Raw genomic sequence first — 72,089 nt, forward strand, 5'->3', positions numbered from 1 at the left:
GGCAAACTGCCCAAAAAAGCCAAAAACACAGGAAAACACTTGCTCTCATACAGAGAGCTACAGATGCAAACTAGACACCGTCCTAAACCATGTTTCTACCCAGCCACCTGGATGGAAGGATGGAAGGCCTCGTTGAGCATTTTGATATCATCCTGAATGAGATTCATCAAGGGCGTGTTTGATTGCCTGCAAGAGGCCCGACCTGGCTCGCGCGGGACACAAACGGACCGATTGGTTGCCTACTTTTAATGTTCGGCCCGCATGGCACGAACCTTAAAGCACTCCTGGGCCTGGCTCTCTAGAAACGCTTGACTCGGCAGTTTCTCCAGGGCTAGGCCCGAGCGGTGCACGTGGGCGGCAGCGGCTACACGCGCGCGGCCACGCTCGAGAAGCCGCGTTGCTTTCCAAAGCGCCGACAGTTATTACCCTCAACGCTCCCTCTCCCCACTCTTCCCTACTCTCCCAACTCTCACCAGCGGCGGCGGATTGGAGGAGAGCAAGAAGACCACCAGACTCCATCACCGGTGAGCGGATCATCACTTGGCCTGCGGCAATGGCAGTGAGCACTTCTCTCTGTTCATCATGCACTACTTTTTCCCGTTCGATCTGGCGATAGATTCGATCCACAGCGGAGAGGGAAATGGGGAATAGAGGTAGATAAGCATGTAGAGGTACTTCATACTAGTTCATAGTACTTCATACTAGTTCATGCAAGATCGGAATAGAGGTAGATGTGGATGCAGTAGAAGGGGGATTGGGGGTACACGACGGACACCGGCTAACCGCGGCAGCCGTCACAGGCGTGCGGAGTAGCGGGTCGAGTGGCTGGCCTTCATCTTCTTGTTCATCGCCGCGTGGGGCGGCAGGTCGTCGTCGTCGTCCTCGGCGGAGTCGAGGTCAGTCTGCTAGGTACGACGGCCTGGCTCCGGCGCCCTCGCTGGCATCTGCACCGGTTCTTCCTCCTCCTTAGGCTCCCCACCAATGACCGTCGGCTGCATGATTGCCGTCTCCCAGTACACTGTGGCACGACGGTCATTAGGAGCCCAGTAGTTCTTGTACTTGGATCACTTCTTCCTCTGTTTAGAGTCGTCGGAGACGGCCTGATTCATGGCCCAGCGAATGATGTCGACTGCCATCGCGCCCTTCGCTGGGTCAGGAATCAGCGTCTTCAGCTCTTGTGCAGTGGCCCTCATGAGCACTGCATCAGATTCCTTCTGCATGTCAGGCATGGAGCCGAAGTTCGGGCACACCTCCATGGTGTCCTCGAACTTGGTGCGGTCACCAGCCGATCACCCGAGGAAGAAGGCCCTCCAGCCAATACCCCAAGGGAAGGGGTTGGCGTTGGAGCTGGAGCTAGAGCTCATGGCGATGGAGAGGAGGAAGGTTGACAGTGAGAGAAGAGAGGGGGTGGGTAAGTAGTGGTGGGCAGGGTGAGTAAATATAGGGGCGATGGAGAGGAGGAGAAGAGTGACAGTCATGTCGTTTTAACTACATGCTCTTCAATAAGCCATGAACTCTGTGTTGTGCCTGACTCCATGAATTGTGTGCAGATCGAGGAGAGCAATGAGATGGGCACAGAGGTGCTCCCGGCCGTTGAAGACAAGGGCAAGCAACCCCTTCATCCAATGCCCGAGGAGGTTGTGCTGACGCCCTCCGCCGATGAAGAACCAAAGACGCCTGAGGTTGGCGACGACGAGCGGATGGAGGAGCCCCCCAGCAAAAAGCGCCGCAACTACGACCACTACCATCAGGAGGATGGCCCAACTCACTTCTGCAAGGTCATCCTTGCACGGAAGCTTGAGTGCATCCCCATGCCCCTGGACTTCACCAAGCACTTCGTCGCGGTGCCGACGAAGTTCAAGCTCAGGAACAACATCGGCTGCTCCTGGAAGGTGACGGTGAAGCTGATGAACGGCAGGGTGACCCTGGATCAGGGTTGGGCCACCTACCCAGCCGTTCATCAGATCAAGATCGCCTACATGGTGACGTTCAAGCTCCTCACTCCCGACACCCTCAAGGTCATCATCTTCGACGATGATGGCATTGAGGTCGTCAACAAGTGCGAGAAGCATGACGAAGCCTTCGCCGCCAAGGACTAGGGCTGGGGCACCTCCTTCCTAAGTACTATCGAGTCTGCTCTGAACTGTTTATGGTTTATGTGTTGAACTGTTATAAAGTGTGGTACTGCTTATCTGAAATATGCTGTTAAGTAGTTGATCCTCTGTTTATACTCTGCTCTGCTTATGATGTGTGCTACATGGTTGTGCCGAAGTGTGCTGGTAACCTCACCAACTAGCCAAAGAGGTTACCACACACCAGGCGTTGCATACAACCAAACACCATGCCTTGGGTTTGTCCACTAACATGCAGGCAACCAAACACCAGACAGTGTGGTTCAGCCTATGCAGGCAAGAGGGCATGCAGACAAACAAACAACTTGCAGATGGTGCATTTGAGGATGCATTTGGATAGTCAGGCTGAGTTGAGAAGGCTATGAATGCAGCTACTGTTCACTACTGCAACCAAACACGCCCCAAGGCTCTTGACGCCATCTCAGCATTCTCAAAGACCCTTCTGTCCCGTTCCTTTCAAAGATGCCAAGCAATGTATGCCGAGAGGGATGTTTCCTTCGCAGCCTTGGATTGCGCACCGCGATGCATATAGAGCCTGTTCCACCAATCTGAAACTCAGTTTGTAGAGTGTACCACGTTGTAAATCCTGTCACTTGTACCCTGGAATAGGTACCAGACCTCTCTCGCATAGCAGCATCGCAGTGTGATATGTTCCGCAGTTTCGGGCTCCTGATCACACAGCCGACATCAGGCATTGTGTGGCCATCCTCTAGCCTGCAGCCTGTCCGCAGTCCAATTTCTATTCTGCAGCAATAGCCAGTCCCGGGCTGCTCAATCCATGCAGCGAACTAGATCTCATAAGCAGAGCAGGCCGAGTATTTTCCATTTGCAGTGACATTTTCGGTAGCATTGATTCTTAGCATACAGCAAACTAACATGAGGGGCTCGCATGTTAGATCCAAGCAACCGTCCGAAAGAGCTGTTAGATGGGTGTAGTTGGAGCAGAAGTCACTTCTATTCACCATTTTAACATAGCTTAAAAATTGCAAACAATGTACTATACGCTAATTGTGTAACCGCAAAAACTATATGCTAATTAAGAGTTACAACCCTAGCCAACACCCCATGCTTTGCCAAAAACTGTGTTTCTTTGAATAAGATTTAGTTTACTAACTACAAGTCGATACAGATCATTGCAAAATTGCAAACGAACAATGTTGCAAAAATAATTAGGAACATTATGCAGCATGTCTATGCACATTTTGGAACGGAGGGTGTATATGTCAAGTAGTACTGCTAAAATTGCTCAGACTGCATAAATGATCTATTACAGTATCTTACAGGTCACTGCCATTTCTACACACACAACTACATGTGGGAAGCACAGTACAACATGACAATGGGTGGTTCAGTTTCATAATCTTATAAACAATGCTTGTTTGCCAATTATCTCATTCTTCAGAATCTTAATTATACTGTTGCCTCAGTCTTCTCAGAAGGAAGAATTCCAGTAATGCATGCGATCTCTATCTTTTTTCTGATATAATCCTCATAGGACTTGGGCATATTAACCTAAAAAAGAGAAGAATTTCACTAGGGAAATCATCTTTCAAAAGCATGAATAATGCAGAGGTGAATTCACAAATTACAGTACCAGCTTTTTAACTCCGTCTGCGATCAACTCCTTAGCTTTATCCTCTTTAACCTGAAGGCAAGCAGACCATACATCAGAAGGAAATATTTCAATGAATTGCACCTGCATGTCACATACAAAAGACGCTACTTACTCCAGGGCGAATGGCTGCCGTGCAGGTATGAAACTGAAGTCAGGAAGATGAATAGAGATAAGCATATATGCACAGAGAAGAATATTAAGTTACAAGTGCAAATTATCTATTAATCAAAACAGCTAACGTACGTCCTCTTCCATCAACGTCATGGTGTACTCATGGTCCAGGGCAGTTTGCATTAAACCTTGTCGTACTGGAAACTTGTTCATCTTGCAAACATCCTCCATAGCCTTTCTGAAACTCTGTTGAACATTATTCAAGGGAAAAGCCATGCATTAATAAGCATATACAATGTATTCGAAAACAATGAACCATCATTGAGTAGTTGCTTAGTTGCGCATAACACACTAACCGTTCCCTTTGTGACACGCCGCCAAATCTCAAAGTACAAACGATCATACTCCTTAAACCAAGTATGATAATAGCAAATGCGCTCTTTATACTCCTAAATCAAGTGAATGCAACTGTCAGATACAATATAGGCCATTGTAAGCTACATTAAATTCATGTGTGTGAGAGATCCTACATCAAAGCCATTGTAAGCTAAAGTAGGAGTGATCTTGGGAAAGCTAGTAGCAGCAATCTTAATTGCTTGAAATGCTCCTCGGGAAGATATTTTACCCCACTGAACAACAACAAAGTTATGAGGGTGTTACAAGATATACAGATAATTAACAGTGTCATTCCAAGAATTTTGTAACGCCATACTTACTTTGACGGATGAGCGGCAAATATCGACATAATCTTCCATCCACTGTTGCCAGAGAAAAAGAAAGTTGTAAGTCCAAAGAAATTTGAAAGCATTGAACAAAATTAGACGATTTCCTTAACATGATCTCTGATGCATATACCTTCAGTTGCTTGGATAATTCCTGGCAGTACTTGAGATACTCTCGTTCAATATCATAGCTATGACGGTAGCTAGGGTAGACACTCCACATGCTGTACTCGGTACCACCCTACATTGAAAAGGACAGAGAAAATCAATTGCTTAGCAATTTTTAGAACGACAGGCAATACATAACCTAAGCAAAGATTTGATTGAACTAAAGGCTTGAAGCTGGAAAGAAAAAAACAATTTTTAACCATATATGATAAAAAGAATAAATAAGTGGCTAGTATTTATCAGAAAATACAATTCGGTTGCTTACAAAACAAAACAAAATCATTAGACAGAGTCAAAGAGTCAATCAGTGAGCCGTTTCATAAAAGATGAAGGTGATGAGGACTAAGGAACAAGGTGAAAGATTTTATCTGTTGGCACTATATTTGGTCCTGCTACATTTTTCTACTTCTTTCTAAACAAGAATGGTAGTTTTGGAGGCTGCATAATGTGTGTGATTGCCAGACAGTTGTGCCAGTACAATTGACCACAAATATAAATTGAGGATCACTCACATAATTTTTTAGGACTAGGCGTTGATAGTCACTCAGGGAAGCACATTCGCAGTAAGCAGAGTAGAAAAACCAATCGAGTGTTCCGTCTTCTTCAAAGCTAATGAAAAATCCCTTCTCCTCAAGAAACTCCATACTACAATCATCCTCAGTTTTATCCATAAGGTTATCATCCTCTTCCGATGTAGCGTCATCTTCCTCAAGGAATAGAAGTTGCTTCTTTGTCAATGTAGCTAAATATTCCCTTTCTTCCTTATCGTCCTCTTCCTCCTCCAGAAGGTTATCACCATGCGGCTCTTCCTTGGGCTGTGGCAACTGTAGACAAATGAGATGACATAGAAAATCAAATTAAATGCAAACAGGAGGTCAAATAATCCAGCAAATGCAGGCATTGGACAAGTAAATTCTGCCAATGTAATGCATGGCATGTGAAGATGGAACTGTGGACTGAACCTTGTATTTGTAATATCTGAAGCGGCACAGTGCATGGTCGACGTATTGCTGACCGAGATCCTCTTCTGTCAGCCCGGCTCTAAGATCAATCCACGGAGGCCCGGGAGCCAGCTGGTCAAAGTAAGCAAGGAACTCCTCATCGCTGATGTCCTCTCCCACGCCCGATCGATTCAGCTCTTGGATCAAAAGTTTCGCTTCATGTATATCTCGTATGTGCAACTCTGCTTTCTTGACATGTACTCCTACACACTCGTCGGGATCAGATTCGGGGATGTCCTCTGCTGCAGGGTGCTCATGCTCGTGCGGCATCTCTCCGCTCGAGCCCGTGCCCGCCGCCACCTTTTCGGGATGCACACCCACAGCGCCCTCCGCTCGTGCCCGAGCACGCCGACCCCTTTACGGGATGCGGCGGCGGCAACCGTCGAAACCCTAACCTAATCGGCCATGGGAGAGTCCGGTCTCTGTGGCCCTGGCACTTATGGAGTACCCCCGATGCTTCCAAACTGAAAAACGTGTGTCTTAGAAACAGCTAAAAGAATCCGAAAAGTAGTATATGGATAGATACAATGTGTATTTGTGGTACTACAAAATTCCAAGTTAGAACTCCGAACACAAATCTGAGAAAATCTAGTGCTGCTACTGATGACGGGTTGGATTCAAAGCCTGATTTAAATTAGCTCAGTATATTATTCAAAGTTCAATTTATTTTTTCCATTTTTCAAGCTATAAACAAAATTGGGTTATTATTTTTGTGGCACGGTAGAAACAAATAGATACATATTGTGTAATTCTTTAAATTTTGCTAACATTTTCTTAACATTGTACAGTCGTAGATTATCACAAACGCACATACACTTACCGCTATAAACACATGCACGCACATCCTACAGTACCTTTGAGATACTGAGCCGCCACGGTATCTTGAGATGAACAATCATCACACGTTTCTCATAGTCGAGGGAAGCGGCTCCTCCGTCTCCTCCTATAGAACGAACGTCGTCGCAAAGACTGAAATAAATTTAGAAAAATACGCGCACCAATGTCTTTATGACTTGAACTCTAGTCGGCTGGTTCCACCACATGAACCTAACCATCTGAGCTAGGTCATTTTCACAACTTTCCTAATCTATTTAGAGATGAGAAAATGACCATGTGCACCAGGTGTACCGTAAAGTCGCAATTTCTTATTGGTCAGCAGTAGGCGTCAATGGTTTGATCTCGCGTGAGGATCAGCTGCCTCGCCACCCTCCCAATTAGGCTACTCGTAACCGTTGGGTGAAAATCACAAGTAGTCCTTCTCTTTGCACATCCACCGTCACATGTGTGCGTTCGCATCCTCGCAATGTCATCCTCGCATCTCCGTCCAACCACCCTGAATGCTCGCAAGTAGACAACTCTGGCTCGTCGTGCCGCGCATCCCTATGGGGACCGACCGCCGTCGCAGAACTTATTCCTTGCGTGTTGCAACGCAATACCCATGTGTTGTCAACCGTTGGCAACACCATCGATGCACGCCAAGTCCTCGGAACATCGGTGGAGGCCCCCTTGAAGCACCCATGTCTGACCTACAAACATCATGAGGCGAGCGACTACCGGAATTGCAGCACCGAGAACCGCCCTTTGTAGTAGATGGTTTTTGTCAGCCAGCCTCATGTTGCATTGCAGCATCAGCACCTTCGCATCAAGCACGTCGTCCATGGTGTTGGATTGCAATGGTGGTGTCGCTTGCTAGATTTGGTGGGGATTTGCACATCACGTGGTGCTGCGAATTGTGGCCAGACCCATTTTGCATTAAAGCATCGGCGTGACATTGCTTGCAGCAGTGGACGGCGATTACATCGGACTTGGGTAGAGATCGCAACATTGGCGGCGGCGTTGGGGTTCGCATCATCTGTGGTGGGTACTGTTGGAAATATTAGCACTTTTCCAATTAAACTAATTCACGAGTAAACAGTAAACATGGCAAATACGGTATGCATCTCATACCGGTTCCTAAGCATACTAGCACGTACAGAATATAGAAGCAAACCATCTATGAGCAGCACATATACGGCTAGCACAAGCACGAGTAAATGAGGGATGAACATATCATACCCTCCGGTTGGCCAGGCCAACGCGGCGGCGGCAGCAGCAGCCTCGGCTTCGTCAGTGGCCTTCTTCTTTGCGGCGTCGTCGTCGGCCATGGTGTTGATGCAGGGGAAGTAGTGGAAGCAGAGGCGGATGGAGTTGGGGACGGATCGAGAGCAGTCGCGTCGAGACGCTCCCCAAAAACCTTATTGCCGATCTCCTGAGAAGGATCTCGAATGGCAGGGTTCCGGAGGCACCTGCTCTTCCGACCAACCGTGCACGCGGTCGTCGGGATGGGGTCGCCGGAGACAGCATAGAGCAAGGAACAGTAGATGACGGCTAGGCTACGCGAGAGGGAGTGAGTGAACTGAACTAGGTCACTCCAGTGGCTAGAGCCTTCTTATATAGTCCGTCGTGGGCTTGGGCGGAGGCCCATGACCGAGTCAACACACTCCCGGGAAGGGAGTCGTCGTTCCCGGAGAATGGTCGCACACCCGCGAATGGAGTCGATGAATCCCGGGAACACAAGTCAGCCACAGTCCAACGTCTCGGACAGTGGCCCACCTATTAGCAACTCTTTAATTAATCCCTGATTAATTAATTCATTCCTGAGCGGCAAAAATAAGCTCCGGCTCGGCTCATTCCGGCAACCCGCAGCCCACGACGCGCGCGCGTCGTGGCGAGGCAAAGCATGGCGAGGCGGGCGATGGAGGAGGAGGAGCGCGCGTGTACCACTCCTCTTCCCAAGCTCCCAATGGCAAGTGGTAGAGCAGCCCTTATAAAGGGGTCTCAGCTCTCCTCAACTAGCAAGGTGGGACTAAACTTCCCACCACCTGCCATACCATACATGGGCCTTAAGATTAAGTAGGAATCATTGTTTATATGGGCCTAAAGCCCATCCATGATTCAACAATCCCCCACCAGGTCTCAAGGTGCATAAGTTTGTCAGCTGTTCCAAACAATGTTTGATATATCAGAAATTTCAATGGAGACTGTTAAGTTGAACTTCCACCTAGAGCAACAGGATTAGACTTCTTCACAACTGAACAATGGACTATGCCTTGAATTGTCAGTTTGGCGTGCAGAAGTTTCGCCTATTGTTAGCTGATACGTGGCTGCCGAAGGCTAAACCCCACGGGTGGAGCTTATCAGTTATACTCCGTACCTTCTCATGAGCTTCCTAGAGATCACCCAATCTCATAGACTGTGAGCTCACATAGGTGTGTTCCTCCAAAGAATGCTCTGTAGGTTAGCATCTTGCTTACACAAGCTTTGGAACACATTAAGACAAAAGTCAGCCTGCCTTACAGAATTAAGAGTAGTACTGCATCTCCAGCGGAGTGGGTTATTAAGGATACTCTCCTCAGTTGACCGCTGGATTGTTTTTCTAGGTCCTAATTCACAGGATCTCCGATCACATTGGTTGGGTTACCCCCATGGAAACTTACGTGGGTCTCATACCCGTCACTCTCAATGCATTTTCTATCACAATCCGTGATAGCCCTTTCGTAAAAGGGTCTGCCGGATTCTTAGCAGTTTGGATATAATCCAACGCTATTACTCCGGAGTTTCTTATTTTTCTGACAGATTTTAATCTTCTTCTTATGTGCTTTGTGGATTTCATGTTGTCCTTTGAACTCTTAGCATTGGCAATCACTGTTTGATTGTCAAAGTTCATAAGGACAACCGGCACTGGTTTGTCAACCACCAGCAGATCCATCAAAAGCTCTCGAAGTCGTTCCGCTTCGATGCATGATGTGTCTAATGCTGTGAGTTCTGCTTCCATAGTCGATCTGGTTAAGATCGCCTGCTTGCAAGACTTTCAGGAAATAGCACCACCACCAAGTGTGAAGACATGTCCACATGTGGCTTTCATCTCATCAGCATCAGATATCCAATTCGAATCACTATACCCCTCAAATACCGTCAGGTACCCAGAATAGTGAATCCCATAGTTCGCAGTACCTTGCAAGTAACGCATCACTCGCTCAACAGCATGCCAATGCACATCTCCTAGATTGGAAACAAACTGGCTCAGTTTGCACACAACAAATGAGATGTCAGGACGAGTAGCACATGCTAGGTACATGTGTGAACCAACCACTTGAGAATATCTCAATTGATCTACAGTCGTGCCTTCGAACTTTCGAATCCTCGCGCTAGGATCATATGGTGTTGCAGAAGGTTTGCAGCCTGAATATCCAAAATGTCTCAAAATCTTCTCAACATAGTGGGATTGCAAAAGTGTAATTCCACCCTCAGAGTTTCTTAGTAGCTTGATGTTCAAGATAACATCAGCCACGCCTAGATCTTTCATCTCAAAGTTATGAGATAAAAACTCTTGATCTCCTCAATGACTTTGAGGTGGGTCCCAAATATCAGTATGTCATCGACATACAGACAAAGTATAAGTCCTTCGCCCCCACCATAGCGATAGTATACACATTTGTCAGCTTTGTTAACAACAAAGCCAGCAGAGGTCAGAGTAGTGTTAAACTTCTCATGCCATTGCTTAGGCGCTTGTTTCAGGCCATACAAGGATTTCACTAGCTTGCACACCTTTCTCTTCTGACCATTTACTACAAAGCCATCTGGCTGCTGCATGTAAATTTCTTCGTCTTGCTCTCCATTAAGGAAAGCCGTCTTAACGTCCATCTGGTTAACGAGAAGACCATGCGAGGCAGCCAAAGTGAGTAACACTCGAATGGTTGTCAGTCTAGCCATAGGTGAGTAAGTGTCGAAGAAATCCTCTTCTTGTTTCTAGGTATAACCCTTGGCCACAAGCCTAGCCTTGTACTTCTCAATAGTACCATCGGGCCTAAGCTTCTTCTTGAACATCCACTTACATCCTAATGGTTGACAACCATAAGGACGATCAGTGATCTCCCAGGTCCCGTTAGCCAAGATGGAATCCATCTTGCTACGGACCGCATCCTTCCAGTAGTCAGCATTCGGAGATGCATAAGCTTCTGAAATGGAACTGGGAGTGTCATCATCCATGAGATACACGAGGAAATCATCACCAAAAGACTTTGCAGTCATTTGTCTCTTGATCCTAACAGGAGCTTCCTCGTCATCCTCCATGGAACTCTCATCACTTTTATGTTCATAATATTCCATCAGAATGGCAGGTTCAAGAGTCTCATTAGATTCCAGTCCAGAAGTGCTTTGCATATCTCTCATGGGGAAAATATCCTCAAAGAATGTAGCATCCCTAGACTCCATGATCGTACCGACCTTCACGTCGTGTACATCAGATTTCACCACTAGAAATCTTAGCCAACGCTATGCTTGGCACAACCAAGAAAAACGCAATCCACAGTCTTTAGTCCCAACTTGCGCTTTTTGGTTATCGGCACGTTGACTTTCGCCAAGCAGCCCTAAGTGCGCAAGTAAGAGAGTGTGGTTCTTTTCTTTTTCCAATTGCTCATAGGGAGTAGTTTCATTATCCTTTGTGGGAACTTTATTCAGGACATGACATGCTGTCAATACAGCCTCCCCCCACCATGCATTGGATAAACCTGATGTATCTAACATGGCGTTAACCAAATCAGTTAGAGTACGGTTTTTCCATTCGGCGACCCCGTTTAACTGGGGTGAGTAGGGAGGCGTCATATCATGAATAATACCATGTTCTGCACATAATAATTCAAACTCATTAGAAAAGTACTCTCCACCACGATCAGACCGGACTCGTTTTATTTTCTTCTCAGGTTGGTTCTCAACTTCAGCCTTATAGACTTTAAAGTAGTGTAGAGCCTCATCCTTAGTATTTAACAAATACACATAGCAGAATCTAGTGGAATCATCAATCATAGTCATGAAGTATTTCTTTCCACCTTTAGTCAACACACCATTCATCTCACAGAGATCTGAATGTATGAGCTCTAACGGTGCAAGGTGTCTCTCCTTCACAAGATTGTGAGGCTTACGAGGTTGCTTAGCTTGCACACACGCATGGCACTTAGAGCCTTTGGCTAAAGTGAAACTCGGGATTAATTCCATCTTAGCTAGCCATGTCATACAACTGAAATTTATGTGACAAAGATGTGAATGCCAAACCTCAGATTCGTTCACTTTGGCTAAAGTGAAAGTGCTAGTATTCGACTAGAGGGGGGGGGTGAATAGGCGATTTTTATGAAAGTCTTCAAAACATGGGTGCTTTGAAGACAACCGATAGAAATGAACCTATTGATATGCACCGGAAGGTAGACTACACTAGACAAGCCATAGTCAAGTAAACAATGTAGTGCAAGCACGAAGACTATCAACAGCTAGGTAGTATGGATCAGGATGGAAGATAGTATGAAGCCAAACAGTAAATAGTCTTCACACAGTGAAGTCAATCAGATCAGGCAAATGGGCAAAGACTTCACGAAGACAAACTGTAAGTAAAGAAAGAGAGGAAAGATAGAACCAGTTGCGTGGAGAGGACAAGGGATTTGTTGGACCAGTTCCAGTTGCTGTGACAACTGTACGTCTGGTTAGGGAGGCTGAGATTCAACTCAGAAGACCGCGTCTTCACCTTATTCCCCTTGAGCTAAGAACACTTAGTCCTCGCCCAATCACTCTGGTAAGTCTTCAAGGGAGACTTCCAAACCTTCACAGACTTTGTTCATCGGCAATCCACAATGACTCTTGGATGCTCAGAACGCCATGCCTAAACGGCTGGAGGATTCACAGTCCTCAAGTGTAATAAGTCTTCAGATCACGCGGACAGAAAGACTTCAGTGATGCCTAACACTCTTTGGCTCTGGGTGTTTTGGGCTTTGTCCTCGCAAGGATTACTCTCTCAAATGCTTCGGAGGTGGGTTGCTCTCAAACGATAAAAACCGTGCACTAAATCTAAGCAGCCACCAATTTATGGTGTAGGGGGTGGGCTATTTATAGCCAGGAGGCAACTCGACCTGATTTGTCCAAAATGACCCTGTGTCACTAAGGAACTAACACGTGTCCAACAGTCAGATTTCAAACACATGTGACAGCTTTACTTGGGCTACAGGTAGAGCTGACTCGTCCAGCTCTGGATAAGATTTGCTCTCATTGTCTTCGCTTGAAGACATAGGATTTGGTTGAGCATCACTTCAGTCACTCTGACTTTGTTCACTTGGACCCCACTTAACAGTATGGTGGTTCCTATGACTCAACAAAGAAGAAAAGGAAACTACGAAACAACTATGTCTTCGCACTCCATAGTCTTCATGCGATGTCTTCTCTTGTCATAGTCTTCAATATGAATATCTTCACAGACCACCATTGTCATCAATGCCTTCACACATTTTTAGGGGTCATCTCTGGTAGGTAAACTGAATCAATATGGGATTACTACCTGTGTTATCCTGCAATTCTCACAAACACATTAGTCCCTCAACCAAGTTTGTCGTCAATACTCCAAAACAAACTAGGGGTGGCACTAGACGCACTTACAATCTCCCCCTTTTTGGTGATTGATGACAAACTGGGTGAAGTTTTCAACGGGGATAAAAGTATGTGAAAGTTTAGTGTTGTGAGTATTATCTTCATACATATGACGAGGCTCCCCCTGAAGATGTGCATATAAATGATTTGCTTTGAATGCAAATGCACATGGCAGGTTTTGCTTTGTGGAGGCCATCTTCAAAGTGTGAAGACAATACATTATGCATATAGAAATATAATGAAAATAGTGACATGCATAATGGAAAATGGACGTCTACATAATGACTTCATGCGGAATTTATCATCGCAACATAGAATAGCAGAAAAAGTAGTAGACGACCATCGAGTTTAAGTGTTACAACTCAAAGAACCAAATGTATCAAAAGACGAGAGTTGTAAAAACTTGGCAAAATAATGCAACCACCCATAAGGACCCGCTTGAAGACTATCAACTCATATGCTTCTCCCCCTTTTGTCAGTAATGACCAAAAAGGTTTGAAGACATAGAGCAACTACTCGTTCCCAAAAGGAGCAGATGGTGGAGCAGGTTTGACGTTGGAGTTTGGTGGTGCAGAAGGGCATGATGCAGTGTCAAGATGCAGTGTAGCCATGGTCGGTGAAATGGCATCGTCTTCTTCATCGACGACATTCGCAACAACAGTTGCAGCTAAATATGGATATTTAGAATCTTCAAGAGAGGGAGTGTGGCGCTAGCTTGCATTTGGTGGAGGCCTGGAATCAAACTTGAAGCTCTCGGTGAAGCTATCTGCACGAAGATCGTCTTCAGAACACAGCAGAGTGAGGCTCTTCCAGGACCGCCGCGCATACTCATGGGCAGCAAATGAGTTCTTGGTGGCCAGGTTGCGAATGCGATTGACATCCACCAAGAGACTATGCATCTGACGCTTTAGCCAGTCGTGGTGCTTGTCCTGCTTCTGATGTAAGGCCACAAGTAGCTCTCGGTCATTGCGTACACGAGAACGCTTTCGAGGCCTTTGAGCAATTGTACCGGCAATGGCTTCGGTATTTGCTCGATGAGGCATATGCACATTGCCAGCTAGAGGATAAGCAGGAATAGTAGCATTTGGTACATGAACTCCTTCTATTGGCAGAGTGAAGCTTTGATGATCAACATTATGAAGATATAGAGGCTCCTTGGCAGGCTCGGGCTAGATGGCTTCAACTGACAGATCAACCTCAGGCAGAAAAACAAGATGGTTGCATGCTGAAGGCTGATAGTCGACATTAGAATGAAGTTTGATCAGGCGCATCACTCATGGAGCATAAAACTTCAGGCCAAACAAATCAATCCCAGATGCAGCAAGTTGTCTAATGAAGAAATCCTTGGAGTTGAATCTGATGCCATTGACAATATAGAAGACCAAAGTCTTCATGGCTCCTTCAAGTGTGGCTTCAGAAGAATGTCCCTTGATTGGCCATAGAGTATGCCTCAGTATATGGTAGACTATGCGGGGCAAGTACTCGAGGTCCTTGACAAATAATTCCTTGGGATATTCTGCATCTTGAGGCAATGTCTTCATCATGCTGAGCATCTGACTCATATTGGGTTCAGGCCTCTGAAAAATGCTCTGTAGTTCTTCTCTGTGACGCTAACAACCAGGCTCATACAGTTCACCTGGAGTGGGCAGGGAGGTAAGCTCGATGATGTCTTGAGCTTTGTCTTCATTGTGCACATATCCTGTCATCCACTTGAGGATCCATGTCTTCAGATCCCTGTTGTAGCCACGAATGTGAAGAGTAGCATAGAACTGCAGCAGAAGCTCTTCATTCCAGTGCTCTTTGGCAGTGACAGATTGCAGAAGACCAGCATCCCGAAAGCAGTCCAGAGCTTCTTCAAGATAGGGGAGCCCAGCAATAGCTTCACAATCAAGACGCATGTGAGGAAATATTCTCTCTTGATTGTAGAGGACACAAGAGTAATAGCTGCGTTGTTGATGGCTCCAGAAGCGATTTGAAGAGATCTTTGGCTTCGAGTATGGGTTCTTATCCTTGTCAAAGAAAGTATTGTGTGCCCTGAAGCTGCTTACACTGAATGATCCTGGTGATGTAGCAGCACCTGGAAGCCTTGGCAGCCTTGGGTTAGGCTTCTGAACTTGTGGTCGCTACTCCACGTGATAATCTTATTAGGGTCGGGAGCAATGGGAGGAACCAAGATTGGCCACCGAACTGTGACCAGCTCCCCATCACAATTGAAGTCCCTTTCCATAGTGTGAGGCCTTGGGGGAGGAACAACGCCGTCGCTGGGGACCGGTGTTACAGAAGCTTCAGGATTCACATTAGCTTCAGGCACAACATTAGCTTCAGGCTCCACATGATATTCAGCCAAGACAGGGTCATTGGCTTCAACAGTGTTTGTGGCAGCCTCATTGTTCTCAACCTCCATTTGGTCAATGACCGAAGGGTCTTGCACAATCACATTCTCCTCGAGAATGACTTGATCTGGGGCAGGGGTGTGGGAACTCTCTCTTCTCTTCTTTCTTCTTCTTCTTCATCGGCTGATGCAGCCGGAATGTCTTCAGCAGCTTTGGCTTCAGACACTAGAACCATCATAGAAGGATTCTCTTCATGGAACACTTGATGTGCCACTGAGCTGGATTGTTGTGAATCTTCTTCTGGGATGGTTGACATGGAGACAGATGGTATGAGACCTCTGCGAAGCCGTTGAAACACGGGCGATGCCTTTGATGATGGTGTGGTCTCCATGTAGTTGTCGTCATTCAGCACTTGATTTGTAACTGGTGCTGGTGGAGTACGGGGTGTTTTATCATGAACTGGGGTTTCTTCTTGAGGGCGCTCAGCCCAGGAATCATCTTGAGCGATTGGCGTCAAAGGACGACCAATGCTAACATGTTCACTGCTCGTTGGAGCAGGCGATGATACCAAATGGTGCTTGAGTTGAGGAAGGACTTCATCATCAACAACATTGTCTTCACGACCAATGTCTTCAGATGCGTTGAGGTCAACAGCTGGAACTTGTTCATCTTCATGAGCCTCTGTGGAAGCAGGCTGGTGGAGCACAACACGTTGTTCTTGATTTGTGACAGCAGGAGGAGCAACTGAGATGGGTTCAACAATGAGTGGGTGAGAGGCCGCAGCATGCTATTTCCTTGAAGACTTAGTTTCCTTAGTCTTCAACTTCTTCTTGGAAGGGGCATCATCAGATGCATCCTTGTGCTTGTGCTTCTTGGCTTCGTCTTAAGTTGCCCTTGTCTTCTTCAACTCTGAGGCTGCTGAGGGGACCTTAGGCTTCAAGCTTGTCATACTGGCAGGGAAGACAATGTGAGGTTCTTCCCGCCTTGGTGCAGTTTGGGTCTCAGCAGGCTTCTTCTGTTTGGCAGCCATCCTGGGATCGATACCAGGGCGCCCAAGAGCTTTGCGCTTCTCAGCTTCATTGTGAGCTTGAACGCATTTCTAAGCGAAATACTTCATGCGCTTGCATGAGCCTTTAGCTTCAGTACGCTTCTTGTGGAACTCCTCCTTGAGGTCGTGCAACATCTTATTGAAGATTTGAACATCTGCCACGCTGAGCTTAGCCATGTTCTTCTTGAAGTGGGCCTTCTCATAGTCAATCTTGTTTTTCAGCTCAACAATCTTCTTGGCCAAGGCCAACTCACTAGCAATGGCACCATGGAAGGTGACGCTGATGTCCACTGGAAGCTGAAGATCATCAATACTGATGCGCTGGTCGTCGAACCACTCATCGATGAAGTTATTCAGAATATCAACATCAAAGAGGGGCAGATTGTTAAAGATTTCTGCCTCTTGCTTGCTCTTGATAAGCATCTCCAGAGTATCATCACCAAGATCTTCATCGCTGGACAGATCAATGGCTTCATCTTCATTGTGCAGAACAGCAAACGGTGTCAGGGGTTGCCCAGTGGCCTTCTTGGGCAATGGCTTCTTGGTCCTCTTGGACACGTGAGATAAGTCCTTAGACTGCACACTGGATTCAGGCGGTGCAATCTTCAGAGTCTTCCTAGTTGAAGCTTTTGGTGAAGAATATGGCTTTGAAGCTTTTGCCTTCTTCTCTGTCTTCTTCTCCTTTGGAGGTGAGGGAGCATCTTCAGAATCAGCTTCACCATCAGATTGCTCCACAACTGCTCTCTGAGCAACAATGTGAGACAGAAGCCCATCAAAATTGGCGAAGGGGCCAATTCTGTTCTCATTAGCTTCATGTGTCCCATCAGATCTTGGAGCAGAGGGGCAAGGGTTGATGTTGAGGCCAAACTCCTTGTGGTTCTTGGCAGATGAATCTTTAGCAAACTAATAGTTGTGCTTGAACAGATTGTCTTCACAATGCCATAATAGAGAAGATGGGTCGGCATTTTCAGGCTGTGGTCCTCTGACCATGCAAGGATAGAATTTTTACTCAATGGCTTCAGCCTTGCTCTTTGGCACCAAGGAGCGGTATAGGTAGTCACCCCATGGGTGCTTGATGGCATTCTTTTCAGCATATTCAAGCGTGAAAAACCTGTACTTGAACCATTGCTCATCCCAATATCTTCGGATCCACTGAATCTGGTTCTTGCGCTGGTTGTAGTTTTCTTCAGGATCTGACTTGTACAGCTCATACAGATCAGGAGGCAGATCGAGTGCAGTGTTGCCACGATGTTGCCTACCACCCTTGCGTGTAGACTTCTCTGAAGCCATAATATTCAGACTGATTGGCTTAAACATAGTGAATGGCTTCTGTCTGCTAGTCAGACAAGAACTGGCTTCAGGTGATTCAATGTGACGCTGTAAGTATTCTGCAAATGAATGCATACTATGAGAACCAAGGGATTCTCCCACGGACATGTACCTGTGACAACATTAGAGATGCAAGGGAAGGGGAAGAGGTCATATGCGTTCTTAGAAGATTTTGAAGATAAATCAGTTTTGAAGACATGGACCTCATAGTGCGAAGACATTCACTTATTTGGAGAGAGTTGGTTCCAGATTTGTACGAATCCATGTAAGTACAAGTGAGAAATCTAACTAGTTATGAAGCATAACTGAATATACTTGGCATGGTATGAGATGCGGGAGAAGATATATCCAGATTTGGAAGTGAAGAAACCACTTTTGGTTGAAGTGGATGGATTTGACGGATCAAAAAGGCAGTAAAAGTAAGATTTAATTACCGCTGACGAATTGCTAGATAAGGTTGGACGAGAGGCTGAGTAGTTCAATCTCCCGCGCCCTAACTTGGCGGCGGAAGACACCTACGACAGCGACAGAGAGGACGAGGTCTGCGGCCAGCGTGAGGACGGCGTCGAAGAAGTTGCGGCAGCTAAGCGCTTCGTCTCCGGCGTCGACGCGAGCTAGCGGAGGCGCTAGGGTTTGTGCAAGGTGGCGAGGTGGAAGAATAGATATTGAACGCACAGATGAGTATTTATAAGAAGGAGGAGGGCGGCGCAACGCAATTACGCAGGTGCCCCTAGCAGTTCACATCTGAGAGACACGTGGCACACATGCAACTCATTGAAAGTTGTTCCATGTTCCCACGCACGCCTGGACTGTTGGGTGGTCGTTCCGGCTTCTCCGTTATTTAGGCAATAAGGATACAACATTAAAACAGATTTAAATGTTTGTCAGATTGTCTTCTGCTGACAAGGACTCAGAGAAGACAATCGACAGTTTTCAATAGAATGTGTATGATTTGGACAGATAGAGTTTGAGGTAGAAGCACATAATAGGTTAGGATCCGATCACATTCACTTAGATCAATAAAGATTCAAGAATGAAGACATAGCTATAAAAGAATGCTGTAGAGGACATAACACAAGCAACTATATATATATATATATGTATATATATATATATAAACACTATTCTGATCACGGGATCAGAATAATATTCTGATCACAACCTGAACTGCCTGAGTAACGCGCCTGACCTTCTCTATGAACTAGGTTGAACTTCCCGCAACATTGCCCAAATAGGACTTGCTATATATCATTGGAAAGCTATGGACACCAATATCATGACCCAACATAATTTTTTGGCAAAATTTAAGCGGTTTAAGAGCAGTTTTAAAAACCGTTTTTTCTTCGCACAAAAAACATGAATCGTATTTTCGATCGCATTTCTAAACAGTTTATCGGAATGAGGCATATAATATGGCGTTGAAAAGCTGCTGCAAAACCGCTCCTTCCACCTGTTGATTTTTTTTCTAATTCTCTATGGTTAAAGAGTAATTTGAAAAAACGTAAAATTTCGTAAATCGAACAGCTGAGTTCATTTTTTTGATGTCATTTCTAAACGGCTAATCCAATGAAGGCATATGATATGGCATTGGAAAGCTTATGAAAATGCGCTACTTTTTCATCTTGAAACTTTTATCTAATTTTGAATGGTTTAAGAGTAATTTAGAAAATGGTCCAAGTCCTACCGAGTTCGTATTTTCGAGCTAATTTTTTAACCGTTCGTCCGAATGCAGCAAATGATATGGCGTTGGAAAGCTTGAACAAATGTGAAACTTTTTGGTATGTATTGTCTCTCCCAATTCTTTACGGTTTTAAATCAGTTTTGAAAATCGAGAAAAACGTATTTTCACCGTAATTTCTACGAACTTTATCGGAATTGGGCAAATAATATACCGTTGAAAAGGTACGGAAAATGCACAACTTTTTCTTGTTGATGGTTTTCTCTGATTTCCTAGCCGTTTTCAAGTAATTCCGAAAACGGCGGGATCATTCGTTCTGCCTCTACCGCGAAACAGATTCTTCGAAAATGCACCGCGTGAAGAATCTGAACTTCTCGGTGTGTGTACCTAAACTTCACTCTGTTTTTCATGTGATTTTTTTGCTCGTAGATCTTCATCCACTGCTCGTAGCTCTCCATCCCACTCACGGGAATTGAGCGGTTGATATCCGATAGAAAGCTGTTGTAAACACGCTACTTTCCCGTGTTGATCACTTTTTCATACTCACGACGATTTTGAAAGTTTTTCATCTAAAATTCATTCAGCATAGTAGTTGAACTTCATGCTATTTTCACGTTGAACTTCTGTGACGTATTTTTGTTTGTACACGCGCCTGAACTTCCCTCTGTACGAACTCGACCTTTATCGGAATTTTGAAAACCATTTTTTCTTCATACAAAAAATGTGGATCGTATTTTCGATCGCATTTCTAAACCGGTTAGCAACTAAATACTCGTTTTAGATAGGAATCTCGCTCATATGCGGATTTTGCACTCGGGTCGTGAAGAACTCGCGTTTTTTGCGATTTTACTGCCTGAGTTATTCGACGTGAACTTCCCCCTGTGCTAGGTTGAACTTCCCGCAACATTGCCCAAATAGGGCCTGCTATATACCGTTGGAAAGCTATGGACACGAGTATCATGCCCCAAATTAAATTTTTCGCAAAATGTAAACGGTTTAAGAGCAGTTTTGAAAACCGTTTTTTCTTCACACAAAAAACGTGAATCGTAATCTCGATCACATTTCTAAACCCTTTATCGGAATGAGGCATATAATATGGCGTTGGAAAGCTGCTGCAAAACCGCTCCTTCCACATGTTGAAAGTTTGTTCTAATTCCTTATGGTTAAAGAGTAATTTGAAAAAACGTAAAATTTCGTAAACCGAACAGCTGAGTTTGTTTTTTCGATGTCATTTCTAAACGGCAAATCCAATGGAGGCATATGATATGGCGTTGAAAAGCTTATAAAAATGCGCTACTCTTTCATCATGAATTTTTTTTCTAAGTTTGAATGGTTTCAGAGTAATTTAGAAAATGGTCCAAGTCCTACCGAGTTTGTATTTTCAAGCTAATTTTTTAACTGTACGTCCGAATGCAACAAATGATACAGCATTGGAAAGAATGAGGAAATGCGAAACTTTTTTATATATATTGTTTCTCTCAATTCCTTACTGTTTTAAGTCGATTTTAAAAATGGCTAAAAATGTATTTTTGCCGTAATTTCTACAAACTTTATCGGAATTGGACAAATAATATACCGCTGAAAAGCTACGGAAAATGCGAAACTTTTTCATGTTGATGGTTTTGTCTTATTCGTAGCCGTTTTGAAGAAATTTCAAAAACGGCAGGATCATTCGTTCTGCCTTTATTGCGAAACAGATTTTTCAAAAATGCATCGCATGAAGAACTTGAACTTCTTGGTGCGCGTACCTGAACTTCACTCTGTTTTTCACGTGCTATTTTTTATCCTAGCTCTCCATCCACTCACCAGAACACTCACCGGAATTGAGCATGTAACATACCGGTGGAAAGCTGATGTAAACATGCAACTTTCCTGTGTTGATCGTTTTTTCATACTCGCGACGATTTTAAAGAAAAAAATCATATGAATTTCATTCACAGTAGTAGTTGAACTTCCTGCTGTTTTCATGTTGAACTTCTATGCTGTATTTTCGTTTGTAATTTTCTCATCCATTCCGCTAGTGTTACACAAATGATATTCTTTTAGTACAAACCTCTCTCAAAATATTTTTTTTAACTTTCTCTGACGGAAGACTTGAACTTATAACACCAAAACTTTTAGTCTTTGCTTTTTTATTCCTTTTCTAATACAAAATGCACACCGTGTAGCACATGAAAATATCTGAGTTTTTTATGAATTTTTAATCTGATTTTCCTAATCCTTTTTTATGAATTTTTTAAGAGCTCTATTTTTAAATGTTGAACTTCTTATTATTTTATTTTTGAACTTCTTGTTTCCATTCTTTAATAACGAGGGAAACCTGAGTTTTCTATAATCATCGAACTTTTCCATCTTTTTAATATGGACTTCCTGGGTTTTTTTCTTAATCTTTTTTATGAAATTTTGAAGCGCTCTATTTTAAAAAGTTGAACTTCTTGTTTTCCATTCTTTAATAACGAGGGAAATCTGACTTTTCTATAATCATCGATCTTCTCCATCTTTTTAATTTGGACTTCCTGGTTTTTTTCTTAATCTTTTTTTGTGAAATTTTGAAGCGCTCTATTTTTAAAAGTTGAACTTTTTGTTATTTAGTTTTTGAACTTCTTGTTTTCCATTCTTTAATAACGAGGGAAATCTGAGTTTTGTATAATCATCGAACTTCTCCATCTTTTTAATTTGGATTTCCTAGTATTTTTCTTAATCTTATTTATGAAATTTTGAAGCGCTCTATTTTAAAAAGTTGAACTTCTTATTTTTTTAATTTTGAACTTCTTGTTTTCCATTGTTTAATAACGAGGGAAATCTAAGTTTTCTATAATCATCGAACTTCTCCATCTTTTTAATTTGGACTTCTGGTTTTATTTCTTTTAGTAACGAAAAAATCCTACTTTTTGATAGACACCGAGCCGCTCCGTTTTTAAATATGAACTTATAGGTTTATTTTAATAGAACTTCTTCATTATTTCGAATAGAACTTATTGGTCTTATTCTTTAGTGACCGGAAAAATTGCATTTTCAAATAAGTATTAAACTGCTCTACTTTTAAAAATTGAACTTCTTGGTTTTATTATTTAGTAACAAGAAAAATTGAGTTTTTAATATGCATTGACCTACTTCATTTTTTTAAAATTGAACTTATTGGTTTTAATCTTTAGTATTGGGGAAAATGTGAGTTTTTTTAATTTGAACTTCTTGGTTTTTATTTGAATTTTCTTTAGTTTTTCCTTTTTATTTAGGTTTGAAGTTCTTCATTTTATTCTTTAGTAAGGAGAAAACATCTGACCTTTTTTTTAACCGTCGTACTTCTCTCTTTTTTTACTTTGAACTTCTTAGAAATAAATATGTTTTTTAAGAAACTTGATAGAACCAATTTTTGTTCAAATGTTCGAACGGATCTCTATAAAAAAATTGAACTTCTTGGCTTTTACTCTTTAGGCATGGGATAAATATGTTTTTGTACAAAGTTCGAATTGCTCTGCTAATTTAATTTGAACTTATTTGTTTTTGCTCCCCCGAGCACAAATTGAGTTTTTTATAAACTTTGACCTTCTCTCTTATTTAATTTGAACTTCTTAGTTTTATTCTTGGGAAAATTTTGGTTCTTTTAATCCGTTTTTATAAAAATTTTGGACTTATTTCATTTTTAATTCGTCTTTTTTGATTTTGTAATAAACATTGAACTTCTTGATTTTCTTAATATAAACCTCTAGATTTTGTAGAAAACAAGAAAATTCCATTTTTTTCTATAAATTTTGAACTACTCTCTTTTTTTGGTTTGAACTCCTTGGTTAATTATTAAGTAAGGAGGAAAATCCTAGTTTGATATAAATACTAAACCGCTTTGTTATCTAAATTTGAACTTCCATATTTTTAAAGAAACAAAGAAAACTCGTTTTATATATATAATATGTACTGCTCTATTTATTTTATTTGACCTTCTTGATTTTCTAATAAACAATGAACTTCCGTTATTTAAATTTGAACTTCTAAATTTTCTTGTATCGATGAAAACCTATTTTTTATAATCCTTTTGGACTGCTTTGTTTTTTAGTTTAACCTTTTTGGTTTTGTAATAAACAATGAACTTCTCTACTTTTAACTTTGAACCTCGGGTTCTTTTTTTGAAATGGGGACAATCCTTTCTCGTATATTTTTTACAAACGAGGAAGGGAGTGCTAGTGAGGGATGGCGTCGATGGTCGGGGAGGGGGATGAGGGGCGGCGCCGATGGTTGCGAAAGTAATCTTTTTTTTAAATGGATAAATCCTTTTTTGTACACATTGAGTTTCTTTATTATTTTTTATTTGATGTTATTCTATTTTTTACGAACATGAAAAACTAATCTTTTTAAAATAAACGTCGGACTGCTCTGTTTTTTTAGTTTAGTCTTCTTGGTTTGTTTTTACAAACAGAGAATATCCAAAAATATGTATATGTACATCAAACTGCTCTATTTTAAGTCTGGTCAACTGAATATATTTTTTAAGTCTGTCATAATTGAACATTAACATGTTTATTTTATTTTACAGTATCAGTACAATGTTAGTAGTAGTCCCGGAAGACACGATGACAACGATTATAATAAACTCACAAGTAAAGAACACTCGCATCTCCCATCCTGGTACGTCTAACTCAGTCAAACCCACAAGCTCTATGTAACGCCTCACACTGGTACTTCTAGCTAACACAAACATGACATGCTTAGCTTGGTTAACAACCACTAGGCTATGCCAAAATCAGCGAGTGCGCAGCTAGCTCCTGCCTCCAGCTACTTCCCTGGAGCACTGCGTGAGGCGATCGAATGCATCAAGCACGTACCGCAAACATATTACACATGGATCGAGTACAACTTTATTAACGGCGATGGCGACCATGGATGGTGGAAGAAAGACGATTGGCACGACCTGTAGGAGTCGTCCTGCTGGTGTAGTACAATGTGGACTTCGACAACGCCATTCATATGGTCGGGAGGTAGCAACGGCCGGTGGAGACGTGGCAGAAGGGAAGGTCGCAGGCTGGAGGAGCGACGCTGGGAGCTTGCTTGCTGGAGCAGCGGGAGAAAGAGGTATGTTGCAGGGCGGCCGTCCACGTTTATGCATTAGGGAAAGGGGCCATAGCTGTGGGTGAGAAAGCAATGTTCATAAACATGCTGCTCATTCACTGAAATCGATGGAACTATTCTAGTCTGATACTTCACAAATTTTAAATATAAGCAGAGTTTTTGCCGCAACTTACCTTGTGGAAAATCACTAGATCCCAGATTGCACAGCTTCTTTCTTTATCATATCTGAACTTCAGATTAGTGCCTCCCCATTTTTTGCTCTGGCACGCTGTACAAGCTTCAGATAGTACATTAGAGAGCAGGCGCACAGTACACAACACTGGACGCGAGTAGCAGCAAGATTTTCCATCAATTAGGAAATTGATGAAAAGAACGAAATAACACTTACTTGATAAACAAGAAACATGGTGAAAAAATTCAGCAGAAAAAATACAACTCTAATCTCAGTTTTTCACATTCTACATGGTTAATTATTTTTTAACAACATACATATGAAATTAATTAACGAATCAAAACCCGGAAAGGGACTCTCTTTTATGCAGATGTAGACCCAATCATTCATGATTCTTCTTTAACATACTATAAGATGAACAACAGAGAAGCATCCATACCAACAATACTGACTTGCAAACAATATTGTAGAAACAAACATCAGAGTTATCGTTGCTTGAGCGAGTAGAGCTGAGGCAGCCATGGAATTAGTAGTCGAGGAGCATCCGTTTTTTCTATGGCCTAATGTTGTCAGTCCAAGCACGCACATAATCGATGGAATTGATTTCAAGCTCCAAGTGCAGCAGCCTATGGCAAAGCTAGCAAATAACAACAACTTCAACCAGCAAAAGGGCACAACATAGAGCAACCGTAGTAGTGCAGCAGGCAGATTTACATGGAGCAGCAGACGTTCACATGTTCAAGCAAGAGACGACGGGGAAGGTCGACCAGAGGTGCCAGAGCAGGTCACGTACTAGAGATGCGGCAGGAGGCAGATGGAAACACCTCGATCAGTTAGCAGATGAACTTCTAAAGTATAGCAATGTTGAACTGCAAAAAAAGTGGCTCTAGAAGCCCCATGACGAATTAGACCACACGGTTGGGGCTCCATCTATCTCCTACATCACCGGACGAGCTCTGGCCATGAGGAAGAACACAACCGGTTCTCACCATGAACTTGACCATAGCCTTTTGCATTAGAAGGAAAAAAAGAGCATGAGTAGAGAAGACACAGGCACCACCGTGCGTCGCTGGTCGCGTCGTGCTACCAGGATCCTGCTCCAGTGCGATGAGAGAGGTCGGGGATAGGGGGAGCGGTGCCCAGCGGCGGTAATGGAGTTGACCGGAGGCTGGGGGCGGGTGGCCGAAGGGAGGGCAGGGTGCACTGCAGCCTGCCGGAGGGGAACGCAGGCGGTGGGGCGGTCGCCGGAAGGAAACGCGGGGGCGTGCGACCCAGGAGGTGGTCGACCCAGTTGTCGCTGAGGGCGGGGCACACTACGGCCTGCCGGAGGGGAACGCGGGTGGCAGGGCGGTCACCGGGAGGAAGCGCGTGGGCGCGCGACCGGGGAGGCGGTCGACCCCGTCGCCACTGGGGACGTTCCAGTGGCTGGTGTTGACGGGGGCGGCAGCGGGGGGTGCCGGAGGGTGCGAGAGAGGTGGGGCGGGGCACCTACGATGGGGGATGGCGTCCGGGGTGGGGCGGAGCACTGGCGGTGGGTGGGAGTTGGGGATCCAGGCGAGGGAGGTGGGGATCGAGGCGCGGGAGGTGTAGGACACGCGATGGTTTTTTTTCGGTGGAGTTCGGGAACACCACCGCGACTCCTCTATATACAGGGAGTTGTGATCCAAATAACTATTCTAATCCTGGGATTAGAATAGTGTTGTCCTATATATATATATATAGACCAACTCAACATTGCGAAGATAAAACTTGAAGAGAAATTAATGTTGAAGACAAACCAAATGCAAAGACTATGCAACCATAATGCCAAGAGAAACACTTCAATAAGAATTTGGTGGTGGCGTTACCCACCGTATAGGAAGTATTAGACCCAGACACGGCGCACAATTATCGTGGCGCTCTGAAGTCAAATTCCACATTAATGTATTCACACTCAGAGGGTAAGTCTTCATTGATTGAAGATATACGTTACTTCATGTGTTGCACATCTAAGTCATCAACATGCATAAGCATTAGGATATGTGTCCAATTATAGGACATTCTAAGATATTTAGCTCACACCGCAACTTGCAAAACCTTTTCTCATCCAAGGGCTTAGTGAAGATATCTGCCAATTGCTCTTCAGTGTTGACGTGAATGATATCAATATCTTTCTTGTTGACATGATCTCTGAGAAAGTGATGACAGATCTGAATGTGCTTTGTCTTCGAGTGCTGAACTAGATTCTTGGAAAGCTTGATGGTGCTTTCATTATCACAGAAGAGTGGTACATTCTTCGTGTTGATGCCATAGTCCTTGAGTGTTTGCTTCATCCAGAGAAGCTGAGCACAGCATGATCCAGCAGCAATGTATTCAAATTCAGCAGTGGAGAGTGATACACAGTTCTGCTCCTTTGAAGACCAACAGACAAGTGATTGACCGAGAAAGTGACATGTTCCTGAAGTGGACTTGCGATCAACCTTGTCACCTGCATAATTAGCATCAGAATATCCAATCATATCAAATGTTGAGCCCTTTGGATACCATAATCCTATTGTTGGGGTGTAAGCCAAATATCAAAGTATTCGCTACACCGCTAGGTGATGCGACTCCTTTGGTGCCGCTTGGAATCGGGAACACATGCAAACACTAAGAATTATATCTGGACTAGATGCACATAAGTAAAGTAGGGAACCAAACATGGAGCAGTATACCTTTTGATCGAACTCTTTACCAATGTCATCAGGGCCCAGATGACCTTTGGTTGGCATTGGCGTCATGTATCCTTTGCAGTCTTGCATTCCAAACTTCTTCAGACAATCTTTGAGGTATTTCTCTTGTGATATGAAGATGCCATTGCTCTCCTGGCGGATTTGAAGACCAAGGAAAAAATTCTGCTCACCCATCATGGACATCTGATATTGCTCTTGCATCATGTGCCAAAACTCATCACTGTATCTTTTGTCAGTGCAGCCGAAGATAATGTCATCCACATAGATTTGACACACAAACAGTTCACCGTCATATGTCTTCGTGAAGAGTGTCAGATCTAGAGAACTAGGTTTGAAGCCTTTGCTCTTCAGGAAGTCTTTGAGTGTGTCATACCAAGCGCGAGGAGCTTGTTTGAGACCATACAGTGCCTTGTTGAGCTTGTATACCATATCAGGATGTTTTGGATCTTCAAAGCCAGGTGGTTGTGTGACATACACTTCTTCTTCAATCTTGCCATTGAGAAAGGCACTCTTCACATCCATTTGGTACAGAAGAATGTTGTGATGGTTAGCATAGGCTAGCAGTATGTGAATGGCTTCAAGCCTTGCCACAGGAGCAAATGTTTCATCGAAGTCAATTCCTTCTATTTGAGTGTAGCCTTGAGCAACTAGACGAACCTTTTTTCTGACAACTTGACCATGCTCATCTTGTTTGTTGCGATAGATCCATTTGGCGCCAATGATATTGTGCTTGCGAGGATCAGGATGTTAGACCAGTTCCCATACATTGTTCAGCTCAAACTGATGAAGTTCTTCTTGCATAGCTTGAATCCATTCATGTTCCATAAAGGCTTCAGCAACTTTCTTGGGTCCAGATATAGAGACAAATGCAAAGTGCCCACTGTAAGTGCATCTAGTGCCACCCCTAGTTGGTTTTGGAGTATTGACGAGAAACTTGGTTGAGGGACTAATGTGTTTGTGAGAATTGCAGGATAACACAGGTAGTAGTCCCACATTGATTCGGTTTACCTACAGGAGATGACCCCTAAAAATGTGTGAAGACATTGAAGACAATGGTGGTCTGTGAAGACATTCACACTGAAGACTATGACACGAGAAGACATCGCATGAAGACTATGGAGTGCGAAGACATAGTTGTTTCGTAGTTTTCTTTTCTTCTTTGTTGAGTCATAGGAACCACCGTACTGTTAAGTGGGGTCCAAGTGAACAAAGTCAGAGTGACTGAAGTGATGCTCAACCAAATACTATGTCTTCGAGCAAAGACAATGAGAGCAAATCTTATCCATGGCTGGATGAGTCAGCTTTACTTGTAGCTCAAGTCAAGCTACCGCGTGTGTTTGAAATCTGAACGTTGGACACGCGTCCGTTCCTTAGTGACCCGGGGTCATTTTGGACAAATCAGGTCGGGTTGCCTCCTGGCTATAAATAGCCCACCCCTACACCATAAATTGGTGGCTGCTCAGAGTTAGTGTACGGCTTTTGTCGTTTGAGAGCAACCCACCTCCGAAGCCTTGGAGAGAGAATCCTTGCGAGGACAAAGCCCAAAACACCCAGAGCCAAAGAGTGTTAGGCATCACTGAAGTCTTTCTGTCCACGTGATCTGAAGACTAATTACACTTGAGGACTGTGAATCCTCCAGCCGGTTAGGCGCCGCGTTCTGGGCATCCAAGAGTAATTGTGGATTGCCGGTGAACGAAGTCTGTGAAGGTTTGGAAGTCTCCCTTGAAGACTTACCAGAGTGATTGGGCAAGGACTAAGTGTTCTTAGATCAAGGGGAATAAGGTGAAGACGCAGTCTTCTGAGTTGAATATCGGCCTCCCTAACTAGACGTACAGTTGTCACAGCAACTGGAACTGGTCCAACAAATCCCTTGTTCTCTCCGAGCAACTGGTTCTATCCTTCCTCTCTCACCTTACTTACAGTTTTTCTTCGTGAAGTCTTTGCCTACTTGCCTTATCTGTTTGACTTCACTGTGTGAAGACTGTTGTCTGTTTAGCTTCATACCATCTTCCATCCTGATCCTATCTACCTAGTTGCTTATAGTCTTCGTGCTTTCACTTCATTGCTTACTTGACTATGGCTTGTCTAGTGTAGTCTACCTTCCACTACATATCAATAGGGTCATTTCTATTGTTTTTCTTTGAAACACCCATGCTTTGAAGACTTTCATAAAAATCGCCTATTCACCCTCCTCTCTAGTCGAATACTAGCACTTTCAATTGGTATCAGAGCAAGGTGCTCCCTTGTTCTGTGTGTTTGGTTTAACCACCTGGATTTTAGTTATGTCGTCTGCAGGGATAATCAAAGTCTCTGCTGCATGCCTTGTCTTCGATGGCACTGATTACCCCTACTGGAAGAATAAGATGCGCATGCATCTTGAAGCCATTGATGTCAATCTCTGGTATGTCATCAAGAACGGCGTTCCCAAGACTGCTGAAGGTGTCACTCCTACTGATGTCAAGAAGTTCGTGCAACTGGACTCAACTGCCAAGAACTTTATCTGTGGTCATCTGACCAAGGGGCAGTATGGTCGTGTGAGTGCTCTGGAAACTGCAAAGCTGGTCTGGGACTGGCTCTCCAAGGTCAATGAAGGCGTATCAACACAGGGACTCGACCGATGATGATAGTTCGGCTATCCGGACACCCCCTAGTCTGGAACTCCCTCAGTAGCCCCTGAACCAGGCTTCAATGACGACGAGTCCGGCGCGCATGTTGTCTTCGGCATTGCAAGGCGGGTTCTTCCTCCGAATAATTTATAGAAGATTGTGAACACCAGGATAGTGTCCGGCTCTGCTAAAAATAAATTCCATGTACCACCGTAGAGAGAATAACATTACACAAGTTCAATTTGCTGACGTATTTTGTGGCATGACGTCATACCACTACCAAGCCTTTACCCAAATTGTTTTTACTGTTCCACCTCCGCGCGTTTAGCGAAGCGGTTTCCTTGGCACGTCTTGTCAAAGCAGAGATCGTGTTCCCCTTATTTCGGGATTCCCATCAATATGGACGTGGGTAACCCAACCGCGCCATTGATTGTGACGCTTGGGAGATAAGAGAGTTTTACCAGGCCGGTGGGGACACATGTTTTTGTCCGCCCATATAAGGGGATAAAGATCCAACCCTTTTACCTGCGCCTTCTTCCTCCTTGGCTTATCCATCTCCACGAACTCGAGCTCCAGCGCCCAAGTCCGCACTTCTCACCTCAACCTTCTCCAACTATGTCCGGAGCGGGAGGCAAGTGGATGGCCTCCTCTGTCACGGAGGGGCAGATCCAGAAGCTGCGCGACGCTGGATATTTGTCAAGTGACATCGCGCATCGGCTCCCCAACGAGGGAGAGCTCATCCCCACCCCCAGGCCCCATGAGAGGGTAGTATTTCTTCCCCATTTCCACCGCGGACTGGGCTTCCCACTTCATCCCTTTGTCCTGGGGCTCATGTTCTACTACGTCCTAGATTTCCATGATCTGGCCCCGAATTTCATCCTCAACATCTCGGCATTTATCGTCGTGTGTGAGGCCTTCCTCTGCATCCAGCCCCACTTTGGCTTGTGGCTCAAGACCATCAGTGTCAAGCCGAAGGTTGTGAAGGGCAGCCAAGCGGAGTGTGGAGGCGCCATGGTGGGCAGGATGTCCCACGTTACGTGGCTGGAGGGCACTTTCGTGGAAACCATTAAGGGGTGGCAATCGGGGTGGTTCTACATCACCGAGCCGCGTGGCCCTGATTGGGCAGCGGCCCCCGAATTCAGATCCGGCATCCCTACACGGCTCACCTCCTGGAAAGAGAGTGGCCGGATCTGGGGGGATTCGGAGGAGCTGACCGGACTCCAAGCCTGTATCCAGAAGCTGGTGGACAAGAAGCTCAAGCTTGTCAACGTAGTCCAGGTCATGCTCATCCGCCGGATTCTCCCGTGCCAACGACGGGGCTTCAACATGTGGGAGTTTGATCCGGCGCAGCACCAGACTCTGAGCGGGCTCTTCGACACTACGTACGAAGATGTCTGGAAGGTGCTGTTCAAGGGCGCCGAGGCTCCCGCATCCGCTACCGAAGATCGCGGATTCCGCTCGCAGCGTCCAGCTGACAAGGTAAGTGATTTTGCCACTTGTTTTCCATAGTTTGACTCTATGCGGGACATAACTCCCTTTACCTTTGACAGGACTAGCTGGCGAAGGCCGAACGGACTATCTGTCCGGCCCCATTGCCAGAGGACCCAGCGGACCCCCGCCTAACGGGGCTGCTGGCTCCGGCACCCCACGTGGTGCCAGAGAAGAAGGCCAAGAAGGAGGCCACGGGGACTCGGAAGAGTTCCCGTTTTCAGGTGCTATCGGATGATGGATCCGAGGCTGACTCCTCCCACCAAGGCGAGGAGGAGAAGAAGAAAGCCTCTCCCCCAGCGGGGGGAGGGAAGAAAAGGAAGGCCTCCCCAACTAGAGAGGCCGATGGGTCCAAGAAGGGAAAAAGTCTTCCCCCGGACTGCGCCGCCAACACCAGTGACGACGACGAGGACTGGCCTCCAAGGGCCAAGCCCCTGGCGAGATCGTAAGTATCCAGACTCCCGAATAACTTCGAGGTTTTTATTTTTCGCCACATAATGTCTTTCTAATGCCGCATACAACCCTGCAATCCGCCTAAGGATGATCTTCCCGCTTCATCGAGCGGGTCCTTAGGTGCGTCGGATATGGATTCTCTTCCGACTGCCTCAACCTCGCGTGATGCGGACGATGCCGAGGTGGGATCCCAGGAAGGGACCCACCAGGAGGAGAGGGCCCCGGAGGTGTCGCAGGACAACCTCCCGGACTTTGCACCGGACTCGGCCCAAGAACCCACAGTGGCTCTGGAGTCCGGCGGGCGACCCCTTCGTAAGAAGGGCAAGACCGTGATGCCGGCAGCCTCCGTCCAACCGGAGGCGCCGGATAGCTTGCTAGAGGTGCTCAATGGCGCCTCCATCAAAGAGGAACACCGCACCGTTATGAGTGCGGTGATTCAGAAGGTGCAGCTCGCCAAGAGCGGGCTGACCGAAGCCTACAGCAGCCTTCTAACAGGCTTTGAGGTAAGAATTTCAATATGTATAAAATGGTACCACATAGATAGTAGCCCCTGATGCTCGGTTTGGTGTTCAGAAAGAAAAGCCGGACTGAGGATCTAAAAAGATATACGCAGGAGTCATAATAAATATGTCAATATGTGATTGCAGGCTGTGTTGCTGACCTCTGCCGCACTGACTGCGGAGGTCAATACTTGGAAGGAAAACCTCGAGCGGTCCGAGAACGAGCTTGGCCATGCCAAGAAGCAGCTCGAGGACAAGGAAGGTGAGTAACACCTTATTAAAATTGTACCTTATAGAAAAGGATTTTGGTTGCAAAAAGAATGACAAGGATAACATGGGTATTGCAGGGGCCACTAACGAGGTGGCGACCCTGAAAGAGGCGGTGGCCGCGGCCGAACGCAATGCGGCCGTGGAGCGCACCGAGCGAGAGAAGCAGGGGGCGCGGGTGGCGGAGGTACACCAAGAGCTCCAGGATCTCGTGAAAAAACATGAGAGCCTGGAGCGTGACTCAAATACTCGAGAGTCTGAGCTTGCAACGGCTCTTGAGAGTGCCAAAGCCGCTAAGGCCGAAGCCTACAAGGCCCTCCAGGAGATTGAGGCGGTGAAGAAAATAGCAGCGGGTAAGGCATTTTTCATGCAAAGTAAGCATGTGAGTGTTAATTACCTGTTGCTTACCCGAATTCAAAGCTCTCCAGGAGCGTTCGCAGATCTTCCTCGCAGCGTGTCCGATGCTGCCGCATTCTACCGGGCCGAGGAGGGGAGCTCGACGGATAAGGTCTTCTGGTCTCAGTATGCTGAGGCCGGACATCCGGTGCCCCTTAGCGACCAGCTGAAGCAGCTGGTCGAGCTCCACAAGGCGGCCGAACAGGCCATGAAGGGCCTCATAGTTCGGCTGTGGCCTAAGGAGGCCATGCCTGGGAGCTACTTTGGCCTGGTGCGGTGGCTGGTGGATGCGTGCCCGTGGGTTGAAGTCATGAAGCACTCCGCCTGTATTGAGGGTGCCCGTCGGGCCCTTGCCCGCGCAAAGGTGCACTGGGGCAAGATGGATGCCCAGAAGCTTGTGACGGACCCGCCACCAGAGGGCAAGGAGCATCGCAGGCCCGAGATGTATTATAAGAGTGTGCTGAAGGGCGCCCGCACTATTGCGGGGGAGTGCTCCAAAGATGTAATTTTTTAGTAGACTCGCATTTTGTTATCCTGTGTGCTGAAAACTTAGTTCATATGCGCTAAGCAACGCTTGTTAATTTAAAATATTACCTTCTGTGCGGCTGTTTATCAAATCTAAGAGATGGCAAGTCGTCGGCTTCAGCCCCCATGCCACGAGTGCTGGGGTGTTCGGGATAAACTTGTGCACTCTTGTTCCCATTTTTGGGTCCATCTAGGGAGGCGCTCAACACAGCGAACAAGGCAACCGGACTTATAATGCTTGAACACTCTCACTTAGCCATAGAATTCTATAATTTTAAATTTCAGCGAAGCCCCTAGTCTTCGGAAGGCCGAATTTGGGGCGCTATCCACGCCTGGGCCGAACAAGATCCGGCTCCTCGCTCTATGCGGCATAAGTCTTTAAGGACTCGCAAAAACCTCTCGAACAACGACCGGCTCTTGCCTCATCATGACGGTCAGTTTTAGCTTTCTCCACCGAGGCGTTAACCCAGCTCAACTGGGGCGCAATCGCAGTGGTTCTCCCAGTGCTACCTTAGCCGATACAATGGAATGTAAGGTACCAAAACATGGGAGCCGGGCAAACCCAACTATTGACCCAAGACATGATTCGGAGCCGATGCATATAATGCTATAAGTTCGGAGTGCCGCACTTGTGAAAGTGTTCGAACTTATCACACCATGATGCGGGAAACATAAGCCCCTGGTGTGTTTTAACCGTACCAAAGTGTACGGATGCGACATGTCGTAAATGAACATATGTATGAAAAAGAAATGCAATTATAAGCAAAAAGGTGCTGCATTGTTTCATTCAATAAGTGCTGTAGAACGATACAAATAGTGCGATAAGCAAGGGATGGGACTGTTAAACATGTCCCCCCTCCAGGGGTAGGCTGCGGATTGGTGTATAAAAATGCTCGTAATGGAGACCACCTGTATATTCGTTGTAGCCTTTATCCTTCCCTGGCTGTTGCATCGTGAGTTCGGCAGGTCTGCTGCCGGATAGGGCCTCTGACGAACGAAGTCCTGTCGGTAAAAAATAAAAGGTAAAAAGAAAAAAAGAACGACACACTTCAGAGCCCCTGGTGTGGTTGAGCCGCAGTCTGGGCTTATCGTGGTCGTGCCCCTCTCCCCATGCCCATGGTATCTTCAGAGTGTAATGGTGTACGCGAAGGACCTGTTTTGACGTTTTGCAGGGGCTGGGGTTGGGGCCGCACTACTACGCGTGCTCGGAACGTGCGAGGTGGTCTTGTTGTAGGTTACTCCGGGCGCGCTTAGCTTTGTCCGGTCGCTTAACGGTCGGACTCGAGAATTGCCTTAAGAGGCTGCATTGTACTTCTGCCACGAGAGCCGCTGTATGTTCCTCCGTTCGGAGAGAACGTTCAGTGTTTCCGTTGACCGTGATGACTCCTCGAGGGCCTGGCATCTTGAGCTTGAGGTACGCGTAGTGTGGCACCGCGTTGAACTTTGCGAACGCGGTACGTCCGAGCAAGGCATGATAGCCGCTACGGAACGGGACTATGTCGAAGATTAACTCCTCGCTTCGGAAGTTATCCGGGGATCCGAAGACCACTCCCAGTGTAACTGAGCCTGTACAATTGGCTTCTACACCTGGTATGACGCCTTTAAAGGTCGTCTTGGTAGGTTTAATCCTTGAGGGGTCTATGCCCATTTTTCGCACTGTATCCTGATAGAGCAGGTTCAGGCTGCTGCTGCCGTCCATCAGGACCCTGGTCAGGTGAAATCCATCGACGATTGGGTCTAAGACCAATGCGGCGAATCCGCCGTGGCGGATGCTGGTGGGGTGGTCCCTTCGGTCAAAAGTGATCGGGCAGGAGGACCATGGATTGAACTTCGGGGCGACTGGCTCCATCGCGTATACATCCCTGAGTGCACGCTTCCGCTCCCTTTTGGGTATGTGCGTTGCGTATATCATGTTCACCGTCCGCACCTGTGGGGGCAAACCCTTCTGTCCTCTATTGTTCGGCGGTCGGGTCTCTTCCTCTTCATCGCTATGCAGCCCCTTGTCATTGTTTTCGGCAATTAACTTGCCTGCCTGCTTGAATACCCAACAGTCCCTGTTGGTGTGGTTGGCTGGTTTTTCGGGGGTGCCGTGTATCTGGCACGAGCGGTCGAGTATTCGGTCCAAATTGGACAGACCCGGAGTAGTTCTTTGGAATGGCTTTTTCCGCTGACCGGGTTTAGAGCCTCTGAATTCAGCATTGACTGCCGTATCCTCACTATTGTCGCCATTGATGTGGCGCTTGTTTTTGTTACGACACGACCTGCCATTTTGGTCGTTGAAATCTGGACTGCCAGAATTTTTGCTGAGGTTGTTGCTGCATGCTAGCCAGCTATCCTCACCCGCGCAGAAGCGGGTCATGAGTGATGTGAGGGCTGCCATGGATTTCGGCTTTTCCTGTCCCAGGTGCCGGGCAAGCCACTCGTCGCGGATGTTATGCTTGAAGGCCGCAAGGGCCTCCGCATCCGGACAGTCGACGATTTGGTTTTTCTTGGTTAAGAACCATGTCCAGAATTGTCTGGCCAATTCGTCTGGCTGCTGAATTATGTGGCTTAGGTCATCAGCGTCTGGTGGTCGCACATACGTGCCTTGGAAGTTATCGAAGAATGCGGCTTCTAGGTCTTCCCAACTCCCAATTGACTCTGCTGGCAAGCTGTTAAGCCAATGCCGGGCTGGTCCTTTAAGCTTGAGGGGGAGATATTTGATGGCGTGAAGATTGTCACCGCGGGCCATGTGGATGTGAAGAAGATAGTCTTCAATCCAAACCGCGGGGTCTGTTGTGCCATCGTAAGATTCGATATTCACGGGTTTAAACCCTTCGGGGATTTGATGATCCATTACTTCATCTGTGAAGCATAGTGGGTGTGCGGCGCCTCTGTACTGGGCGATATCACGATGGAGCTCAAAAGAGCTTTGTCTGTTTTGTTTGGCCCGGCCTGACTTACTGTGTCCGGCGCGACGGTTGTCGTCACGTACCGTGGGGTGCCCACGCGATCCATAGATCGATCTTGATTGTCTTGCCTTATCCTCCAATATATCTCGCAAGTCGGGAGCGTTCCCCTGTGGCCTTGTGCTTTTCGAGCGATGTCGGGGTACGGGTCTAGTGAAGAGCCTAGAGGCCTCTCTGTCGCAACCACGGGGTGGTCGGTCAGCCGTATTGTCTCCTGGTGATGCGGGTTCATACGCTTCCTCCTCTAATCAGGGGAGCAGCTTGCGTTTAGGGTAGCTTTTGGAGGGACGTTCGAGCTCATGCTCTTCGGCCGCGAGGACTTCAGCCCATCTATCGGCTAGCAGATCTTGATCAGCTCTAAGCTGTTGCTGCTTTTTCTTGAGGTTGTTCGCCGTGTCCATAAGCCTGCGTTTAAAACGCTCTTGTTCGACGGGATCCTCAGGCACGACGAATTCATCGTCGTCGAGGCTTGCTTCGTCTCCAGAGGGAGGCATATAATCTTCTACCTCTTCTTCTGCCGCTCTATCATGAGGGCTGGCGTCTCCATCCTCCTGCGCTGGGTCTTGCTGGAGTGGGTTGTCTTCGGCACTGTCTGGTGTATTATTATCTCCGGTGCCGGAATCTTCATTCTTGCTGCGGCGGGATTTAGAGCGGCGCCGCTGACGCTGGCGCTTGGGCTGTTTCTTGGAGGGGTCATCCTCCTCTGTTCCTTCGCCATTCCCATCCTTTAGGATATCCAACATGTATATGTCATATGATGAGGTGTCTTTCCAGTGCCCGGTCGGCGCTGGTTCTTGGTCGTCTCCGGCATCGTCGTCCATACCGTCGATGTCGTCGGAGTCGTAGTCTAGCATGTCGGTTAGATCGTCGACAACGGCTACCAAGTGGGTGGTGGGTGGGCTTTGAATTTCTTCGTCGTCCGCATCCCAACCATCCTGACCGCAGTCCGGCCAGGGCTCTCCTGATAACGAGAGATGTTTTAGCAAACTCAAGATGTTGCCGAAAGGTGAGTGTTGAAAGATGTCCGCTGCGGTGAACTCCATGATCGGCGCCCAATCGGATTCGATCGGAGGGGGCGCGGGAGGTTCGGAGTCCGGCAAGGAGTCCGGCACCTCGGAGTCACGAGCTTTATGAGGGACAAGGTCAGGGTTCGGCTCTATCGCCGTAGAGGTTGCAGCCCCCGAGGCGGTGTCTAGCCATCCGTCCTCGATCTGTGCAACCGGCTCCGAATTGAAGATCCGAGCGGGTTCGAGTGCGGCCTCCAGGGTACTGTCCGGCTACAGAGCTAAGTCATGCTCGCCATGACAGTGTGGCACGCTCGGCGGTGGCTCGAATCCATCGAGGATCAAGTCCCCACGGATGCCAGCCGTGAAGTTCAAACTTCCAAATCTGACCTGACGGCCAAGGGCGTAGCTTTCGATCTGCTCCAGATGGCCAAGCGAATTGGCCCGCAGTGCGAAGCCGCCGAATACGAAGATCTGTCCGGGGAGAAAGGTCTCACCCTGGACTGCATCGTTGATGATGGTCGAAGAAGCCATCGAGCCTATCGGTGACATCACAGAGGAACTCTGAATGAAAGCACCAATGTTGGTGTCAAAACCGGCGGATCTCGGGTAGGGGGTCCCGAACTGTGCGCCTAGGCGGATGGTAACAGGAGACAAGGGACACGATGTTTTACCCAGGTTCGGCCCTCTTGATGGAGGTAAAACCCTACGTCCTGCTTGATTAATATTGATGATGTGTGTTACAAGAGTGGATCTACCACGAGATCAAGGAGGCTAAACCCTAGAAGCTAGCCTATGGTATGATTGTTGTTCGTCCTATGGACTAAAGCCATCTGGTTTATATAGACACCGGAGAGGGCTAGGGTTACACAGAGTCGGTTACAATGGTAGGAAATCTACATATCCGTATTGCCAAGCTTGCCTTCCACGCCAAGGAAAGTCCCATCCGGACACGGGACGAAGTCTTCAATCTTGTATCTTGATAGTCTTGGAGTTCGGCCGATGATGATAGTTCGGCTATCCGGACACCCCCTAGTCCGGAACTCCCTCAGTAGCCCCTAAACCAGGCTTCAATGACGACGAGTCCGGCACGCATGTTGTCTTCGGCATTGCAAGGCGGGTTCTTCCTCCGAATAATTTATAGAAGATTGTGAACACCAGGATAGTGTCCGGCTCTGCAAAAAATAAATTCCACGTATCACCGTAGAGAGAATAACATTACACAAGTTCAATCTGCTGATGTATTTTGTGGCGTGACGTCATACCACTACCAAGCCTTTAGCAGTTCGGTGGGGACACATGTTTTTGTCCGCCCATATAAGGGGATAAAGATCCAACCCTTTTACCTGCGCCTTCTTCCTCCTTGGCTTATCCATCTCCGTGAACTCGAGCTCCAGCGCCCAAGTCCGCACTTCTCACCTCAACCTTCTCCAACTATGTTCGGAGCGGGAGGCAAGTGGATGGCCTCCTCCATCACGGAGGGGCAGATCCAGAAGTTACGCGACGCCAGATATTTGTCCAGTGACATCGCGCATCGGCTCCCCGATGAGGGAGAGCTCATCCCCACCCCCAGGCCCCATGAGAGGGTAGTTTTTCTTCCCCATTTCCTCTGCGGACTGGGCTTCCCACTTCATCCCTTTGTCCGGGGGCTCATGTTCTACTACGGCCTAGATTTCCATGATCTGGCCCCGAATTTCATTCTCAACATCTCGGTGTTTATCGTTGTGTGCGAGGCCTTCCTCTGCATCCAGCCCCACTTCGGCTTGTGGCTCAAAACCTTCAGTGTCAAGCCGAAGGTTGTGAAGGGCATCCAAGCGGAGTGCGGAGGCGCCATGGTGAGCAGGATGTCCCACGTTACGTGGCTGGAGGGCACTTTCGTGGAAACCATTAAGGGGTGGCAATCGGGGTGGTTCTACATCACTGAGCTGCGTGACCCTGATTGGGCAGCGGCCCCCGAATTCAGATCCAGCGTCCCTACATGGCTCACCTCCTGGAAAGAGAGTGGCCAGATCTGGGTGGATTCGGTGGAGCTGACCGGACTCCAAGCCTATATCCAGAAGCTGGTGGACAAGAAGCTCAAGCTTGTCAACGTAGTCCAGGTCATGCTCATCCGCCGAATTCTCCCGTGCCAACGACGGGGCTTCAACATGTGGGAGTTCAATCCGGCGCAGCACCAGACTCTGAGCGGGCTCTTCGACACTACGTACGAAGATGTCTGGAAGGTGCTGTTCAAGGGCGCCGAGGCTTCCGCATCCGCTACCGAAGATCGCGGATTCCGCTCGCAGCGTCCAGCTGATGAGGTAAGTGATTTTGCCACTTGTTTTCCATAGTTTGACTCTATGCGGGATCTAAACTCCCTTTACCTTTGATAGGACTGGCTGGCGAAGGCCGAACGGACTATCTGTGTGGCCCCATTGCCAGTGGACCCAGCGGACGCCCGCCTAACGGGGCTGCTAGCTTCGGCACCCCACGTGGTGCCAGAGAAGAAGGCCAAGAAGAAGGCCACGGGGACTCGGAAGAGTACCCGTTTTCAGGTGCTATCGGATGATGAATCCGAGGCCGACTCCTCCCACCAAGGCGAGGAGGAGAAGAAGAAAGCCTCTCCCCCAGCGGGGGGAGGGAAGAAAAGGAAGGCCTCCCGAACTAGAGAGGCCGAAGGGTCCAAGAAGGGAAAAACTCTTCCCCCGGACTGCTCCGCCAACGCCAGTGACGACGATGTGGACTGGCCTCCAAGGGCCAAGCCCCTGGCGAGATCGTAAGTATCCGGACTCCCGAATAATTTCGAGGTTTTTATTTTTCGCCACATAATGTCTTTCTAATGCCGCATACAACCCTGCAGTCCGCCTAAGGATGATCTTCCCGCTTCATCGAGTGGGTCCTTAGGTGCGTCGGATATGGATTCTCTTTCGACTGCCTCCACCCCCCGTGATGCGGACGATGCTGAGGTGGGATCCCAGGAAGGGACCCACCAGGAGGAGAGGGCCCCGGAGGTGTCGCAGGACAACCTCCCGGACTTTGCACCGGACTCGGCCCCGGAACCCACAGTGGCTCCGGAGTCCGGCGGGCGACCCCTTTGTAAGAAGGGCAAGACCATGACACCGGCAGCCTCCGTCCAACCGGAGGCGCCGGATAGCTTGCTGGAGGCGCTCAATGGCGCCTCCATCAAAGAGGAACACCGCACCGTTATGAGTGCGGTGATTCAGAAGGTGCAGCTCGCCAAGAGCGGGCTGACCGAAGCCTGCAGCAGCCTTCTAACAGGCTTTGAGGTAAGAATTTCAATATGTATAAAATGGTACCACATAGACAGTAGCCCTGATGCTCGGTTCGATGTTCGGAAGAAAAGCCGGACTGAGGATCTAAAAAGATATATGCAGGAGTCATAATAAATATGTCAATATGTGTTTGCAGGTTGTGCTGCTGACCTCTGCCGCACTGACTGCGGAGGTCAATACTTTGAAGGAAAACCTCGAGCGGTCCAAGAACGAGCTCGGCCGTGCCAAGAAGCAGCTCGAGGACAAGGAAGGTGAGTAACACCTTATTAAAATTGTACCTTATAGAAAAGGATTTTGGTCGCAAAAAGAATGACAAGGATAACGTGGGTATTGCAGGGGCCACTAACGAGGTGGCGACCCTGAAAGAGGTGGTGGCCACAGCCGAAAGCGATGCGGCCGCGGAGCGCACCGAGCGAGAGAAGCAGGAGGCGCGGGTGGCGGAGGTACAGCAAGAGCTCCAGGATCTCGTGAAAAAACATGAGAGCCTGGAGCGTGACTCGAAGACTCGAGAGTCTGAGCTTGCAACGGCTCTTGAGAGTGCCAAAGCCACTAAGGCCGAAGCCTACAAGGCCCTCCAGGAGATTGAGGCGGTGAAGAAAATAGCAGCGGGTAAGGCATTTTTCATGCAAAGTAAGCATGTGAGTGTTAATTACTTGTTGCTTACCCGAATTCGGAGCTCTCGAGGAGCGTTCGCAGATCTTCCTCACAGCGTGTCCGATGCTGCCGCATTCTACCGGGCCGAGGAGGGGAGCTCGATGGAGAAGGTCTTCTGGTCTCAGTATGATAAGGCCGGACATCCGGTGCCCCTTAGCGACCACCTGAAGCAGCTGGTCGAGCTCCACAAGGCGGCCGAACAGGCCATGAAGGGCCTCATAGTTTGGCTGTGGCCTAAGGAGGCCATGCCTGGGAGCTACTTCGGCCTGGTGCGGCGGCTGGTGGGTGCGTGCTCGTCGGTTGAAGTCATGAAGCACTCCGCCTGTATTGAGGGTGCCCGTCGGGCTCTTGCCTGCACAAAGGTGCACTGGGGCAAGATGGATGCCCAGAAGCTTGTGAAGGACCCGCTACCAGAGGGCAAGGAGCATCGCACGCCCGAGATGTATTATAAGAGTGTGCTGAAGGGCGCCCGCACTATTGCGGGGGAGTGCTCCAAAGATGTAATTTTTGAGTAGACTCGCATTTTGTTATTCTGTGCGCTGAAAACTTAGTTCATGTGCGCTAAGCAACGCTTGTTAATTTAAAATATTACCTTCTGTGCGGCTGTTTATCAAATCTGAGAGATGGCAAGTCATCGGCTTCAGCCCCCATGCCACGAGTGCTGGGGTGTTCGGGATAAACTTGAGCACTCTTGTTCCCATTTTTGGGTCCATCTAGGGAGGCGCTTAACACAGCGAACAAGGCAACCTGACTTATAATGCTTGAACACTCTCACTTAGCCACAGAATTCTATAATTTTAAATTTCGGCGAAGCCCCTAGTCTTCGGAAGGCCGAATTTGGGGCGCTATCCACACCTGGGCCGGACAAGATCCGGCTCCTCGCTCTAAGCGGCATAAGTCTTTAAGGACTCGCAAAAACCTCTTGAACAGCGACCGGCTCGCGCCTCATCATGACGGTCAGTTTTAGCTTTCTCCACTGAGGCGTTAACCCAGCTCAGCTGGGGCGCAATCGCAGTGGTTCTCCCAGTGCTACCTTAGTGATACAACGGTACGTAAGGTACCAAAACATGGGAGCCGGGCAAACCCAACTATTGACCCAAGACATGATTCGGAGCCGATGCATATAATGCTATAAGTTCGGGGTGCCGCACTTGTGAAAGTGTTCGGACTTATCACACCATGATGTGGGAAACATAAGCCCCTGGTGTGTTTTAACCGTACCAAAGTGTACGGACGCGACATGTCGTAAATGAAAATATGTATGAAAAAGAAATGCAATTATAAGCAAAAAGGTGCTGCATTGTTTTATTCAATAAGTGCTGCAGAACGATACAAATAGTGCGATAAGCAAGGGATGGGACTGTTAAACATGTCCCCCTCCAGGGGTAGGCTGCGGATTGGTGTATAAAAATGCTCGTAATGGAGACCACCTGTATATTCATTGTAGCCTTTATCCTTCCCTGGCTGTTGCATCGTGAGTTCGGCAGGTCTACTGTCGGACAGGGCCTCTGACGAACGGAGTCCTGTGGGTAAAAAATAAAAGGTAAAAAGAAAAAAAAGAACGACACACTTGAGAGCCCCTGGTGTGGTTGAGCTACAGTCTGGGCTTATCGTGGTCGTGCCCCTCTCCCCATGCCCATGGTATCTTCAGAGCGTAATGGTGTACATGAAGGACCTGTTTTGACGTTTTGCAGGGGCTAGGGTTGGGGCCGCACTGCTACGCGTGCTCGGAACGTGCGAGGTGGTCTTGTTGTAGGTTACTCCGGGCGCGCTTAGCTATGTCCGTCCGCTTAACGGCCGAACTCGAGAATTTCCTTAAGAGGCTGCATTGTACTTCTGCCGCGAGAGCCGCTGTATGTTCCTCAGTTCGGAGAGAACGTTCAGTATTTCCGTTGACCGTGATGACTCCTCGAGGGCCTGGCATCTTGAGCTTGAGGTATGCATAGTGCGGCACCGCATTGAACTTTGCGAACGCGGTACGTACGAGCAAGGCATGATAGCCGCTGCAGAACGGGACTATGTCGAAGATTAACTCCTTGCTTCGGAAGTTATCCGGGGATCCAAAGACCACTTCCAGTGTAACTGAGCCTGTACAATTGGCTTCTACACCTGGTATGACGCCTTCAAAGGTCGTCTTGGTAGGTTTAATCCTTGAGGGGTCTATGCCCATTTTTCACACTGTATCCTGATAGAGCAGGTTCAGGCTGCTGCCGCCGTCCATCAAGACTCTGGTGAGGTGAAATCCATCGACGATTGGGTCTAAGACCAATGCGTCGAATCCGCCGTGGCGGATGCTAGTGGGGTGGTCCCTTCGGTCAAAAGTGATCGGGCAGGAGGACCATGGATTGAACTTCGGGGTGACTGGCTCCATCGCGTATACATCCCTGAGTGCACGCTTCCGCTCCCTTTTGGGTATGTGCGTTGTGTATATCATGTTCACCGTCCGCACCTGTGGGGGGAAACCCTTCTGTCCTCTATTGTTCGGCGGTCGGGTTTCTTCCTCGGCATCGCTATGCAGTCCCTTGTCATTGTTTTCGGCAATTAACTTGCCTGCCTGCTTGAATACCCAATAGTCCCTGTTGGTGTGGTTGGCTGGTTTTTCGGGGGTGCCGTGTATCTGGCACGAGCGGTCGAGTATTCGGTCCAAATTGGACGGACCCGGAGTAGTTCTTTTGAATGGCTTTTTCCGCTGACCGGGTTTAGAGCCTCTGAATCCGGCATTGACTACCGTATCCTCACTATTGTTGCCGTTGATGCGGCACTTGTTTTTGTTACGACGCGACCTGCCATTTCGGACCTTGAAATCCAGACTACCAGAATTTTTGCTGAGGTTGTTACTGCGTGCTAGCCAGCTATCCTCACCCGCGCAGAAGCGGGTCATGAGTGATGTGAGGGCTGCCATGGATTTCGGCTTTTCCTGTCCCAGGTGCCGGGCAAGCCACTCGTCGCGGATGTTATGCTTGAAGGCCGCGAGGGCCTCCGCATCCGGATAGTCGACGATTTGGTTTTTCTTGGTTAAGAACCGTGTCCAGAATTGTCTGGCCGATTCGTCTGGCTGCTGAATTATGTGGCTTAGGTCATCAGCGTCTGGTGGTCGCACATACGTGCCTTGGAAGTTATCGAGGAATGTGGCTTCCAGGTCTTCCCAACTCCCAATTGAATCTGCTGGCAAGCTGTTAAGCCAATGCCGGGCTGGTCCTTTAAGCTTGAGGGGAGATATTTGATGGCGTGAAGATCGTCACCGCGGGCCATGTGGATGTGAAGAAGATAGTCTTCGATCCAAACTGCGGGGTCTTGTGCCATCGTAAGATTCGATATTCACGGGTTTAATCTCTTCGGAGATTTGATGATCCATTACTTCATCTGTGAAGCATAGTGGGTGTGCGGCGCATCTGTACTGGGCAATATCACGACGGAGCTCAAAAGAGCTTCGTCTATTTGTTCGGCCCGGCCGGACTTACTGTGTCCGGCACGACGGTTGTCGTCACGTACCGTGGGGCGCCCACGCGATCCATAGATCGATCTTGATTGTCTTGCCTTATCCTCCAATATATCTCGCAAGTCCGGAGCGTTCCCCTGTGGCCTTGTGCTTTTCGAGCGATGCCGGGGTACGGGTCTAGTGAAGGGCTTAGAGGCCTCTCTGTGGCGACCACGGGGTGGTCGGTCAGCCGTATTGCCTCCTGGTGATGCGGGTTCATACGCTTCCTCCTCTAATCGAGGGAGCAACTTGCGTTTAGGGTAGCTTTTGGAGGGGCATTCGAGCTCATGCTCTTCGGCCGCGAGGACTTCAGTCCATCTGTCGGCTAGCAGATCTTGATCAGCTCTAAGCTGTTGCTGCTTTTTCTTGAGGCTGTTCGTCGTGGCCATAAGCCCGCGTTTAAAACACTCTTGTTCGACGGGATCCTCAGGCACGACGAATTCATCATCGTCGAGGCTTGCTTCGTCTCTAGAGGGAGGCATATAATCTTCTACCTCTTCTTCTGCCGCTCTCTCATGAGGGCTGGCGTCTCCATCCTCCTGCGCTGGGTCTTGCTGGAGTGGGTTGTCTTCGGCACTGTCCGGTGTATTATTATCTCCGGTGCCGGAATCTTCATTCTTCTTGTGGCGGGATTTAGAGCGGCGCCGCTGACGCCGGCGCTTGGGCTGTTTCTTGGAGGGGTCATCCTCCTCTGTTCCTTCGCCATTCCCATCCTTTGGGATATCCACCATGTATATGTCATATGATGAGGTGGCTTTCCAGTGCCCGATCAGCGCTGGTTCTTGGTCGTCTCCGGCATTGTCGTCCATACCGTCGATGTCTTCAGAGTCATAGTCTAGCATGTCGGTTAGATCGTCGATAGCGGCTACCAAGTGGGTGGTGGGTGGGCTTTGAATTTCTTCGTCGTCCGCATCCCAACCGTCCTGACCGCAGTCCGGCCAGGGCTCTCCTAATAACGAGAGATATTTTAGCGAACTCAAGATGTCACCGAAAGGTGAGTGTTGAAAGATGTCCGCTGCGGTGAACTCCATGATCGGCGCCCAATCGGATTCGATCAGAGGGGGCGCGGGAGGTTCAGAGTCCGGCAAGGAGTCTGGCACCTCGGAGTCACGAGCTTTATGAGGGACAAGGTCAGTGTTCGGCTCTATCTCCGTAGAGGTTGCAGCCCCCGAGGTAGTGTCTAGCCATCCATCCTCGATCTGCGCAGCCGGCTCCGAATTGAAGATCGGAGCGGGTTCGAGTGCGGCCTCCAGGGTACTATCCGGCTGCAGAGCTAAATCATGCTCGTCGTGACAGTGCAGCACGCTCGGCTGTGGCTCGAATCCATCGAGGATCAAGTCCCCGCGGATGCCAGCCATGAAGTTCAAACTTCCAAATCTGACCTGACGGCCAGGGGCGTAGCTTTCGATCTGCTCCAGATGGCCAAGCGAATTGGCCCGCAGTGCGACGCCGCCGAATACGAAGATCTGTCCGGGGAGAAAGGTCTCACCCTGGACTGCGTCGTTGATGATGGTCGAAGAAGCCATCGAGCATATCGGTGGCGACACAGAGGAACTCTCAATGAAAGCACCAATGTCGGTGTCAAAACCGGCGGATCTCGGGTAGGGGGTCCCGAACTGTGCGTCTAGGCGGATGGTAACAGGAGACAAGGGACATGATGTTTTACCCAGGTTTGGCCCTCTTGATGGAGGTAAAACCCTACGTCCTGCTTGATTAATATTGATGATGTGTGTTACAAGAGTGGATCTACCACGAGATCAAGGAGGCTAAACCCTAGAAGATAGCCTATGGTATGATTGTTGTTCGTCCTATGGACTAAAGCCATCCGGTTTATATAGACACCGGAGAGGGCTAGGGTTACACAGAGTCGGTTACAATGGTAGGAAATCTACACATCCGTATCGCCAACCTTGCCTTCCACGCCAAGGAAAGTCCCATCTGGACACGGGACGAAGTCTTCATTCTTGTATCTTCATAGTCTTGGAGTCCGGCCGATCATGATAGTTCGGCTATCCGGACACCCCCTAGTCCGGAACTCCCTCAATAGCCCCCGAATTGGGCTTCGGCGACGACGAGTCCGGCGTGTATATTGTCTTCGGTGTTGCAATGCGGGTTCTTCTTCAAACTTCATGTTCCTGTCGAATAGTGTCTGGCTTCCTTATAAATGTTGCGCTCCTTGGCTTCTACGCCCAATAATGGCCTTCTTCCACGTGTCGTATGAATGCGAAAAGCTAGGGTATTTTTACATTTTAACCCCTAGCCGTGCGAACGAGCCGCCTATAAGAGAGGCGAGGATCTAGATCCATCTCAAACCCTCCTCCATTCGCAAGTTCTCATCGAAGCGCCTCTGACAAAAATCCATTCCATCATGGATAGTCGACGCGGCTCCTCCTCTCGCGCTCCCAGCCCTAAGCCAGGAGATTGGGGGAGATGCTCAGTTCCACACAGCGAGCTAGTGGCGCTCCAAACCGAGGGATATCTTCCCCCAGCTTTCATGGTTCCGGTTCGAGCCGGACTGGCCACCTTCAAGGGTGGAAAGCAAGCGGAGAGCGTCCCCAACCCTTCCAAAGGAGACCGGGTATGCTTGGTCCCTTATCTAATAAGGGGACTCGGATTTCCCATACATCCGTTTCTCCGGGGGCTCCTGGAGTTCTACGGACTCCAGCTTCACCACCTCACACCTGCCTCTATTTTGCACATCGCGGGCTTTGTAGCTCTTTGCGAGCTGTTCGTGGGCATCGAGCCCCATTTTGTGCTGTGGAAGAGATTGTTTTGCCTCGTACCCCGTTCTTATGAGGGGTCGATATATCAAGTGGGCGGAGCTGAAATATGGCGCATTGCTGGGACCGGATATCTATCCGGCACCCCGAAGAAGGCGTCCGAAGACTGGCCTTCGGAATGGTTCTACATGGAGGACGCCCCTCTGCCGGATCCAGTTCGGATCGGCCTCCCGGAGTTCAGCAATGCTCCCTTGAAGAAATGCCTGAGTTGGCGCCCGCGGAGCCCTCAACGGGAGGATGATGTGAGCGTCCATTATCTGATGGTCCGGATTAGGTTACTGGCCCACTCCGGATTGACCATGATTGGAATCATGGCCACGTGCATTATGCGAGGGGTGCAACCACCCCAATATAGGGGCCACCCTATGTGGGATTTCAACGGGGAAGACGACACCACCCGTCATGGCCGCAGAGGGCCGAGCTCGGCAGCCGATCTGGCAAAGATCTTGTCCGGCTTGTACAAGGGGGAGGAGAAGGACTTTCTCCGCACGAATCCATTGAATGGATTCTCCATGAATATCCCTCGGAGCTGGGTAAGCGGACGTTTATCTACCCGATCCATACTTCCAAAGTCAAGTATTTTACTTTGTGATTTCGATGCAGGAGCTGCGCCGGGACGTGGAGGGCATACGAAGCCTAACTCCACAGCCAGAGGATCTGGAACGATCCCTTGATCCGACCTCCAAAGAGGATCCAGACATAAAGGTGGAGCTGATTGACGGGGTGTTCCACCAACTTAGCATGGACAATGCCCTAGTCGCCATTACGGCTGACTACCCCGGTTTGTTTCCGGCCTCCCAGGTGACTACGACCGAGGTCTTGACACCATCATTTGATCCGTGCTCAATTTTGACCATCCTATACTGATGGTGCATCACAGGAGGTGCCTTTAAGGCGGGAAGCCGAACCTGCGGTGGCTGACCAGCAAGGGTCAGTTCGGCCCAGCAGGCGGAAGAGGAGTGTGACACGAATCAAAACGTCGCTGCAATGGTACGGCGCACTGTTGTTTTTGAGGGAAGGATCCCTAGGAGGTATATTAATGCTCATAACTTTTTCCAGGAGAAAGAGTGCTCACAGGACGGTGTCCGGAGAGGTTACCAATCAAGCCTCCGCCAGCCATGCTCCATCGCGTGGTCCGGAAGTGGAGGCGAACACAAGGCAAGAGCCGGATGCTCCTCCGACGGAGGATGCCGACAGGCTGTCCGCCACCCGGTCTGAGGTGGAGAGCGCCATGAATCACAGGCGTCGCCGGACAGCTCTTCGTGATGCCTATTTCTCCCCGGAGGTGTTGAATGCCTTTGATGCGGGAAACGCGCACCTCCGTGCTGCTCAAGATGGTTTAACCAGAGACACGGAGCAGTATGTGAAGGACATACGAAAAAGTAATTTTAATAGTTATATATGCTAGTAGCCCCCGAGACTTAAAATAGTTAAAATAACTGATTTAAGGATCATTTATTATGCAGGATCTTACGGAGAAGAATGCCCACCTGTCCCAGGAGCTCCAAGAGTGCAAGGCCCAACTTGAGGCCGCACTAGCCACCACAGGGGGATCCACAGAGACCCCCGCTGGTAATACGTACTTCAAAAGATAAGTAGTTAACAAAGTGTGGCGTGTGCGTAAATCTGACAATAATATTGCAGAGGGCGCCGGACTAGATCCGAACAAGAAACAGCTACTACGTCAGATAAAGGCCGGCGAGAGGGTGCTTATGAAGGTGCAACCGGAGAGAAACAAGCTCCAAGATGCCCACACCCAGCTAGGAGAAGAGCTGAAAGGTGTTCGGGCCCAGCTGTCTGGCTCCGTGAAGGAGAATCAGCGGCTTGGTCGCGGCATTTATAGTAAGTGCTTGAGCAAATTCCTTTGAAAAGAAGAATTCGGCGAGGAAGTCGATTGACAGAAATGTGTCCTTAGGTGTGCTCACAGGTCGCCCTGCGGAGGAAATGCCTGGTTCAATGGGTGACCAACTTCTCGAGCTCGTGCAACTGCTCGAACGTGTTCGGCAGGCGATGAGCAGCGTCGTTTAGGCTTTATGGCCATCTGTCTCCCTACTCGAGGGCCTTGGAGGGCTTGATGAGAAGCTTCAGGGAGCACGGCGACGCCTCCGTCTGTGGAAGATATCGGCCTGCCGTCAAGGCGCCAGGGAGGCCTGGGCCATGGTGAAGACGCGGTACCCGAAGGCTGACCCAAACCACATGGCCGAGGTCGGACCTGCGGGGCCTGATGGGAAGGAGATCCCTGTGAGCTTGATGTACGGCCAAGTAGAACTGGCCGCGAAATATTCCCAACAGGACTGTAAATTAGACAGCCTGTTAGATGGGATTGAAGAGGAGTACAATCAATCAGTTTGACGATGTAATTTGAAATGACATGTAAAATGCCTTCTAGCCGGATTGTAGATCATTTGTCTTTGCGGACCTTTTCGCTTCAACCTCCAGACCCAACAGTCCGGAGTGTGTCCGAATACCCTTACAGTTATAGAAGAACCGGGGCATGCGTGGAGACAAGGCGTTGGGGTCATAATTGCTTTATCAGACAAGTGCCCAACTAGCTATGTTATATTACATGGTTAGTAAGAAACATATTCCAGGGAGAATAGTTCCGTTAAGGGTTCCTTTCCCTGGGAGGCATGCCCTAAAGTGCATGTCCGGACTACGAAAATAGCAGAAAAAGCATCTGGGGGCAAATAAATAAGTAAGTAATAAATCATCTTTTAAGTCACCGACCGAATAATCTCTTAAGAACGCTAGCTTTCGGCTTCACCCAGTCTGAGGTACACATCCGGCTGACCCGGTAGTAACAATCGCAGAGGTGCTCCCTTTACCTCCTAGCTGAACAACCGGGAACGTAGGGGTAAGCACAGGAGCCAGGCAACCCAGCTTGGCCAAAACTTAAGTCATATCGATGCATATAATGGTGAATAAAAGGTACATGCGGAAGTATGACACATGTGTTGGGCATGAAGCCCGTATAAATAAGCTTCTGTTAAAGAAGCCCCTAGGTATAACGAGTGCTAGGAGCACATCAAGTGTGTGCGAACAATGCGCAAATCAGCCTATCAAAGGTATTGGAAAAAAGGTGGGAAGAAGGAGGGGGACAAGAGACAGTGAAAATGTAAAAAGGTGGACAGAGGAGTGAGACGAACTCTGAGTCCGGCGTTAGGCGTAGAATCTTTGGAGACGGGCTGCGTTCCATGGGTTCGGCTCGAGTCGGTTGTCAGATGCGTTACGTAGACGGTATGCTCCGCCGGTCAGGACTTGGTCGATGATGAAGGGACCTTCCCACTTGGGCTTAAGTTTGTCCTTTTTCTTGTCTGGCAGGCGTAGAACAAGTTCGCCAACATTGTAAGCTTTGGCCCATACTTCTCTGCTTAGATATCTTCGAGCCTGTTGTTGATAAAATGCGGAACGAGCTTTTGCCACGTCCCGCTCCTCCTCTAAGGCGTCCAAACTGTCCTGCCGATCCAGCTCGACTTCTCTTTCTTCGTACATGCCCACGCGAGGTGAGTCATGAATTATATCGCAGGGCAGAACTGCCTCTACGCCGTACACCATAAAAAATGGTGTGAATCCGGTAGTTCGGTTTGGCGTGGTCCGCAGCCCTCAGAGTATGGAGTCGAGCTCCTCTACCCAGTGCATGTTAGATTCCTTGAGGGACCGCACTAGTCTGGGTTTGATGCCGCTCATGATTAGACCATTTGCTCGCTCGACTTGACCGTTAGTTTGGGGGTGATAGACTGAAGCGTAGTCGAGCTTGATGCCCATATTTTTGCACCAGAGTTTAACCTCGTCGGCCGTGAAATTCGTGCCGTTGTCAGTGATGATGCTGTGGGGGACGCCAAAACGGTGTACTACCCCGGATATGAAATCTATCACAGGTCCGGATTCTGTCGTTTTAACCGGCTTGGCTTCAATCCATTTGGTGAATTTGTCCACCATGAACAATAAGTATTTGTGCTTGTGGGTTCCCCTTTAGGGGGTCCAACCATGTCAAGCCCCCAGACCACGAACGGCCAGGTGATGGGTATAGTTTTGAGGGTGGTGGGTGGCATGTGGCTCTGATTAGCAAAGAGGTGGCAACCGACGCATCGTTGGACTAAGTCCTGAGCATCTGCCCGGGCTGTCGGCCAATAAAATCCTATACGGAAGGCCTTGCCTACAAGGGCCCGGGCTGCAGCGTGGTGCCCGCCGAGTCCGGCGTGAATTTCAGCCAGGAGATTACGCCCTTCCTCTTCGGAGATACACCTTTGAAGGACTCCGGTTGTGCTTTTCTTATAAAGTTCTCCCTCATGGACCTTGTAGGCTTTAGATCACCGAACTATGCAGCGGGCCTCATTTTGGTCTTTGGGAAGTTCCTGCCGAATTAAGTAGGCTAGGAATGGTTCCGTCCACGGGGCAATTACTGCCATTATTTCGTGGGCTGAAGGTGTTATTTCATTTGCTGAGCCGCCGATTGTGTCAGAATTGTCTGAGTTAGGTGCTGCAGCTGGCTCCGGTTTGTTATTTCCGGACTCCTCTTCCCATAATACGGATGGCTTAAAGAGCCGTTCCAGGAAGATGTTTGGAGGGACGGCGTCGCGTTTTGTGCCGATGCGTGCTAACACGTCTGCTGCCTGGTTATTATCCCGGGCTACATGGTGGAATCCGAGTCCTTCGAACCGAGCTGACATTTTTAGGACGGCATTGCGGTAAGATGCCATTTTCGGATCTTTGGCGTCAAAGTCTCCATTTACTTGGGATATTGCGAGGTTTGAATCCCCGCGCACCTCTAGGCATTGAATGCCCATGGAGATTGCCATCCGGAGGCCGTGTAGAAGGGCCTCGTATTCGGCTGCGTTGTTGGAGTCCATGTACATTATTTGAAGTACGTATTGGACTGTGTCTCCAGTTGGGGACGTCAAGACGACGCCAGCCCCCAAGCCAGCCAACATTTTGGATCCGTCGAAATACATGATCCAATTGGAGTACGCGCCGTACTCTTTAGGGAGTTCGGCTTTGGTCCATTAGGCCATGAAGTCAGCCAGAACTTGCGATTTTATAGCTCGCCGTGGTTTGTAGGTTATGTCAAATGGTAAGAGCTCAATGGCCCATTTTGCAATCCTGCCCGTTGCGTCGCGATTGTTTATAATATCGTTGAGAGGTACTTCGGAGGCCACCATTATGGAACACTCTTGAAAGTAGTGTCACAGCTTCCGGGATGCCATGAACACCGCATACGCTATCTTTTGATAATGTGGGTACCGGGACTTGCATGGAGTTAAGACAGTGGATACGTAGTACACTGGTTTTTGAAGAGGGAATCTGTGCCCTTCTGTTTCTCATTCGACGACGAGTACCGCACTGACAACTTGATGTGTTGCTGCGATATATAATAACATAGGTTCGCCCAGGTTGGGCGCGGCCAGGACCGGATTTGTTGCCAGTATGGCCTTGATTTCTTCGAGTCCGGCCGTGGCGGCATCCGTCCATTCGAAGTGTTCGGTGTGCCGGAGGAGATGATAGAGGGGCAGAGCCTTTTCTCCCAAACGGGAGATGAAGCGGCTTAGAGCCACTACGCACCCAGTTAGTTTTTGCATTTGCTTGAGGTCTTTTGGGATATCCAATTGTGACAGAGCTTGGATCTTGGCTGGGTTTGCTTCAATTCCTCTACCGGATACAATGAAGCCCAAAAGCTTTCCGGCTGGTACTCCGAAGACACATTTTTCCGGGTTGAGCTTAATGTCATATGCTCGGAGGTTGTTAAATGTCACCCTCAAGTCGTCTACTAGAGTTTCGACGTGTTTGGTCTTGACGACCACATCGTCTATGTACGCCTCTACTATTTTGCCTATCTGGGCAGCCAGACATGTCTGAATCATGCGCTGATATGTTGCACCGGCGTTTTTGACTCCGAAGGGCATTGTGTTGAAGCAGAATGGCCCATATGGAGCAATGAATGCCGTTGTGGCCTGGTCTTTTTCCGCCATCTTGATTTGATGGTATCCGGAGTATGCATCGAGGAAGCACAATGAATCGTGCCCTGTGGTAGCGTCGATGATTTGGTCGATGCGAGGGAGAGGGAAAGGGTCTTTTGGATAGGCCTTGTTAAGGTCTTTGAATTCGACGTAGAGGCGCCAGGATTTGTCCTTTTTTGGTACCATTACTAGGTTGGCTAGCCAGTCCGGATGTTTGATATCTCTGATGAATCCGGCTTCTAAGAGCTTGGCTAGCTCCTCTCCCATTGCCTGTCTTTTGGGTTCGGAAAATCGCCGAAGAGCTTGTTTGACTGGCTTGAACCCTTTTAGGATATTTAGGCTGTGCTCTGCCAGCCTGCGTGGGATTCCTGGCATGTCTAAAGGGTGCCAGGCAAAAATGTCCCAATTTTCCCGGAGGAATTCTCGTAGTGCGGCTTCTACATTAGGATTTAATTGTGCCCCAATGGATGCCGTCTTCATGGGGTCCGTTGGATGGACCTGAAATTTGACTATTTCGTCTTCTGGTTTGAAAGAGGTGGACTTGGACCTCTTGTCGAGTATCACATCGTCCCTATCCACCGTGGAGCGCAGCGCAGTTAGTTCCTCTGCCGCTAGGGCTTCGGATAATGCCTCTAGGGCCAGTGCGGCTGTCTTATTTTCAGCGCGGAGTGCTGTATCTGGATCACTGGCGAGAGTGATTATTCCATTGGGTCTGGGCATTTTGAGCTTCATGTACCCGTAATGGGGTATAGCTTAGAAGATTGTGAATGCCTCTCGCCCTAACAAGGCATGATATCCACTGCCAAATGGGGCCACTTGGAACGTGACCTTTCGGACCTGTAATTGTCCGGCGAGCCGAACACTACATCTAGTGTGATTTTTCCTGTGCAGCGTACTTCTCGACTAGGGATTATTCCCTTGAAGGTTGTGCTGCTCCGCTCGATGCGGCTCCAGACAATTTCCATTTTTTGAAGAGTTTCTTCGTAGATGATGTTTAATCCGTTGCCGCCATCCATGAGTACCTTGGTAAGACAAAAGCCGTCCACTATCGGACTGAGGACCAATGCGGCTGGTGCTCTAGCTGTTTGGAATTTAGGTTCGCCGCTGGCATTGAAGGTGATAGCCGTGTCACTCCATGGATTTGTTGTTGCTACCTGGTAGACTTCGGCGAGGCTGCGGATTGTTCGTTTCCGCATGTTATTTGATGCGAAAGTCTCGAAGACTGTTAATACCGTACTAGTGCTGCTGGGCTGGTTGCCCGGGGCTGAAAAGCCTTCGCCACTTTTGGCCACCTGCCGTAATATCCAACATGCTCGAAGGCTATGTGCTGGAGTGGCGCCCTCCGTACTGTGGATTTTGCAGGGTCCGTTGAGCCATCCCTCCAGTACGGTTCCGTACCCTTTAGGGTTTTTTTGCTTTTTGGTTTTTAACCCAGGTGCTTGAGTATGACGCACCCTTTTATTTCGGACTGGGGTTGTATTCAGGGCCGGATTGTCCCAAAACCTAGTTTCGGTTTTCCAGGCACTCTCCATCGCGCAGTATTTTTGTACAATGGTCGCTAGGTCGACAAAGCGTGTAACTTCACGACGGCTGATGGTGTTTATGATTCCCTTGTCCGTGCAATTGTTGCAGAAGATTGAAATCGCGCTTTCTTCACGGCAGTCCTGTATCCTGTTCATAACCAGGAGGAATCTGGCCCAGTAATGATGTACTGTTTCTTCGGGCTCTTGCCGTATTTGAGATAGATCGCTTATGTTTGGGTGGGCGGGTGGAATCAAGTTCGGAACCCCGCCCGATCTGAGGCTCAAAGGCCAAGAAGCTTCCGGATTCGGAAGCTTGGTTTGCTGGACGGTTTCCAACAAATCTGGTCCGATGCCTGACTTTAGGTTCAGTATTTGATTAGCGTCCGTCCCTCCGCGGGAATCCGGCATGGAGGGATCGGGAATCCGGACATAGTTCGTTTTTAACATAGAAGAAGAGTCGCCGCATTGATCCTCTACCACAACAACGTGGTGGGTAACCTGAGGAGAGTTAATTTCTCTCAGATCGGTTTTAAGCCCAATCTGATCGTAGTCGGTAGCGACTCCCAGGGCAGCGATGCGATCCAAGAGCTCGTTTACGGAGGAGAGCTCAATCGGATCTAGCTGCTCGGCGAATTCCGAGCTGACGTGAAGATCGCTTTTAATGACCTGAGAGGTCATTGTCGGAGCGGTGACCGAACAGGCGGTCATAAGAAAACCGCCTAGCCGGATAGTCTGGCCGGCGGCCAAAGCTGCCTTGACGATAGTGCCGTCTTTAAAGACAGGAAAAGGCATCCTTCCTGATGGTGACGGCACAGAGGAACTCTCAATGAAAGCACCAATGTCGGTGTCAAAACCGGCGGATCTCGGGTAGGGGGTCCCGAACTGTGCGTCTAGGCGGATGGTAACAGGAGACAAGGGACACGATGTTTTACCCAGGTTCGGGCCCTCATGATGGAGGTAAAACTCTACGTCCTGCTTGATTAATATTGATGATGTGTGTTACAAGAGTGGATCTACCACGAGATCAAGGAGGCTAAACCCTAGAAGCTAGCCTATGGTATGATTGTTGTTCGTCTTATGGACTAAAGCCATCCGGTTTATATAGACACCGGAGAGGGCTACGGTTACACAGAGTCGGTTACAATGGTAGGAAATCTACATATCCGTATCGCCAAGCTTGCCTTCCACGCCAAGGAAAGTCCCATCCGGACACGGGACGAAGTCTTCAATCTTGTATCTTCATAGTCTTGGAGTCCAGCCGATCATGATAGTTCGGCTATCCGGACACCCCCTAGTCCGGAACTCCCTCAGTGCTCCCTTGTTCTGTGTGATTCGGTTTAACCACCTGGAGTTTAGTTATGTCGACTGCGGGGATAATCAAAGTCTCCGCTGCGTGCCTTGTCTTCGATGGCACTGATTACCCCTACTGGAAGAATAAGATGTGCATGCATCTTGAAGCCATTGATGTCAATCTCTGGTATGTCATCAAGAACAGCGTTCCCAAGACTGGTGAAGGTGTCACTCCTACTGATGTCAAGAAGTTCGTGCAACTGGACTCAACTGCCAAGAACATTATCTGTGGTCATTTGACCAAGGGGCAGTATGGTCGTGTGAGTGCTCTGGAAACTGCAAAGCTGGTCTGGGACTGGCTCTCCAAGGTCAATGAAGGCGTCTCAACACAGAGAGATTCAAGGATCAGTGTTCTTCACAATCTCTTCAACCGCTTCAAGAGAAATGACAATGAGAATGTCCAACTCACATTTGATCGCCTCACCGATATCACCAATGAGGTTCATGCACTCGGCGCCACTGAGATCACCAAGCACGAAACCATCAAGACACTTCTGAGATCTCTCGACAGTTCATTTGACACCCTGGCCATGATGATTCAAGAGCGCCCTGACTTCAAGACTCTCGATCCGTCTGACATACTTGAGAGGCTCAACACACATGAGTTCCAACTATCTAAGGAAAGAGATATCTATGGTCCCAAGTATGGTTGTACCCACGCTTTGCAGGCAAAGGCCGTCTCCTCGTCTAAAGAAGAATCTGACTGCAGTTCTGGTCATCCTAAAGACATTGGAAAGGAGCTTGCTGTTGGGGAACGTAGTAATTTCAAAAATTTCCTACGCACACGCAAGATCATGGTGATGCATAGCAACGAGAGGGGAGAGTGTTGTCCACATACCCTCGTAGACCGAAAGCGGAAGCGTTAGAACAATGCAGCTGATGTAGTCGTACGTCTTCATGATCCAACCGATCTAAGTACCGAACGTACGGCACCTCTGAGTTCAGCACACGTTCTGCTCGATGACGATCCCCGGGCTCCGATCCAGCAGGGTGTCGGGGAAGAGTTCCGTCAGCACGACGGTGTGGTGACGGTGATGATATTCTACCAACGTAGGGCTTCGCCTAAGCACCGCTACGATATGACCGAGGTGGAATATGGTGGAGGGGGGCACCGCACACGGCTAAGGAACAATCACGAAGATCAACTTGTGTTGTCATGCCTAGAGGTGCCCCCCTGCCCCCGTATATAAAGGAGCAAGGGGGAGGGGGCAGCCGGCCTAGGAGGGGGCGCGCCAAGGGGAGTCCTACTCCCACCGGGAGTAGGACTCCCACCTTCCTTGTTGGAGTAGGAGAAGGGGAAAGAGGGGGAGAGGAAGAAGGAAAAGGGGGCTGCGCCCCTTGTCCAATTCGGAGCAGAGGGGGGGCGCACGCCTCCTTCCTTTTGTCCTCTCTCCTCTATTCCCGTATGGCACAATAAGGCCCATATACTCCCCGGCGAATTCCCATAACTCTCTGGTACTCCGAAAAATACCCGAATCACTCGAAACCTTTCCGAACTCCGAATATAGTCATCCAATATATCAATCTTTGCATCTCGACCATTTAGAGACTCCTCGTCATATCCCCGATCTCATCCGGGACTCCGAACTCCTTCAGTACATCACAACACATAAACTCATAATATAACTGTCATCGAAACCTTAAGCGTGCGGACCCTACGGGTTCGAGAACTATGTAGACATGACCGAGACACGTTTCCGGTCAATAACCAATAGCGGAACCTGGATGCTCATATTGGCTCCTACATATTCTACGAAGATCTTTATCGGCCAAACCGCATAACAACATATGTTGTTCCCTTTGTCATCGGTATGTTACTTGCCCGAGATTCGATCGTCGGTATCTCAATACCTAGTTCAATCTCGTTACCGGCAAGTCTCTTTACTCGTTACGTAATGCATCATTCCGTAACTAACTCATTAGCTACATTGCTTGCAAGGCTTATAGTGATGTGCATTATCGAGAGGGCCCAGAGATACCTCTCCGACAATCGGAGTGACAAATCCTAATCTCGAAATACGCCAACCCAACATGTACCTTCGGAGACACCTGTAGAGCTCCTTTATAATCACCCAGTTACGTTGTGATGTTTGGTAGCACACAAAGTGTTCCTCCTATAAACGGGAGCTGCATAATCTCATAGTTGTAGGAACATGCATAAGTCATGAAGAAAGCAAGAACAACATACTAAATGATCAAGTGCTAAGCTAACGGAATGGGTCATGTCAATCACACCATTCTCCTAATGATATGATCCCATTAATCAAATGACAACACATGTCTATGGTTAGGAAACATAACCATCTTTGATTAATGAGCTAGTCAAGTAGAGGCATACTAGTGACATTAAGTTTGTCTATGTATTCACTAATGTATTATGTTTCCGGTTAATAAAATTCTAGCATGAATAATAAACATTTATCATGAAATAAGGAAATAAATAATAACTTTATTATTGCCTCTAGGGAATATTTCCTTCAGTCTCCCACTTGCATTAGAGTCAATAATCTAGTTCACATCGCCATGTGATTTAACACCAATATTCACATCTGTATGTGATTAATACCCATAGTTCACATCGTCATGTGATCAACACCCAAAGGGTTTACTAGAGTCAATAATCTAGTTTACATTGCTATGTGATTAACATCCAAAGAGTACTAAGGTATGATCATGTTTTGCTTGTGAGAGAAGTATAGTCAACGGGTCTGTCATATTCAGAGCCGTATGTATTTTGCAAATATTCTATGTCGACAATGCTCTGCATGCAGCTACTCTAGCTAATTGCTCCCACTTTCAATATGTATCCAGATTGAGACTTAGAGTCATCTGGATTGGTGTAAAAGCTTGCATCGTTGTAACTTTTTACGACGGGCTCTTTTATCACCTCCATAATCGAGAAACATCTTCTTAGTCCTCACAAAGGATATTCTTGACCGTTGTCCAGTGATCTACTCTTAGATCAATATTGTATTCCTTTGTCAAACTCAGAGCAAGGTATACAATAGGTCTAGTTCACAGCATAGCATACTTTATAGAACCTATGACTGAGGCATAGGGGATGACTTTTCATTCTCTTTCTATTTTCTGCCATGGTCGGGTCTTGAGTCTTACTCAACTTCACACCTTTGCTTCACAGGCAAGAACTCCTTCTTTGACTGTTCCATTTTGAACTATTTCAAAATCTTGTCAATGTATGTATTCATTGAAAAACTTATCAAGCGTCTTGATCTATCTCTATAGATCTTGATGCTCAATATGTAAGCAGCTTCACTGAGGTCTTTCTTTGAAAAACTCCTTTCAAACACTCCTTTCTGCTTTGCAGTATAATTCTACATTATTTCTGATCAACAATATGTCACTCACATATACTTATCAGAAATGTTGTAGTGCTCCCACTCACTTTCTTGTAAATACAGGCTTCACCGCAAGTTTGTATTAAAACTATATGCTTTGATCAACTTATCAAAGCATATATTCCAACTCCGAGATGCTGGCACCAGTCCATAGATGGATCGCTGGAGCTTGCATATTTTGTTAGCACCTTTAGGATTGACAAAACCTTATGGTTGTATCATATACAACTCTTCTTTAATAAATCCATAAAGGAATGCAGTTTTATTTATCCATTTGCCAGATTTCATAAAATGCGGCAATTTGCTAACATGATTCAGACAAACTTTTAAGCATCGATACGAGTGAGAAAATCTCATTGTATTCAACACCTTGAACTTGTCGAAAACCTTTTGCGACAATTTGAGCTTTGTAGATAGTAACACTACTATCAACGTCCGTCTTCCTCTTGAAGATCCATTTTTTTCTATGGATTGCCGATCATCGGGCAAGTCCACCAAAGTCCACACTTTGTTCTCATACATGGATCCTATCTCAGATTTCATGGCCTCCAGCCATTTCACGGAATCTGGGCTCATCATCGCTTCCTCATAGTTCGTAGGCTTATCATGGTCTAGCAACATGACTTCCAGAACAGGATTACCGTACTACTCTGGTGCGGATCTTATTTTGGAAGACCTACGAGGTTCTGTAGTAACTTGATCTGAAGTTTCATGATCATCATCATTAGCTTCCTCACTAATTGGTGTAGGAATCACTGAAACTGATTTCTGTGTGAACTACTTTCAAATAAGGGAGAAGGTACAATTACCTCATCAAGTTCTACTTTCCTCCCACCCACTTCTTTCAAGAGAAACTCCTTCTCTAGAAAGGATCCATCTTAGCAACAAATATCTTGCCTTCGGATCTGTGATAGAAGGTGTACCCAATAGTTTCCTTTGGGTATTCTATGAAGACGCACTTCTCCGATTTGGGTTCGAGTTTATCAGGTTGAAACTTTTTCACATAAGCATCGCATCCCCAATCTTTAAGAAACGACAACTTTGTTTTCTTGCCAAACCACAGTTCATAAGGTGTCATCTCAACGGATTTTTTGATGGTGCCCTATTTAAAGTGAATGCAGTTGTCTTTAATGCATAACCCCATAATCATAGTGGTAAATCGATAAGAGACATCATAGATCGCACCATATTCAATAAAGCGCGGTTACGACGTTCGGACACACCATAACGCTATGGTGTTCCAGGTGGCATGAGTTTGTGAAACTATTCCACATTGTTTTACTTGAAGACCAAACTCGTAACTCAAATATTTGTCTCCGTGATCAAATCACAGAAACTTTATTTTCTTGTTATGATGATTCTCCACTTCACTCTGAAATTCTTTGAACTTTTCAAATGTTTCAGACTTGTGCTTCATTAAGTAGATATACTCATATCAGCTCAAATCATCTTGTGAAGGTCACAAAATAATGATACCCGCCACGAGCATCAATACTCATTGGATCGCATACATCGGTATGTATTATTTCCAACAAGTCAGTAGCTTGTTCCATTGTTCTGAAGAATGGAGTCTTAGTCATCTTGCCCATAAGGCACGATTCGCAAGCATCAAATGATTCATAACCAAGTGATTCCAAAAATTTATCTTTATGGAGTTTCTTCATGCGCTTTACACCGATATGACCCAAACGGCAGTGCCACAAATAACTTGCACTATCATTATTAACTTTGCATCTTTTGGCATCAATATTATGAATATGTGTATCACTATGATCGACAACAAACTATTTTCATTGGGTGTATGACCATTGAAGGTTTTATTCATGTAAATGGAACAACAATTATTCTCTGACTTTAAATGAATAACCATATTGCAATAAACATGATCAAATCATATTCATGCTCAACGGAAACACCAAATAACATTTATTTAAGTTCTACACAAATCTCGAAAGTGTAGGGAGAGTGTCGGTGTCAAAACCGGCGGATCTCGGGTAGGGGGTCCCGAACTGTGCGTCTAGGCGGATGGTAATAGGAGACAAGGGACACGATGTTTTATCCAGGTTCGGGCCCTCTTGATGGAGGTAAAACCCTACATCCTACTTGATTAATATTGATGATGTGTGTTACAAGAGTAGATCTACCACAAGATCAAGGAGGCTAAACCCTAGAAGCTAGCCTATGGTATGATTGTTGTTTGTCCTACGGACTAAAGCCATCCGGTTTATATAGACACCAGAGAGGGCTAGGGTTACACAGAGTCGGTTACAATGGTAGGAGATCTACATATCCGTATCGCCAAGCTTGCCTTCCATGCCAAGGAAAGTCCCATCCGGACACGGGACGAAGTCTTCAATCTTGTATCTTCATAGTCTTGGAGTCCGGCCGATCATGATAGTTCGGCTATCCGGACACCCCCTAGTCCGGAACTCCCTTAGTAGCCCCTGAACCAGGCTTCAATGACGACGAGTCCGGCGCGCATGTTGTCTTCGGCATTGCAAGGCGGGTTCTTCCTCCGAATAATTTATAGAAGATTGTGAACACCAGGATAGTGTTTGGCTCTGCAAAAATAAATTCCACGTACCACCGTAGAGAGAATAATATTACACAAGTTCAATCTGCTGACGTATTTTGTGGCGTGACGTCACACCATTACCAAGCCTTTACTCGAATTGTTTTTATTGTATCACCTCAGCGCATTTAGCGAGGCGGTTTCCTTGGCACGTCTTGTTGAAGCAGAGATCGTGTTCCCCTTATTCCGGGATTCCCATCAATACGGACGTGGGTAACCCAACCGCGCCCGTTGCGACGCCCCCTCCATCGAAGGCGGGTTCCAAACGGTCACGGGGACGGCCCTTGGTATTCTTCCTCTTTATAATGAGACCAAGGCCCGTTCTTTTCCTTCAATCTTCTATCGAATCCGCCCCTCTCCCCGAGTTCCAACACCCAGGGCTCCATATTCGGGTACCTTCGATCTTCGACAATGTCCGGCCCCGACCTACGAGGCCGGTGGCTGCCCTCCTCTGTCATGGAAGAGGACGTGCTAAAGCTAAGAGACGCCAGGTACTTAACCTACGAGATTTCACATTGGCTGCCTACCCGAGGGCAAGTTATTCCTACTCCCGAGCTTGGCGAGAGCGTCGTGTTCGTGTCTCACCTCCTCGGGGTTTAGGCTTCCCGACGGATCCCTTTGTGAGGGGGCTCATGTTTTACTATGGGCTGGAATTCCATGACTTGGCTCCGGAGTCCATCCTCCACATCTCATCATTCATTGTCGTCTGCGAAGCCTTCCTCCGCACTACCCCTCACTTCGGCTTGTGGCTCAAAACCTTCAACGTGGAGCCGAAGATGATTGAGGGGCGTCAGGCAGAGTGCGGCGGGGCGGTTATAAGTAAGAGGGCCGATGCTCCATGGCCCGAGGGCTCTTTTCAGGAGGAGCTCGGCTTGTGGCAACAGGAGTGGTTCTATATCACCGCTCCCAGGGGCAGCAGGCAGAGGCTGCCGCCCGTCTTCCGCTTGGGCCCTCCATAGTGGCTGACGTCATGGGTCAACAAGGGCGTGACTGGGGGCCGTCCAAGGACGTTCCCCTGTTGCAGGACCGGATTCGAGGCCTCCAAGAAAGGGAGATCAATCTGGCCGTAGTGGTACAAGTTATGTTGATCCAGCGCCTACTTCCCTGCAAACGCCGCCCCCTCCACCTGTGGGAATTTAATCCGGAGGGGCCACGATGTCACGACCGGTTTTCCAATAAAAATATTTATTGAGAAACCAATCTTTTGAGTCCAGTATGAGAGAAATCCTCCTCACTGGTAGACAAATTCTTGATACAATAAGCCAGTAGCATAGGATATATTACAGGGTTGAGCTAGGGCTGCTCAACAAATTATTACAAGTGCGCCAATAATTATACATAATGGCGGATATAACACAATGGTGTGGTGGCATACTACTGACTGGAGGATAAAGTGATGGTGGAATAACACAGTGGGGAGTGTGATAACACGACTCTCAAACTGGCATCTCATCGAGCGTCGAGGTGAGGCTCGATAAATTTATTCGGGTTGCGGAAGCGGATATAATACAGTGACCAAATCCAGGGTGGCACGAGACTGACTGGGATTCCTCTAGGCGTCGGACTCGCTATCGAACTCTTCATCCATGAGATCGCCTTCCTCAGCATCTGGCCAAATCAACAAGCCAGTGAGTACTTTGAAAGTACTCGCAAGACAGTTCGGACGTAAGATATAACAAATGCATGCATGAATGCGTCATGATTAATTCACCAATGTACATTTAAAGTATTAGCAGGCAAGGTAAGCAAAGAGGGAATCGGCGGTAGTCCACCTGAAATCCCGACAGAAATATAAATGGAAACCGATCGGGTGTCTGAAGCGACGCCTCGAAAGGTGAACAAATAAATAAAGGAGAAAATCATGCCACAGTCGGGCGTCTTAGCGACACCACATAAAGGGCTTTAAAAGAAATGCCACAGTCGGACGTCGGGGTGACATCACAGAAAGGGCTTTAAAAGAAATGCCATAGTCGGACGTCGGGGCGACATCACAGAGAGGGCTTTAAAAGAAATGCCACAGTCGGACGTCGGGGCGACATCACAGAAAGGGCTTTAAAAGAAATGCCACAGTCGGACGTCGGGGCGACATCACAGAAAGGGCTTTATTCACAAGTAAATAATACTCATAATAAATATTCAATTCATGGTAATAAACAGGTTAGTCCACCCACAGGAATAACATTTAACCGGACTTAGCACTCATGGGATTCACCGGAGTCTCTGTCATCAAACTGATACTGTTAGGACAAGATAATACGAATTTGGACATGGAATAGATGATTCAAGGAATGTATGACTCTGCAGAGTTTGTACAAAAATTTTCCCACAGCCAACGGATTTCCGTAGTCACGAAGGACTAGTTCCGTTTACGGTTTTTCGGAAGAAAACACAGCTATCCAGTACACACCCATCCTACCTCTCGATGCCAGGACTCACCCTAGACATCGTCCAAGAAAAACTTTTGAGACGGGGAGATCACAATCTCGAATAGCATGGGATCAAATTTATATACGCGCGCTCTAAGGGGTGCCCCCCTCTCGGTCCATGCCCCCTGACCGGATGACTGGCTTTAATCCAGGGCCATGGAACCATCATCCCGGCCTCTCCTTTTTGGTGTGTACCAGGAAAGCGGTTTGCAACTTACTAAACCATATTCCTTGAGGAAAACATGTGGTAGTACAGGGAAGGAAATGAGAGGAACTGGACCGATACGGTTTGACACTGAAGTCATATAGTCTGGCATAAGACTGGCATGCTGCGACACTGCCATCTTACCCATCCTCATGCCAACACATGGCCATTCATACTCACATCCATCCACTTATGGATCATTGAACTCACTTACCTCAACATTGCATAAAATAACGTTCATCGGTATGCTCATCAACATGCCATGAAACTAACTAAATGCAAAACATGCCAAGACACTCATCATATCAAAATTTCAAACATGCTTGCCTGGTTCAGAGTAGTCGGAGCCTAGCTCGGTGAAGTTCGCGGCTCCGTCACCTCCTTCGATATCTACGGTATAAAGAAAATATATGCGCTATCGTAAAAACCAAGGGGTGCACAAAAAGTATTCCAAATATTTTTCAAATAAATCTGATAAAACACTAGACAAAATTTTAAAGAGAACAGAAAAAGAATCAATCAAAAATACCTTCCTGTTTAAAAGTTATAAGGGTTTTAATCTAGGGACTCATCTATAATGAAACAGAAAGTTTCCAGGGGCTAGTTTATAAAAACAGAAAACGCTTCGGAAGAAACTACGCCAGCCCAAAGGGAAAGCGCATTTGGCAGAAGGCGTTTTCAGAAAACGCTTCGTTTAGAAAGGATAGAGAGGCTGACAGCGGGTCCCACTTGTCATGTTTAAACTTTCAAATGGGAGGGACGAGGCTCGTCGGCGCCCGAGGGCTGCGGTGGTCGCCGGCGGCGATCCACGGCGAGGTAAGGGGATCGGAGGTTACCAACGTGCTCACCGTGTCCTTCCGCAACGGTGGGTGGTGGTGTTGGTCGCCGGGGAGCACCACGTCAACGGCGGTCTCAACTCCGGCGGACGGTGGTTCGGGCGTGGATGGAGCTCGTCGGAGAGGACTGCAAAGGCCAAATTGATGAGGGGATTAGAGTACTGGGTGTGAGAGAGGGCTACGGACGAGGTTTGGGCGCCGGAGATGGCCTCACCGGAGTGAATCAAGCTGGAGGACGAGGCGGAGCAAGGCGGCCGGAGTTGGGGAAGGAGACCTCCTTGAGTTCCTCCTAGTGGCTTGGCAGGGTCCTGGGGAGGTGCAGTGAAGGTGCGTGCTCGAGGGCGAGCTCGGGTTCCTTTTTATAGGCGATTCGAGGCGGTGGCCAAGAACGGGGTTCTCCGGCGAAGCTTACGGCGGCGCAGGGCATTGGTCGAGGAGGATTAGGGGTCGAGCGCCGTCATGGGGGTTCAATGGGTCCGTTTAGGTGCTAAACTGGCCGGGGTTTGGGTGTTTGGGTCGAGCTCGACGGAACGGGGGTGGCGCCGCCCGTCGGCGCAGGGAGCACGTTTCGTGCTTGCCGGGCCACGGTGATGGTGCCACGGGCGTGCGCTAGCATGCATGGGGCCACGCGGAGAGCCAGGGGGCTTTGGGCGGCGCTGAACGGCATTCTGCCGTGGTGTGCCTTCTGTCGGCCGCCACGGGAGGTCCCGACGCCGCAGAAGACGCCGGCGAGGGCGGGCCAGCGCGCCACCGACTCCAGGAAGGCTCCACGCACGCGTGTGAAGCTCCGGACAAGAGGGAGGGGCTGCGAGCATCGAGCCAAGCGCACTGTGAGCTTGTGACTGAACTCTGAAGAAAACGACACTGTAAAACTGAATTTTACTGAACTTTACTGAAAATGCAAAGAACAGTGCAGCTCAGGTGTTCGACAGAATGCTTTTGGCATCTAGGGATTTTTCCTTGAGCTAAAATTTGGTGGAGTGGCTTCTCATTGCTCTAGTAGGCTGCATGATTTTTGGTGGAATTTTTGGAGGAGTCTAGATATGAATTTCATCAAATTTGTCAAATCTGGTCCAAACTTGCAGTGAGTGAAATTTGAAATATTTGAAAAGAAGAAGAGTGGATCAAGATGGTTCTAGGTTGTGGGTACTAAAGACAATCTAGGGAAGTTGGTTTGGGATAAAAACTCAAAGGCAAAGTGGTACTTGCTTTGAAAATCACTTAGGCTCAAAATAATTGGCAGAAATGTTTTGGGAGATAAAATAATTGAAATAAAATCCGAAACTTGTTTGGACTTGTTGAGACAGAGGATTTAAATTGCTCAAAGGTGGAGGGAGGGGTTTTGAGAAGATTTACTATAGGAGACATGGTAAAACCATGGGTGGTTTCAAAAAGAAAGAAGTCCCAAAACTCCTAGGGTTTCTTTTTTTTATGAAAATAAATAAGTTTGAGAGGGTAACAACCAGAAGGAAAAGCTTCCAAAAATTCAACACCAAATTTGAAAGGGAAAAGAAAATCCTTGCCAAAGGAACGGAAGTTTTTAAGAGGAAGGATTTCTGGAAAAGAAATTTTAAATGCCCTCTTTTAAAATCCAACAAAGTTTTTGATGAAAACCAAATTAAAATTTTGGAGTGTCACAACACCTACCCCCTTAGGAAAAATCTCGTCCCAGAGATTTCAGCTGATCCTTAAATAAGTGTGGATGCTCTGTTCGAAGAAAATCCTCTCTTTCCCAAGTTGCTTCACTGTCGGTGTGATTGCTCCACTGGACTTTGAAAAACTTGATGGTCTTCTGTCGGGTCCTCCTTTCAGACTCCTCTAATATTCTTACGGGACGTTCCCGATAAGTGAGGTCTGGCTGCACGTCAATGTTTTCATGGGATACTTGTTTCTCTGGGTTGCTTACGCACTTCCTCAATTGCGAGACATGGAACACGTCATGGACATCGGATAATTCCTCGGGTAAGTCTAGCTGGTAGGCTACCGTGCCTCTTCGTGCCCTTATACAGAAAGGTCCGATGAATCTTGGTGCTAGCTTCCCTTTAATCTTTAATCGTTGCAATCCTCTCATAGGGGATACTCTCAGGTATACGAACTCACCGAGTTCGAAGCTGACCCTATGATGTTTCTGATCATAATAACTCTTCTGTCGACTCTGAGCGGTCTTAAGTCGGTCTCTGATTAGCTTGACCTTTTCCTCGGCTTCTCTGAGCATGTCTGGTCCGAAGATGCGGCTGTCTCCAGTCTCTGACCAATTTAACAGGGTACGACATCTTCGTCCGTATAAAGCCTCAAATGGTGCCATTTGTAGGCTGGCCTGGTAGCTATTGTTGTACGCGAACTCGGCGTATGGCAGGCTTTCTTCCCAACTGGTTCCATATGTGAGGACACATGCTCTCAGCATGTCTTCTGAAACCTGGTTTACGCGTTCTGTTTGTCCATCAGTCTGTGGGTGGTATGCGGTACTGAAGGCTAGTTGGGTTCCCAGAGCCTGTTGTAAATGCTCCCAAAATCTTGAGACGAACTGAGTGCCTCTGTCGGATATTATAGTCTTCGGGACACCGTGCAGACAAACTATGCGGGAAAGATAAATCCTGGCAAGCCTCTGAGTGGTGTGGGTCGTCTTTATTGGAATAAAGTGTGCCACTTTGGTTAACCTGTCAGTGATGACCCATATGGCATCATTCCCGTGTCGTGACCGAGGTAGTCCGACAATGAAATCCATCCCTATTTCATCCCATTTCCACTCAGGTATTTTGTTTGGTTGCAGTAGTCCGGCTGGTCTCTGATGCTCAGCTTTTATGCGTTGACATGAGTCACAACATGCAATGAAGGTGGCTATGTCCCTCTTCATACCGTGCCACCAAAATCTTTCCTGAATATCTTTATACATTTTGGTTCCTCCAGGGTGGATCGAGTACGGGGCGGTGTGGGCTTCAGCTAAAATTTGCTGTTTAAGGTCTTCTATGTTTGGCATGCAGAGCCTTTCTCCGTACCATAATATTCCTTCATTGTCTATGACGAATTCTGAGGCCTTGCCCATACTCAACTTTCTTTTGATGCCTTCGATGCTGGTGTGACCGGGCTGAGCTCCTTTAATTTTCCCCACAAGGTCGGGTTGTATTTCCAAGTTTGATATGGTGCCTTCTGCTACCATTATCAAGTTGAGCTTGGCAAATTCTTGTTGGAATTCGAGCCTCAAGCTATGCAGATTGTTTTCGTCGGAGCTGGGGTTCCGACTAAGAGCATCGGCCACTACATTTGCTTTCCCTGGATGGTAATGGATACCAACATCATAATCCTTTACCAACTCCAACCAACGTCGTTGCCGTAAATTTAGTTCTGGCTGCGTGAAAATATATTTGAGACTTTTGTGATCCGTATATATTTCACATCGATTCCCAAGTAAGAAATGCCTCCATTCCTTGAGTGCATGAATAACTGCTGCCATTTCTAAGTCACCAGTGGGATAATTTTCCTCATGCTTGCGAAGTTGCCTTGAAGCGTAGGCGACAACCTTGCCTTCCTGCATCAACACGCATCCGAGACCCTTTCTGGACGCATCACAATATACTTCAAAATTCTTGTGTATGTCGGGTACAATTAATACCGGTATTGTCGTTAATTTCCGCTTTAGTTCTTGGAAACTTTTCTTGCAGGCTTGTGTCCATTCAAACTTCTTATCTTTCTTGAGTAACTGCGTCATAGGCTTGGCTATGGTGGAGAATCCTTCAATAAATCTGCGGTAATATCCTGCCATTCCCAAGAAACTCCGTATGTCTGTTACGCTGGCTGGTGACTTCCAGCCAAGTATGGCCCTGACTTTCTCTGGGTCCACTGCGATACCGTCTTGGGTCAGTACGTGGCCTAGAAAGCCTACTTGTCTTAGCCAAAATTCGCACTTGCTGAACTTGGCATACAATTGGTGTTTTCTGAGCTCTCCTAGAACAATCCTGAGATGTTCTGCGTGCTCTTCTGGTGTCTTGGAGTATACCAGAATATCGTCGATGAATACCACGACAAACTTGTCCATAAACTTCATAAATACTTTGTTCATGAGGTGAACAAAATATGCTGGGGCGTTAGTTAATCCAAATGGCATCACAGTGAACTCGTACAGTCCATATCTGGAGGTGAAGGCTGTTTTCGGGATATCTTCCGTTCGTACCTTCAATTGATGGTATCCTGACCTTAAGTCAATTTTTGAGAATACCTTGGCCTGAGCGAGTTGATCAAACAAATCGTTTATCCTTGGCATCGGGTATTTGTTTTTGACTGTGACCATGTTAAGTGCTCGATAGTCAATACACAATCTTAGTGTTCCATCCTTCTTTTTGGCAAATAAAATTGGTGATCCCCAAGGTGAGGAGCTGGCTCGAATGTATCCTTTGTCTAGCAATTCCTTTATTTGTTTCTTCAACTCAACTAATTCGGATGGTGCCATTCGGTACGGTTTCTTGTATATGGGGGTGGTTCCTGGTGCGAGCTCAATGCTGAATTCTATCTCTCGGTCTGGTGGCATGCCTGGTAGCTCTTCAGGGAATACATCTGGAAATTCACACACTACTGGAACCTTGTTTAGCTCAGAAACGTCCACCTTATTTAATCTCGGTTGTCGGGGTATTTTTCCTTCCTTGGCTGATACTCTTATTGTCTTCCCTTGGTGGTGTGTGAGAATTACGGTCCTGTTGAAACAGTCGATCAACCCCTTGTTGGTGGTTAGCCAATCCATCCCTAGGATGACATCCAGTCCTTTATTTTCCAATACAATAAGATTTGCGTGAAACTCCAAACTTTCGAACTCAATGACCACATTCTGACAGTAATTCTGAGTAACTTGCTGAATCCCAGGGGACTTGATGATTATGGATTTCTCCAAAGGAAGCATCGAAAAATTATTTTGCAAAGCAAAACTTTTCGAAATGAAAGAGTGAGAAGCTCCAGAATCAAACAAAACCATTGCAGGTATTGTGTTGACAGGAAACGTACCGAGTACGATATCCGGAGCATTTTGTGCCTCCTCTTTGGTTACGTGGTTCAGATGACCCTTCCTGTGGTTATTGTTGGGATTGAAATTGTTTCGCTTGGGCGCTGAATTATTACCGCCGTTGTTCGGCTTTGGGGTTGAGTTCCTTGGCTTGGGGCACTGTTTGGCATAGTGCCCTTCTTCTCCACAAGCGTAACAAGTAACGCCGGGGCGATAGATGAATTCCTTGTCCCTTGCATGAAAATTCTTGATTGTGCGTGAGACATTGGATGAGGATTTGTGTGTCCCACCCTTTTGAAAATCTGTCCTGCTTCGGTGATTGCGAGCATGGTTAGTCTGGTCCCTTTTTCGCTTGCGGATATCTTCCAGACTGCGTCTCTCATTTTCCAGAGTAATGGCTGTCCACCAGTGTTTTAAAATCAGGAAAAGTGTGCACGACCAGTTGGCATTTTAGCGCGGGCGCCAGACCGTCAAGGAATTTCTCCATCTTCTTGATTTCAGTCATACGCTCTTCATTGGCGAAGCGGGACAATAGAGTAAATTGACTGTTGTAATCTGACACTGTCATGTTCCTTTGTTTGAGGTCATCGAACTCTCTCTTCTTGATTTTCATAATACTCTTAGGAATGTGTGCACCACGGAAACCTTCCTTGAAATCATCCCAGGTTATGTCATTTTCGTTGGGATGCATGTGCAGAAAATTCTCCCACCATGATGCGGCTGCTCCTGTGAGATAGTGCGGAGCATACAATACCTTCTCGGGGTCTGAACATTTTGCAATAATTAATTTCCTCTCCATATCTTGAATCCAGTCCTCGGCTTCAAGAGGTTTGTCAGTGTGAGAAAATGTTTGGGGACGTGTCTTCTCAAGCTCAGATAACTTGGATTGCTGCTGATACTGTCCATGGTGATTCCCCATGTTGATGACTTGGTTCATCATTTCACGATGTTGTTGCTGACTCTGTTCATAAAGGCGGCACAT

The 72,089-nt window shown here is 47.6% G+C and overlaps 1 protein-coding gene across 3 annotated transcripts; it reads right to left on the reverse strand.

Moving 5' to 3' along the window:
* Nucleotides 1-3,333: 3,333 nt before the first annotated feature.
* Nucleotides 3,334-6,216, reverse strand: LOC123095193 (uncharacterized). 3 transcript variants are annotated; one of them, XM_044517001.1, is made up of 10 exons: nucleotides 5,711-6,216; nucleotides 5,261-5,563; nucleotides 4,714-4,821; nucleotides 4,575-4,616; nucleotides 4,389-4,487; nucleotides 4,215-4,307; nucleotides 3,991-4,104; nucleotides 3,860-3,892; nucleotides 3,727-3,777; nucleotides 3,334-3,644 (listed from the first exon to the last, which is right to left on the reverse strand). In XM_044517001.1, the coding sequence occupies exons 1-10, from the start codon at nucleotides 6,017-6,019 to the stop codon at nucleotides 3,543-3,545; spliced, it is 1,254 nt and encodes a 417-aa protein (XP_044372936.1). In that variant the 5' UTR covers nucleotides 6,020-6,216; the 3' UTR covers nucleotides 3,334-3,542. The 3 variants fall into 3 exon arrangements, with proteins under 3 accessions (XP_044372936.1, XP_044372935.1, XP_044372934.1); XM_044517000.1 differs by having other exon boundaries at nucleotides 4,215-4,304; nucleotides 5,261-5,572; XM_044516999.1 differs by having other exon boundaries at nucleotides 5,261-5,572.
* Nucleotides 6,217-72,089: the final 65,873 nt, after the last annotated feature.

Source organism: Triticum aestivum, chromosome 4B, assembly GCF_018294505.1.
Source record: "Triticum aestivum cultivar Chinese Spring chromosome 4B, IWGSC CS RefSeq v2.1, whole genome shotgun sequence".
Lineage (NCBI taxonomy): Eukaryota > Viridiplantae > Streptophyta > Magnoliopsida > Poales > Poaceae > Triticum > Triticum aestivum.

Bases quoted from the DNA above. Each gene is read 5' to 3' on its own strand.
- LOC123095193 (XM_044516999.1), bottom strand. From the start codon at position 6,019: ATGCCGCACGAGCATGAGCACCCTGCAGCAGAGGACATCCCCGAATCT. The intron at 4,822-5,260 runs GTGAGTGATCCT...TTTTCAATGTAG, and splicing joins GCCTAGTCCTAAAAAATTAT to GGTGGTACCGAGTACAGCAT. The intron at 3,645-3,726 runs GTACTGTAATTT...TCTCTTTTTTAG, and splicing joins CAGACGGAGTTAAAAAGCTG to GTTAATATGCCCAAGTCCTA.